General features: G+C 35.3%; 2 pseudogenes; both read left to right on the top strand.

Moving 5' to 3' along the window:
- Positions 1-13,590: 13,590 nt before the first annotated feature.
- LOC143681553 (ubiquitin-conjugating enzyme E2 Q1 pseudogene) lies at positions 13,591-52,255 on the top strand (annotated as a pseudogene).
- A 13,117-nt stretch (positions 52,256-65,372) lies between these two features.
- On the top strand, positions 65,373-66,544 carry LOC143681548 (pre-mRNA-processing factor 40 homolog B pseudogene; annotated as a pseudogene).
- Positions 66,545-72,089: the final 5,545 nt, after the last annotated feature.

Genomic DNA, 72,089 nt, shown 5'->3' with positions numbered 1-72,089 from the left:
TTGGCTACATTTGACATTTTGGGATCAACTAAACAAATAGCAAAGGGAGTTTATCACCCCAGATAAAGAATGCCATCCAAGAAGTGGCAAACATGGCTTAAACTTTAAGCAGTAATCTCAACACTGCTTTCCCTGGCCAAGAGTCAGCCCATATGCACATTTTTACAGTGTCTTGGGCCCTTGCCAGTGGTTTTGCCATTTTGGCATTGGTTCTAGGCAATAGCAGAAACAATTCCTTATCCAATGTTTCCAGTTTGCAGTAAAGAACTCTGTTTATCTCTTATGCCACCAACACTGAAAATATAAATCAAGGGTCACTTATGCCTCTACATATAATAAAGCCATAATACAAGTCATCACCAAGGCATTCCTTAATCCTTTTCAGAGTTCTGACCCTACTGATAGTGACCCAGGCACTCAGTTCATATCTCAGAATATACAATAATAAAATCTTAATAAGGTATCCATTTCAACTCTCACCTCCCTTATCATGCCCAGGCTGTGGGCCTCAAGAAAACTCTAACACCTTACTAAAACAAGTTAAAATAAATAAATAAATAAATAAACATAACACATTTCAGTCATTATGCAAACAAAAGGGGCGAAACATAATTAGAAAGCCTCACTTTGGGTGGGTCACGGTGGCTCAGCAGGCAGCGTTCTCATCTGCCATGCCTGAGACCTGAGTTCGTTGCGCAGTACCTGCCCATGCAAAAAAAAAGTCTCACTTTGATTTTTGATGTTTGCTTGCTGACATCTTTATAGTCTCACCACTCATTACCTCCTTCTCCTTTTCTGTCCCACATCTGGGGAAACTTGGTGTTTCCTCCTTTGGTACTGCTAAAGAGTAAAATAGAAGAAGTAGCTCTTACCCTGGCCACAATTACTAACCATCATTAACACCCCATAGAATCAGTTAGGAAGGGTATCATCTACTTCTAATTTTTGTAAGACATTCAATTGTTGAATCAGCCATGCAAATCTGGTATAAATTTCATTTGGTTATGGCACAAAATTTTTTATACATTTTTGTATTTCATTTGATAATATTTTGCTATGAATTTTTGCATTTATGCCTATGAGAGAAATTGATCTATATTTTTCCCTTTCTTGCCATGTCTTTATGTGTCTTTGGTATTAGGGTAATCCTAGTCTCATGGACTATGTTAGGAAATAATCGTTCTGCTTTTATTTTACTGGAAGACATTATGGAGCATTATTAGTATTGTCATTCAATACATATTGTTTCTTCTTTAAATGGTTACCAGACTTCACCACAACCTATCTTGACTCATCATTTTAAAGAGGGGCATTATCTATTGATTCACATTCTTATTATATATATGCCTTCATAAAATATTTCTCCTTTGTGATTTTTGGAAGTTTGTATCCCTCAAGACATCTCATTTCATCTAAGTTTCAAATTAGTGAGCAAAGAGGTCTTCATAGTATTTCTTTATTATCCTTTTAATAGCCATGGGATTATTAGTGATGGCCCCTCCTTTATTTCTGATATTAGTAATCTATAACTTCTCTTTTTTATTCTTGATTTTCTTAGCTAGAGATTTGTCAATTTTATCAATCTTTCAATGAACCAGGTTTTAGTTTCAGTGATTTTCTCTATTATTTTCCTGTTTTCAATTACACTGATTTTGCTCTGATTATTGTTATTTCTTTTATTCTGCTTACTTTGGTTTAGCTTGTTCTTCTTTATTTACTTTCCTGAGGTGGAAGCTTAGATGACTGATTTTAGATATTTCCTATTTTCTAATATATCCACTCAATGCTATATACTTCCCTCATAGAACTACTTCCGCTGCATCCAAAAATTTTGGATGAGTTGTATTTTCATTTTCACTATGTAATTCAATATGTAATTTTAATTTCTTTCAAGGCTTCTTTGACTCATGTTCTGTAGGATTGTGCTGTATCTCTTCATAGTGGGAATTTTCCAGGCATGTTTGTTACTGACATCTAGTTTAATTCCACTGTGTTCTGAGTGCATACTTGGTATGGTTTCTATTTTTTAAATTCACTGATGTGGGTTCTGTGGCCCAGGATACAGCCTATCATGGTGAACATCCCATTTGAACCTGAGAAAGAATATCCATTCTGCATAATTTGTATGGAGTATTCTAACATGCTAATTAAATCAGCTTGATTAGTAGTGCATTTCTGATCAACTATATCCTTACTGATTTTCTGCTCTTTTGAGCTATTCATTATTTCAACAGTGATATTGAAGTCTTCAACTATAATAGTGAATTTGTATATATAACCTTTCAGTTTTATCAGTTTTCGCCTCATATATTTTCAACCACTGTTAGATGGTTTAGGATCACTATAATTTATTAGAGAATTGAAATTTTTATCATCATATAGTGACCCCTTTTATCCCTTACAAAGTTCCTTGTTCTGAAGCCTCTTTTTCTAAAATTAATATAGCAACTCAACTTTGGTTAGTCTTAGTATAGTGTATCTCTCTTAATCCATCTTTTAACTTTCAATCTATCTGTGTCTTTATAATTAAAATAGGTTTGTGTAAACAATATATAGTTGAGTCCTGTTCATTTACCCATATGAAAATCTAGGTTTTTAATGGATATATTTTAACAATTAATGTGCAAAGTAATGACAGATGTCCATGAATTAATTATAACATATTATGTTTCTAACTGTTTTCTACATTCCACTTATTTGTTTCTTTGTTTTCCTAACTTCCCCTATTTTGATGACTCCACTGGTTTAAACTAGGTATTTCATACAAATACATTGCTCTCTACTTTAGGATATCAATTATAATTCCTTTTTAAAATTCTTAACTTGTTGCCTCAGAGTTTGAAATATATATGAGTTATCTGAGTCCACCTTCAAATAGCCCTCTAAAGGACTCTACAACTTCACTTGTAGTGCAAAGTATTCCTAATTCTTCACCTCTCTTATCAAATTGCTGTTATCAGTTTCATTTTTCATATGTTATGGTTACCTAACACATTGCTAGTAAATTACTTTAGAGTTATATTTTTAGATCAATTAAGAGCAAAAAAATAAAATATTTTATTTACCTTCATTCATTCTTTCTAGGACTTTATTCACTTCCTCCTTCTAGTATATCAATTAGGTATGTGTTAAATATTTTGAAATTTCCCCATAGTTCTTTTTTTTTTTTTTGCATGGGCAGGCACCAGGAAGTGAACTTCCCATAGTTCTTAAATGCCCTTTTCTGTTTTGGTTTTCATTCATTTTCCTCTGTGTTTTGGTTTGGGAGGTTTCTCTAATTCTATCCTTGGGCATATCTAGTCTACAGATGAGCCCATCAAAGAAATTCTTTATTTCTCGTACAATGTGTTTTATTTCTAGCATTTCCTTTTCCTTTCTTTTTTTGGCATGGGGAGGCTCCAGGAATCGAACCCAAATCTCCAGCATGGCAGGTGAGAATTCTGCCACTGAGATACCATTCCACCAACTTCTAGCATTTTCTTTTCATTCTTAGAATTTCCATCTCTCTGCTTACATGTTCAATTTATTTTATTCTAATTTTTTTCATGTACAGACATCAGAGAATTTTGCCTGCTGAGCCACTGTCACACTGCCTTCCATTTGTTTTTGCATGTTATTTTTTTTTCTATTGTTAGAGCCCTTCACATATTCATCATGATTATAATACATTCCCTCTCTGATAGTTCCTAAAAATGCATCATATCTGAGTCTGGTTCTGATGCTTATGTCTTCTCTTCAGATTGTGGGATTTAGAATTTTGTTTCTTTTATGTTTGCTTTTGTTTTGTTTTGCCTTTTGGCACCCTTGTACTTTATTTATTGAAAGTCAGACATGCAATGTTGGGTAATAGAATTGGAGGCAAAAGGCCTTTATTGCTTGGCTTTACGTAAGCATGGCTGTGAATGGGTAATGTTTAAAGTTTGCTGTAGCAAATATAGCTTTTTGGTTTGGGATACTTTCACTCAGGAAAATATGTTTAAGATCTATCCGTGCTGTTGTGTGAATCAATAATATATTCCCTTACATCACTGAACAGACTTCCATTGCATGGATGCACCACAGTTTATAGTCATACATTGAAGAATATTTTGGTTGTTCAAAGGTTTGCTGATTATGAATAAAGCTGCTATGAGTATTTCCAATCAATATTTGTGTAAGCATAGGTTTGTTTTGGGTGGTTTTTTTTTTTGGTAAAGAAAGAAAATTTATCGAGAATATATGCAAGAGGATATGGGCACTCTCAAAAGACAGAGGTGAGGATGGTGAGAGACAATAAGCAATGTGAGGCCATTTGCTTCTACAGATTAGCTTTACTTACTCCTTCTTCCCATTCCTTGTTCAGAACTCTTCCCCCACCCTCCCTCCTCTGCAGGGATGTGTCTGGTGGTAGATAGTGCATTTGACTGGGTCAGCTGGCTTCACCCTTCTCTGTAGATTACCCACTGAGGTGGGGGTCATTTGGTCCCCAAGTGCTGTTAGTTGCATTCTTTTCAGAGATATCTTTCTCTTTGAGGCCTGACTGCTTTTTGAAGTTTACCCTTTGTTTATCTAGCCACTGTCTCTATTTTAATCCTGAGCCTTTTCCCCCTCAGAAACATCTATCTCCTCTTAATTACAAGAGAATGTGAGCTGATAGTCTGTCTTCTGTAATTCCTCCAAGAAGTCAATGGGTCACAGGCCATATATGTGGGAGTATTGAAGTCTCTGGCTATGCCATTGATAGTGGTTGGTTGAGTGTGGGTAACAGCTGCATAGCCTATGGTAAGGAGAAGTCTGTTTTAAAAGACTTTTAATCTGGAAGACATAAACTTGGTGAGAAGTTTAAAATGCAAACATTGAGTTCTGGGAAGATGGCAGAATAGAGGGCTCTGGGAAGGTGGTGGAATAAGGTCAAGTTCAACTCTACTACAAGGAACAGCTAGAGAAGGTACGGGAAGGTGACTGACGGTGATCCAGGTTGTAAGTGACACAGGAGGATCTTCTACACCACATAGGGAGGCCCTGGTTAGAAAAGCTGAAGAACTGTGATGCAGAGAATGGGAGACTGTACAGCTGGTACAAACAGCCTAACATGCCCCTTTACAAACTGAAGCCTAGAACTCTCAGGAGTGCATGGATAGGGAGACAGGGACTAGGAATGTGCTATCTCTGTGTACCCCATGCCATACCCTGCTCCTGCATTCCAAGGTCTGGATGAGCTGTACCCAATACCCATGGCCTCTGCACCACACCTCTACAACCCTGCAACCCACACCCCATGCTCAAAGGTACCAGTGTAGTGCCCCCAACCTATGCCTATAACTATACTGCAACACATCATTGCACTGTTGTGCCCCACCCTGCAACCCACATCCTGCTCTATATCCATCCTGCAAATACAAAGCTTTAGACTACTGAAGGAAATCAACCTACAAAGTAAACCAATCAAGATATTCACATGCCATGAAGACAACAGAAGATCATTAAGCATATGAACATGCAGACAAATATATAGACCAGCTGTATAAGCAAATTAAAACACCAAAGCAGACAGAGTCTTTCAAACAATGAAACAATGGTTTTCATATAACTCTACTTAAATAAAGTAAATGCATACTAATGACAAAAAGAAGATCATGAAGATGCTAGAAGAGCATAAAGAGGACTTTGAAAGAATAAATAGAAAAATAGCATATATTACACAGATTAAAGATGCTATAGACAAAATAAAAAAGGTACAAGAGAAGATTTGAAGAGGCAGAGAAAGAATAAGCCAACTAGAGAACAGAACAACTGATTTTTTTTTTTTTTTTTTGCATGGGCAGGTTCCAGGAATTGTATGCGGGTCTCCAGCTCAGCAGGTGAGAATTCTTGCCACAAAGTCACCATTGCACTGCCCAGGACAACTGATTTTGAACACTCAAAACAACAAATGGAAAAAAAAGATGGAAAAATTTGAATTGGATCTCCGGGAAATGATGAACAAAATAAAACGCACAAATGAAAGAAGCATTGGCATCCTAGAAGGAGAAGAGAAGAGTAAAGGGTGAGGAATATTAGTTGAAGATATAATGGGGGAAAACTTCCCAACCCTTATAAAGGACATAAATACGCAAATCAAAGAAGCCCAATGAGTTCCAAATAGCCTTCCCCAAGACACCCACTAGTCAATCTGTCAAATGTTGAAGAGAAGCAGAAAATCCTGAAAGCATCAAGAGAAAAACAATCTACTACATACAAGGAAAACCACACAAGACTGAGTTCAGACTACTCAACTGACACTATGGAGGCAAGAATGCAGTGTATGATATACTTAAGATCCTGAAAGAGAAAGACTTCCAACCAAAAATTCTGTTCTCAGTCAAATTGTCCTTTAAAACTTAGGGAGAGATTAAAATTTTCACAAACAGACAAATCCTGAGAGGATCTGTCAACAACAGACCATCCCTGCAGGAAATACTAAAGGGGGTTCTGCCACTTGAAAAAAAAAAGACAGAAGAGGGAATTCTGGAGGAGGGCACAGAATTGAAGAGTACCAGTAAGGGTAACTTAAAAGATAAAAAGAGATATAGGTTCTAATTTGTTAGCTGCCAGAATGCAATACACAAGAAATGGAATGGCTTTTTTAAAAGGGGAATTCAATAAGTTATAAGTTTACAGTTTTAAGCAATGAAAATGTCCCAATTATAGCAAGTCTATAGAAATGTCCAATCTAAGGCATCCAGGGAAAGATACCTTGAATCAAGAAGGCCAATGGAGTTCAGAGTTTTGCTCTCAAGTGGAAAGGCACATGGTTAGCACAGTCAGGGTTTCTGGCTCGTCTGGAAAGGCACATGGAGAACACAGCATCATCTGCTAGCTTCCTCTTCAGGGCTCTTGCTTCATGAAGCTCCCCCAGGGGCATTCTCTTTCATCTCCAATGGTCACTGGCTGGTGGACTCTGCTTTGTGGCTGTCATCATTCTGCTGTCCTTCTCTGCTCTCTCAGAATCTCCAGAGGTCTCCGGCTGGCAGACTCTGTCTTTCTCTTGGCTTTGTGGCTCTGCTCACTTCTGCTGTGGCTTTCTCATCATTTTCTAAAGGTATTCTCTCCAAAAAATGTTTCCTCTTTTATTGGATCCCCATAAACTAATCAAGACTCACATAGAATAGGTGAAGATATGTCTCCATCTAATCAAGTTTAATACCCACAATTGATTGGGTCATATTTCCATGGAGAGAACCTAATCTTTTCCAACCTATAGTACTGAATAGGGACTAAAAGAAAACATTGCTCCCACAAGACTGAATAGGATTAAAACCTATTTTTTTCTAGGGTACATAAATTCTTTCAAACCAGCACAGAAGAAAGAGAATATATAGATCTGACAATCAAAATCCAAAAGATGGTGGATTCAAGAAATGCTTTTTCAGCAATAACTTTGAATGTGTACATGAAACAGACATTGTCAAAACTGAAGAGAGTAAATGGATGTTTTAACAATAATAACAGGAGACTTCAATACACCACTATCCTCTATAGATAGAACAACCAGATAGAAGAACAACGGGAAAATAGAGAAGTTAAACAACTTGATAAATGAATTAGATCTAACAGAATTATAAAATGGGCAAAAGACATGAATAGACATTTTTTGGAAGAGAAAATACAAATGGCTAAAAGGCACACAAAGAGATGTTCATTTTCATTAGCTATAAGGGAAATGCAGATCAAGAATACAATGAGATATCACCTCACACCTATAAGAATGGCTACTATTAAACAAACAGTAATCTATCAATGTTGGAGAGGACATGGAGAAACTGGGACACTTATGCACTGCTGGTGGGAATATATAATGTACACTGCTATGGAATATAGTTTGATGGTTTTTATTCTGAGCTCCCTGTGTTTCAATTGTTTAAATGAGTTAAACAATTGAGTTAAATATTGAGTTATCCTATGACCCAACAATAGCACTACTCATATATATATATGGGAACGTACAGCTGCTATGGAAGACAGTTTGATAGTTCCTTAGGAAACTAAATATGGAGTTGCCCTATGACCCAGAAATAGCGCTACTTGGGATATACCCAGAAGAGCTGACAGCAGTAACACAAACAAACATTTGCATACCAATATTAACAGCAGCATTATTCACAATTGCCAAAAATAGAAACAATCCAAGTGCCCATCAACAGATGAATGGGTTAACAAAATATGGTATATACATGCCATGAAATATTATGCAGCAGTAAGACACAATGATATCCTGAAGCAGATGGCAGGATATGAAGCTTGAGGACATAAGGCTGAGTGAAACAAACCAGGAACAAAAGGATACTGTATCACTCCACTTTTATGACAACGGTAAAAGTAAAATCAGAGGCTTATAATATAGAATATAGGGGATTTAGAGATATATAGAAGCTAGAGATGAGTGAATTGTTAGCTAATGAGGTTGAATTGAAATGTAAGGGAATAGATAGAAGTGAAGGTGGTTCACTACTGGATCTATAATTAATGTTCCCATATTGAAGATAAACAGGATTGAAAGGGATTTTATAGACCCATGGGTCCCATTAATTTGCACTACAAATATAAATAATTTCTTACATGTATTACTTCAGAGGTATGATTCTTGTGGAATGAGTGTTTAAGTTCAGGGTATAGGGGGAAAACTGCTATTGCATGCTATGGGCTATGTTTACCAGCAAAACATCAGTAGTACCACAGAAATACCAGGGATTAAACAGTGTGGGAAGGGACAAAAGTTAAGGGAAGGTTTAGATTTCCTATTTGGTGAGGGTAGGTTTATTGGTTATCTTTCTCTTGGGAACAATGAAGTTATCTAGAATTGAGAGCGCTGATGGACTCTGGACCTTGGACATTATACATGATATCTAATGAATGCAGGTGACTGAAGGATGCGATGACCGAGAAGTAGATTGGTGAACAATGGTGTATACATATGATTGAATATTCTGCTGCTGCAAAATGGAACAAGTTGTGGGACATGCAACATTGTGAATGAAACTGTGGGACATTAGGTGAAGCAAAATAAGCCAGAAACAAAAGAACAATTTTTATATGGTCTCATTTAGAACATACTTATAAGAAAATAGGGGCCTAGACTGTAAGCTCTTATACCAGTCACATTTTTTCTGGAGTGGTAATTATTATTTCTGTATTTTGAGAAGCTGTTTTATAGATGTACAACCTCATATTCAGAGATGAAAATGAAGGCACTCAGGAAAGGATTAAGCTAATTCAGAACACAGTTGTAAGAAACACATTGTGTATATTTTAGAACCTCACCTACTCATAGAGACCAAAGGAAGAAAGGTTTATTTTGTCTAGAACCTACATTTTCTGTAGCACAGAATCTAACTCAACCTATCTAGATAGCTCATTTAAACAATTGAAACATAGGGAGCTCAGAATAAAAATGAGGGCCTTTAATCCTGTATAGTTTATTGTAACGCCTTGATATATTCCAGAACACATTAATCAGATAATCAAAATATATTGGCAAAGTTCCTTGAAGGATGAGAGAAAAAATATGGAACAATTAAACATTACCATCAGGGAAACCCCAATGCTGTGTCAAACATTAGAGACACCCAAATCAATAGGCCAAGCCCTTGATCTTGAGGCTTGTTCTTTTGAAGCTTATGCATGTAATGGAGAAGCTTACTCTACCTATAGGTATGCCTAAGAGCCACTTCTGGAGGAACTCTTTTGTTCTCAGACATGGCCTCTGTCTCTCTAAGCCCAACTCTGCAAGTGAAATCATTGCCCTCCCCTCTACGTGGGACATGACATCCAGGCGTGAAAGTCTTCCTGGCAGTGTGGGAGATGATTCCCAGGGATGAGTCTGGCCCTGGTGCCATATGAACAACAATTCCATCCAGACCAAGAGGAGGAAAAGAAGTCTAACTAATCAAGTATCAGTGGCTAAGATAGTTCAAATAAAGTGGAGAGACTCTTCTGGAGGTTGCTCTTATGCAAACTTCAGTTAGACATTGCTACCTATCATAACTTGCCAAACCTCAGCCAAATCCATTCCAGCCAATCCTAAAGAACACCTAGGGCAATATATAAGATTCTACAAAGGTTCCATGCAATAGTCTAACTCTCCAGAAATCTATGATCTCCAAATGGGTCCCTGGACCAGATAAGTTTTGAAACCTAGTCCAGAAAATCAACTAGTTCCATCTCTCTATCCTTTATTATTAACAGCCTCCTCCACCATGAAATGGTTAGAATGGGCATAGGCCAAATACCCCTAAAGAGTGGGAGAAAGATCAAAGATGATAGTGGAGCTATACAGAGAAGGTAGGGTTTAACAAATGAGCATGAGTGCTGAATCATTATATTGATATTTCTTTTAATCTCCAATATCTTAGACTAGCTATAAGAAGAAACCCAAAATTATAGAATTGTAACCCATGCAAACTCTGAAATCTGTTTTACAACTAATTGTTGTGCTGTGCTTTGAAATTTATTGCTCTTTTGCATATGTTATTTTTCATAAAAAAGCGGAAAAACGTAAATTATGATAAAAAAATTTATTCCTTCTAGCCTCCAATGTTCTGGAGCAGCTAGAAGGAAAAATCTGAGATAATGGTATGGTAGCTGTGCTGGTTTGAAAGGATGTATGTCCCCTAGAAAAGCCAGGCTTTAATCAAAATCCCATTGCATAAAGGTAGAATAATCCTCATTCAAAACTGTATGTTTGGATCTGTAATTAGATCATCTCCCTGGAGATATAACTCAATCAAGAGTGGTTATTAAACTGGATTAGGCGACAACATGTCTCCGCCCATTTGGGTGGGTCTTGATAAGTTTCTGGAGTCCTATATAAAAGGAAACATTTTGGAGAATGAAGGAGATTCGGAGAGGGCAGGAATGCTGCAGCACCACAAAACAGCGAGTCCATGAGCCAGCAACCTTTGGAAATGAAGAAGGAAAATGCCTCCTGGGGAGCTTCATGAAGCCGGAAGCCAGGAGAGAAAGCTAGCAGATGATACCGTGTTCTCCATGTGCCCTTCCAACTGAGAGAGCAGCCCTGATTGTGTTCGCCATGTGCCTTCTCACTTGAGAGAGAAACCCTGAACTTCATCAGCCTTGAACCAAGGTATCTTTCCTTGGATGCCTTTGACTGGACATTTCTATAGACTAGTTTTAATTGGGGCATTTTCTCGGCCTTAGAACTGTAAATGAGCAACTTATTAAATTCTCCTTTTTAAAAGCCATTCTGTTTCTGGTATATTGCATTTCAGCAGCTAACAAACTAGAACAGTAACCCATGACAAACTCTGAGATCTGTCCTGTAACTACTTGTTGAAGAGTGCTTTTCAAACTATCCTTTTTTTTCTTTGCTAAAAAAAAATTTTTTTAAAGTGCAAAGACCAATTAATAGCAAAAGGAGGATAGAAGAAAGCAGGACTAGGAGATACATTAGCCAGGGATACTGGGGAATGACCATCTTTCAAGTCCAAGAGTGAATTCTAGCAGGGCAGCTCATCCTGCTCAGCTGGGGAATAAGAGGGTGTATATCCTAAATTAAGAGGCATAGGAATGAGGCTTAGAAGGGCCTAAATTGATCAGGCTGTGTCTTTGGCTGCTGTGTTGGCTGTTATTTCTTCAAGAGATGTTAAGGTTATTTCTTTGATGGCCAGGGCAATGAATTATTGCTATTTTCCTGTTGGTTAGAGCACAGTATTTAAGAAATTGGTATGTCTTGGCGGTGTTTAATTAAGGGAAAGCTTTGTTCTTTTTACACTGCTGTATGAGCATGCTGAACTAGGAAGATATAAGTTTTTTTCTTTTTTCTTAGTTCTAGAGCTCAGGTGAGAAGAATTAGTTTTGCTTTCTGAATTTAAGTACCTGGGAACTGGGCTTTGGCTTCCCTCTAGTTTGACTATTGTATACATTGCTTGCTTTGTTTTTCAGTCAATGAAGCTCCTTTTAGAAATAAAAATATTTGACAAATTACAGCAGAAGTTCTGTTTTGCTTTACCTTTACATATTTACTAGGGTTACGTTAATTAACAGGTAGAACATAATTTTTATACTTGTCTTGTTGCTTCTTTTAAGTCCTTTTATTGAAGATGAAGTTTTGACTTACAGTTGACCACCTGAATTTTAAGAGAAGGTTTAGAGTCAAGTAGTGCAACTGACAAGCAAATTTTGTTGTTCCTATGATTTATAACTTCTAACATTATACAGATTAGTATTAGGATAGAACATTGTTAAGTTTTCAGGAATTTTAAAGCAATTTTAAATACATGAATAACATTTTACTTTGCAAATTTAGCTAATAGAAGGCTAGATGATATCTCTCAATTATGTAATATTTTTTAATTAATATTTAAACCATTTTAGCACTTCACTTTTACAAGGTGAAAGGACAAATTTTTTCTAACAGTTTTCCTTTAAGAGAAGACTTGTTTTTGACATAAAGGAAGATAAAGACAACATAAACAAGTATATTATTTTGATATGATCTAAAATTTTTATCTTTTAGACAGAGTACTCAGATGATTAAAAACTTTTTATATCCTTTCATTAAGAGCAGTTTAACTGAGAGCAGCATTGACTATGACAGAATTCATTTTTATAAAACTCTTTATAACTTCTTGCAGTCAGCAGTGACTATAAATAAAACTTACTTTCTTAAACTTTTCATAACTTTCCACATTTATCCAGGGCCTGATTACGAAATTCATTTTTTTTTTAAACTTTCTGCAGCTTTCCATATTCATTCAGTTAGCAATGACTACAGAAACAAAATTCACTTTCATATTAGGAAAATGTTAGGTCACAAAGTTATTATCTTGAAAGACTAAGTTTTGAGGAATATTTTGAAATCCTCAGGGCAGCACTGTTTAAGTAAGCTGGGCAAGGATTTTTGTTTTTAAGTTTTGACCATTTAAGAGAAAATAGGTATTGAGAGTTAGGGCAAAGAGGGATCCAAAAATGCATCCTTGAGGGCAGGCAATGGTGGTTCAGTGGCAAAGTTCTCACCTGTCATGCCAGAGACCCGGGTTCAATTTTTTTGCCCATGCAAAAAAAAAAAAAAAAGCATCTTTGATATTTAGGACTGAGAACTAGGACATGGGAGTAAGAGTTGGTTTTCAAGGAATTTTTGTAATTGCCTGGAGGCTTTTATTTTCTCATTTAAAGTGATGTTCCTTCTGAGGGGGGAAAGGTTAGTCTAGAATTGACCTGAACATGGCCTGGGGCTTCTCAGCAGACTTCCCTCAGGATGCTTTCATCCCATCCACACTGCTCTGTTTACTTAAGGGTTTCCTTTAGGATGTTAAGTAGGGACTTTGGGGCAAACAAGGGGTAAACTCTAGTTGAGTATGCTAGTTTACGGTGGCTCCTAAGGAGTGAAGAAGGTCTCTCCCTAGAAGGAGGTGGGGCATTTAGTCATGATGAGAAGTTGTTGGGACATTAGAATGTATTTGAGCTTACAAAGGAGAGGGGTAGTGATGCTTTTAGTTTTGGCTTTACTGTCCGCTACCATAATTAGGCAAGTCTGAGTGGAGGTGGCTCAGAGTGGCAGTTTACGACAGAGTGACTCCAGTGTTAATTAAGAAATCAATCATTTTACCTGCCATGTCGGGTGTCAGCCAGGGCTCCTTCAAGTTGGACAGATGTGAAGTCAGCAGAGCTATATGTGGCCTCAAGCACCCTCAGTCATCATCTTTTGCTGTGAGCAGGGCTCGAGGGGCTGTCCTGCCCCTCCTTCAGAAGTCAGGGCAGTCCCTGGGTGTGATGTCCCTTGGGTTCCGAGGTTGAAGGTTGTCTCAAGGTTTCTGGCACCCTCTTTGCCAGTAGTTGTCTGAGTCATAGTTGGAGCAAGACATTTGAAGACTGGAGCCACATTTTGGGTGATCTTGAGAGGTCAAGGCACTGTTAACAGTGACTGCAATAAGCTGAGCTTGTTCTCTGGTCTTTTGCTTTTACCTCTCTATGCTTTTCCTTCATGCTCGGTCTTGTCTTGATTATTAAAGACAGAAAAGGCAGCTTATAATAAGTCATTAGTGGGAGTTTGTGGGCCCAAGGAAAGCTTTTGCATCTTCCTCTGAATGTCAGGGGCAGACTGGCTGATGAAATGGGTGCCTAGTAAAATCTGAGCTCAATTAGTAACTTTTTAAGGCTTCCACTTAACCTCCCCTGGAACAGAGACAGATTTTCCTACTTCTCCTGACTGATCTCCCTTCGTTTATTACAACTGACTGGCTTGCTGGTATATTTTCTCATGCCTTTTAGCAAACACATTTTTTTCTGTAATGGAAATTGAGACATAGGCATAATATAAACTACAAGTCACTTTCAGGTACTTGTATTGATAAAGAGCTATAAATATCTGGGAATAGGGAATTTTTTACTACTTCTCCTGTCTTTTACAGAATGGTGGATGGGATTGAAATGTGAGTTCCATTGGAGAGTTGTGCTTCCCCATTGTTTGGCTCATATTGACTGCTGGCATTTCCCATTTTATGTTCCTGAGTTGGGGCATTTGGAAATACTTTTGTCCTCTAAGTTTCCCATTTCCTGAAAAAAGAGAGCTATAATTTAGAAGGGAAGTTTTATATTTGGCCGCAATGGATTTTAATAAGGACTAAGTTTCCCATTTCCTAAAAAAAGAGAGCTATAATTTAGAAGGGAAGTTTTATATTTGGCCGCAATGGATTTTAATAAGGACTAAACAAGGTTTCAGGGGGAGAGGGGGTTGCTATTTAAAAGATTATTTAACATATTGGTCTTCTGTGAAGAAGAGTCATGAGGAAGAAGTTTTTGACAGTTTTCCTGGGCATAACATAATTTGCAAGAGTCTTTCATAGGTTTGTTTTGATATATAAGACTATAAAAACTGTACATAAGGGATTTTTGCCACTTTCCTTCCTTCTTATGAAAGATATCTAACTGCGTTAAAGGTGACTGTCTTATATGAGGGACAATGTTGGCTGTCTTTCAGGTGATACTGTGGCCAGGCAAAATTGTAGTAGAAAATAAGTTTTCCTATTTTGGTCTGTGGTGGGAAGATTATCCCAGTTTTGTAGCAGGCAGTCCAATGAACTGTCAGCCAGAACACTGAAGGACCACCCGTTTCTAGGAAAAGAAGCATAAGTTTTTCTTTTACTTGTTTAAGCTAGAAACGTGAGTTCTGGGTCATATGGCAAGTCTATTTTTCACTTTATAAGAACTGTTGAACTCTTCCAAAGAGGTTATACCACTTCAATTCTCACCAGCCATCAATGAGTAAGAGTTTCTGTTGCTCTGTTTTCTTGCTAACATTTGGTATTGTCAATTTTTGGACTTTACAAATTCCAATAGGTGTTTAATAGTATCTCATTGTTATTTTGATTTGAATTTCCATAGTGACAATGATATTGAGCATCTTTATATATGTTTACTTGTGATCTGTATATCTTCTTTGGGAGGTATCTGTTCACCTCTGTTGCCCATTAATTTTTTTCTCATTATTGATTTTTAAGATTTCTTTCTCTCTTTTGACATGTCTTTTATCTTAAATGTGATTTAAAATATTTAGTCCAAACCAGTGGTTTGTCTTTGCTTTCTCTTAAGAGTGTCTTTTTCAGAGCAAAAAGTTTTAATTTAAATAGAGTTCATCTTATTTTTTTCTTTCATAATCTATAAACTTGGTATTGTGGTGAAAAACTCATCTCCAAATTCACATATCCTCTTATGTTTTCTTCTGGAAGCATGTTACATTTCTACCTATTACCTACTTTTGAGTTAATTTTTGTCATGTGTGAGATATGTTTTGAAGTTTTTGTTGTTTAGCATTTGGTCATCCAATGATTGTTGCTCAGCATTTGGTCATCTTTGCTCTGAAAGGTTCCCTTTTATCCACTGATTTGACTTCAATCCTTTGTCACAAATCAGTTGACTACATCCATGTGGCTCTATTTGTAGACTCTCTATTCTGTTCCCTTAATCTGTTTATCTTCCCTTTGTCAGTAACACACTGTTTTGATTATTATAGTTTTATAACATTTCTTGAAATTGAGTTAGGTGAGTCCTTAATATTGTTCTTCATTTTTGTGATTGGTTTGGCTATTCTAATAGCTTGTTTTTTACAAATAAATGTAAGAATCAGTTTGTTGTTGCCCACACTATGTTTGTAGGAGTTTTGACTAAGATTATATTGAATCTATAGTCAAGTTGGGAAGAATTGACCACTTAACAATAAAATGACAGCCAAATCATGAAACTGGCACATTTCTTCAATTATTTAGAATTTCTTCAATTTGTTTCCTCAGTGTTTTCTAACACATATTTTGTGCATATTTTGATAAATTTGTATCTAAATACTTCATCTTATGGAGCTTTATAAATGGTATTGTTATTTTAATATCAAATTCCAATTCTTTAATTCTGGCACTTCAGAATGCAATTGACTTTTAAACTGACCTTGTATCCCTAGACCTTGCTAAACTAGCTTATTAGTTTCAGGACTCGTTTTTAGATTATTTGGGATTTATCCCATAAACAAGCATGCCATCTGTGAGTAAAGACAATTATTTCTTTTATTTTTATTTCTTTTTCTTGCCATGTTACATTAACTTATACTTTCAGAATTATCATTTGCAGTTATATAATTTCTTCAGATAATATAGCTTAATTAATTTTTACTTACTTAATTAATTAATTAAGTAAAAATTAATTTTTAATTAATTTTTAATTAATAAAATATTAAATAACATGATGAGTATGCTCTGACACACAGAGATGGTTGAATAAATTGAAAATTTGTCACTGTCCTGATTGCATTGCCTTGTAACATTCATTCTTTGTGACATATAACTTAAGTTGTCTAAATTACATGTCATTTAAGCCTTTGCAGGACTTTCCTTTAGAGGATAGTTTGCAAGAACAGAAGTCAGAATTTGAGACCAAATTAATTTGTTCTGTTTTTTCCGTACCTCATAAATTAATAACTGCATACTTTTTGTAATATAATAAGACCCATCCTAGTATCAGGATGAGAAGTTACACTGGGCTTAAAACTTATGATACAAAAAAGAAGAAAAAACATGTACCAGACAATCATATATCATTCTCTGTTCTAAATGTTCTACATGTGTCATCTCATAGAATTCTTACCAAAAAACCTATAAGTTTATGCTCTTATATTACTGATTTACCACTGAGTAAACTGAATCAATCTTTCATCATACACATTTTATGATTTTGTCCAAGACTTGCATTAGAATGAAATAAATGATATGCCCAGGGGACAAAATTTAACAAGGTTCTCACTTTCAGGATCATGCAGGAAGAGTATCAGCCTTATTTTAAGACTGGTCTCTCCCTATTCCTGGCCCTGATTTTTTGAACATCACTATGTTGCAATGAAATGAACACTGCATGAGATATCAGCAGAACTAAGTTCTACTGTTCATTGTTAATGATGCCATTTCTACAAATGTGATGTCTAGCAGGTTGCAAAATCTCTTGAGTCTCTGTTTCTACTTGCAAAATTCAAATAATACAAACTTATTTTATATTCACATGATTAATAAGGGATAAATTATTTGAAGTGATATCCATGGAATCACTTCACAAACTATAAAATGTTATAAAAATATGAACTGCTTTCTTTAAAGTTTTATCATTTCTGCTTAGTTGGGCTTAGAACTTAGTTCTCTTTACTCACACAGTTTCTAGCAATTTCATGATCTGGGAAGAATGTATATTTTCAACTTATCTATAATATTATATAATACACTGGTACATTTTGAGTTGGTTAAATTCATCAGTATTTCTTGTGAGTTACCAATTTCTGTCTTCATTCCTTCAGCAACAAACAAATCAATATTAGTGAGAAGCACATGATAGTCTGAAAGCACTTTTAGGGTCAAATCCTTTTTGGGAATATGTAATGGAAGTGTTTCAAATCACTCTCTAGTTATTTCCCGGTCATATGGTAACAACCTGAGTGTCATCTGTGCTGTATCAAAGAGCATCAAAACAAAATACTGTCTAGTTCCTGGGATACTAAATGGAGATACAGCCAAATAAGAGAGTTGAAATAGAAAGGTAAGTTTCTGAAGGGAAAGTTCCAGCCTTGCTGATTTGAGAAGCCTTATGCAAATAATGGCCAAAGGAGATCTGGACTCTTCCTTTCTTGTGGAACAAAAACTGGGCATATATACAGGCCCACATAAAATATGCCTGTGGCTTTCTTTAGTTCAGCAAAGCCAGTCAGTTCTACTGACTTTTCGGTTTTCTTTATGGGACTTCAGTAGAGATTTTTTTTCCTTTAAAAATAGAGAAAATAATTTCCCTTTAAATTTGATTCTCAATGACTTAATTTTGTTTTTCAGATTAGACAATAGAGTTTATATTAGTTTGTTAAAAGAGTAAGTTTTCCCTGGAATGCAATCGGCAGTTTCAAGTAAAAAGGAACCATTCAGAGCTATCTTTATTGAATCACTGGGATTTTTCTCAATATACTTTTTGCAATATTGAAATCCTAACTCATATATAATAATGCCTAAGAATATTACTATTGTTATAGGAGCTATTCATTTATTAGGCAATGAAACTTTATTACAAAATTTACTTTAAAGCCACTGAACTCAGTAATAAACTTAAACTAATCCATTTGTAAAAAGACCTATTTCAAAACATAGAATGTCTCCATTCATCTATGAGCTACAGAAGTGCAAACATTAATACACCCACATTTTCTGGCACACTTTAGCCATTAATAGGCTCTGTAGCTGATAACCAACAGATGTTGTCCATTGCTCAGTACTCTTTTGTCTGTACTGGAGTGGTTAATCTGAATTTCAGTGAAAAAAATCATCAAATTACAATATTTTTCAGCCCCTAAATTACTAGCAATTGCTCTCACATTCCTGCTCAGATTGTCTTGATATTTCTAGTTACCCTCTGAATTAACACATTGATTTTTTTCCAGATGAACATTCTGTTTATTTACTTAAAGGAGCAATGGAGACCTAGTCCATAATTACTATTAAAACGTGTAAAGAGTAGGGAAATATCTGAGATATAAGAAACACCTGTAAAGAGAAATAGTAGCAAACAATATAAAAATTATAAGAAAACATATGGTTTACAAGTCATAAAATAAGAAAGAACTTTGCCATTAAACCTGGCATGAAAACAATACCTGTGACTGTATTTCTACATACACTCACACATTTAGAATCTTGATAGTTTGTGGACATGTTAACTAGGTTGTCATTTTATTTAATGGATTCTGTAGCACCCATCAAAATTGGAGTTTATTTGTTCTTTTTGAAATTAATTTTTAGTGTCAGTATTTCCAATACATTTTTCTTTCCGCACATAGACCATACGTGTATTAGACATTAGGAACTGCAGAAAAATAAACAATAAATATTTGTTAAAGAAATAAAGCCACCATAAATAAATTATAATGAAGAATAATTATTATTTTTTTTTATCAGGCATTAGTTTTAGAAGTTAGTAAACTCTAGAAAAGTTGAGAAAGTTAGTAATCCCGAGAGTGGATCGTATTACCATTATTCTAATGCTTTTAAGACTCCTTCTATTCTCAGTGTAAACCTTTATTCCTTTGGTTATATGTTTGTCCCTAGTTGGAGAGAAATGGTCATCATTAGCTCTTCTATGAACTTTCATGTAAATAGGGAAAACTTCTTTAAGGAAGTTTTGTTGTAAGAAATATAGTTTTCTTATTACCAGTGATTTTTTGGTTATTTCTTGGTTGATTGGTAATTTCATCATTCCATCAATTTCAAAACATTTTGATGGAATTGGTTACAGAAGAGTCTTAAAAATGACAATCTATGATATTGATAGACTAGTTTTATAAAACGTCCATTGAGAAGCAAAGACTCAATAAATTTTAAAACATGAATCTGGAAACACAATTGTTTACTTATCCATGTAAAATTATTTATGTTTGCCAGAAAACTATTTCAACATTTCTCTTACTAAGTTTCTAGTTATGTAGACATAATAAGTGAAGTGCAATTTACAGATTTCTTTCTTACCAGTATACCTAATTTATGACCTCTTCATATTTGGCAGTATTTTGTACAAAAGTAATCATTTTTCATAAGTCTTATAAATCAATATTCAGGGACATGTTATAAAATTTCAAACCAGAAAATGCCTAACTAAATTGTTTTATAAAGATAAAGCAGATATGCACCCTCATTTACATTGTAAAGCTTTAAATTTATTATCTAATTTTAATATATTGATCAACTCTTTGTGGTACAAATTTTAGGGCTTATGTTATTTTTTAATATTTTCATTAATCACATGGATTAGCTTACTTAGGATATATTTGTAATTCTGAAACCATTTCAGAGTCCTTATAAAAGAAAGCAATATGTTTCCATGGTCACACTTTCTATTAACCAGAATAGATTATAACCAAGGTAGTTCCAGCCCTCCAGAAAATTTTCATGTAAGAATGGAAACCAAAACTCAAATAATAACATGAGCAGATGACCAGCAATCCAATCACTATAATATTTGTTACATATAACAGTGCTATTTTCAGTTAATTGGAATAAGGTGTATTTTCAGATACTATTTCTTTGACTGGTTTAACTATAAATGCTAATGTGGAGAACATTAATATACTACGATCCAAAAATACACTAAATTAAACTAAATACACATTAATACACTAAATCCAAGGCTCGTACGATCTTGTGCTCATTCATCCTCCCCAACCAATCTCTTATCTCAATGAAAATTCAAGGATTAAATCCTAATTGACACATAAAATATTTACCATTTGCCAAATACTTTTATAGTCATAAGAGATTTTGAATATTTATGTAAATATTGTGGGATTGAGAATAAAGATATTACCATTTACAGGTGAAATAACTGAGTCAAAAAGAAATACTTTCCCACAGCCAAACTTCTAGCAAATGCCAGAGAAAGGTTTCTAATGTAGGTTGGTATTAAATGTATATAGTTATAGAGTTGCCAAGAAAACATTTGCAGAGGCCAAATTATTAGTCATATAGAACATTATGTATTGTTCAAAAATATGTTTGTATATAAAAATTCAGTTCCAGAGTAGCAAAGTGTAACTGTGGTGACCCCCAGAAGATATATCCTCATCCTAGTTCCTGGACATGGGTTATATACTATAGGCAAATATATGATTAAGTTAAGGATCTTGAGAAGATTTGCTTATCTTGGATTATCTGGGTGTACACTAAATCCAACCACCCTAAATGAGTGGATTTCACCCTTATATAAGAGAAGTAGATGATCTTTGAAACAAAAGAAGAGGAGGTAATGTGTCCACAGAAGCAGAGATGTTATCCACTAATAAGCCGTGGAGTGCCTGAAACCACCAGAAGTTGGAAGAGGCAAGAAACTGATCCCAGAGCCTTAGGAGGGAGTGTGATTCTGTTAACACATTGATTTTGAACTTATGAACTCTATAACTTCAAGACAATCAATTACTGTCATTTTAAGCCTCCAAGTTTGTGATAGATTTTTACACCAAACACAGTACACGAATAGAGATTTGGGTAACAGGAGTGGCATGCTAATGTAACAAACAACTGAACATGTGGAAGTGGCACTGAAATTAATAAGTGGAGCTTGAAGAATGTTGAGGCACATGACAGAAACAGATTAGACTGCCTCAAACAGTCTGCTGGCAGACATGGACAGTAAAGGGAATTCTAGCAGAAGCTCTGAAGGAAGTGGGGACCACAGTATAGCAAAGCTTCTAATGTCATAGAGAATACAAATATCATTATGAAGAGAATGTTGGAGTAAATATGAAAGCTAAAGGTGCTTATGATGAGGGCTCAAAAGAAAAGGAGGAACAATTTATTGTAAACTGGAGGAAAGCTGATCCTTGTTTTGTAGTGGCAGAACTTTTGGCTGAATTTGTCTCAGAGGTATTTGGGAAGCAGAATTTGTAAGTGATATACTTGGATACTTAAATATGGAGATATTGAAGCAAAGTGTTAAAGTTACAACCTGGTTTCTCCTTGCTGCTTCTAGTAAAATTCAAGAGGAAAGATAAATTGAGGAAATAACTACTGAGCAAAATGGAACTCACATTTGATGTTTTGGGAAATGTTCTAGTTTGCTAGCTGCCAGAATGCAACACATCAGAAATGGATTGGCTTTTATTAAAAGGGGATTTATTTTGCTAGTTCTTCAGAGGAAAGGCAGCTAACTTTCAACTGAGGTTCTTCCTTACATGAGAAGGCACAGGATGGTCTCTGCTGGCCTTCTCTCCAGGCCTCTTGGTTCCAACAACTTTCCCCAGGGTGATTCCTTTCTGCACCTCCAAATGCCTGGGCTGAGCTGCAGGTGCTGAGATGAGGTATGCTGAGCTGCTTGGGCTGTGCTATGCTGTGCTCTCTCATTTAAGCACCAGCCAATTAAGTCAAACATCATTCACTGCCGCAGGCACGCCTCCTAGCCGACTGAAGATGCAATCAGCAACAAATGAGGTTCACCTACCATTGGCTCATGTTCATAGCAACAGAACTAAGTGCCTTCACCTGGCCAAGCTGACAACTGAATCTAACTACCACAGGAAAGTTTCAGCATATCCAAATTGCAAAAGATGATAAAATTGGGAGATTATTTCACTGCAGGAAAACATGCCCTGCAGAGAAGGTCAAGAATGTTGCTAGACATCTATTGATGAAGAAATTAGACAGGTGACTCGTGGATCCTCTCATTATATGGGCAGAAGTTAGGATTAAAAATAGGATTATCTAGGGAAAATCTGTGGAGAACATGGTTGTCTATAGGTGTGGATCCTTGGGACATAAACAAGAAACCCACAAGGATTTTGAAAATATTATATCAGCACAAATTCTGCCAGTTACCACTGAAAGGGAAAGAGTCGGGGGCACAGATGCTTACAGAGACAGGTGCAGAAGCTAATGGAGCCATAGGAGTGGATATCTGCCATAGGTGCAAGGAGCAAGACATGGGATCCACACAAATGAAACACATTCACAGAAGCCAGAGCTATGGGCTGAAAGAGTTGAGGTGCAAGCCAGATAGCAAAGCCATGGGCCCAGGGGGGTGAAACTTGACTAAAAGAGGATTATTCTCATTCGAAGCTGAATATAATTTCCTTGATATTCAACTTTCTTGGGATCAGTGCCTCTTTCTTTCATTTTCTCTCTCTCAGAATGGCAATGTTTATAATAGTTTTCTTATGCCTGTCCCACAATTTTATTTTGCTAGCAGATGATCTGCTCTACAGTTTCATGAGTCACTGGATGGAGATTAATTTTACACAAGATTGATGATACACAGAGGCTCATACGTACATGATTTAGATGATAAGATTTGATTTAGATGATGAGACTGGTGAGGGCTAGTGAACTGATAATATTTACATGATAATTTTAAACTTGTGTTGATGCAATAATTGGTTGAGGTATTTGTGAATTTTTGAGATGGGATTAGTGTATTTTTCATGTGGGATGAATGTGAATTTGGGAGACCAGAGGATGAACTGCAGTTGGCTGAATGGTGGCCTTCAAAAAGATGTTGACATCCTAATACCTGGGATTATTACCTTATTTGGCCAAATAATGTATATTACTGAATTACTTTCCTAGGACTTTGTGAAAAATTACTCCAAACTTGGTGACTTAAAACTGTACAGATTTCTTTTTCTCACAGTTTTAAAAGTTGAGAAGCCCAAAATCAAGATGTTGACAGTAACATGCTCCCACTAAAACCTATAGGGGAAAAACCTTAATTGCTTTTCCTTAACGATGGGTGATTAGCTAGTAATCCTTGGAATTCACTGGCTTTCCACTGAAGCATTTTCATGTGTCCATTGTTAAATGGCATTTTTCTCTCATACTGGTTCTGCTCCTCATTATATGGTCAACAGTCATATTATATTAATTTCAGGCAGAAAAAAAGGCACATTATGAAAATTGAAATAGAGATATAGGTAACCACAGTTTTTGCTCCAAGAGGTATGGGAGCCAAAAGACATTGGAAAATTATTTACAGATTGAAAATAAAAGCTGTCTACACAAAAGTCTATATTCTATCTATATTGTATATATGTAGCAATAGATTGTATTTTAGAGCAGTTTTTCATTTACAAAGTATTGAAAAGAGAATTTTAATCTATACCCCATCTGCCCATCCCTTACACACTTTCCCCTTTTATCAACATCTTTAATTAGTGTAGGGTATATTTTAGAATTGATGAACTGATATCACTGCATTATTTTAAATTAAGGTTCATGGTTTTCATTAGGATTTAGTCTTTGTGTTGTACATTCTACAATTTTTTTACATGTGCATAGTGTAAAGTATCCACTATTCAAATATCATGGAGAATTGTTTCACTGACTTAAAATCTTCTGGGTCCCACCTATTCATCCTTCTCTTCCTCCATCCCTCAAATTGTTGGTAACCGTGACCTTTTTACTGCCTCTAGGGTTTTACCTTTTTCAGAATGCCATATATTTAGACAATAACAGTATATAGACTTTTCAGAATGGTTTCTTTCACTCAACAATAAGTATTTAAGAGACCTCCATGTATTTTTGTGGTTGTATAATTTATTTCTTATCACCAGCATTCCATTGATTGGACTAATAAATTTGTCCTGTTGTTTACTCTTTCACTTATACCATATTGTTTTGATTACTGCAACTTTAGTAAGTCTTGAAGTCAACTGTGTCAGCTTGTATCAGTCTCCCAACTTTGCCGTTTTTTTCTCTCCTCCCCAATTCTATTGCCGATTATTGTGCTCACTCAGCTAGGATGGATAGCAGGGAGTCAATGGAGATTCTTAGACTGAATAAATTCTGAGTGTTTAAGCTAACACCAAGACTGAGGCAAGTCTTCTATGTTCCTTCACTAGTGAATAGCATGTAATATTATAGGACTTTGGGGTGGATATATGACATGATTCTATTTTAAGTCCCTGATCATAAAAGCCTTTTGCTCTAAAATCGAGGTAAAAGGCAGCCTTTATCCATAACTGTCCTTGAAATAAGTGTGATGGTTTGAAGCTATTATGTACCCCAGAAAAGGCCATGTTTTTTAATCCACTCCTGCGGAGGCAGACCTTTTGTGGGTGGGACCTTTTGATTAGGTTATTTCAGTTGACATGTGACCCACCTCCTTTAGAGTTCGTCTTAATCCTTGTCCTGGAATCCTTTTTGAAAGGAGAAAATACGTAAAAATCCTAGATAACTCAGAGAAGTTGAGAGACAAGGACACACCCACAGAAACTGAAAGAGGAGGCCACTGAAGCCAGAAGATGAAAGCAATGAAAACCAGGAAAGAACTGCCAGCAGACACTGACAGAGATATCCTAGATGCCAGCAGCCTTTCTTCAGAGAAGATATTGTCCAGTTGATGCTTTAATTTGGACATTTTCATAGCCTTAGAACTGCAAATTTTTAAGATAAGAAATCCCCCTTGTAAAAAACAACACTTTTCAGGTATATTGCATTTCAGAAGTTTTAGCAAACCAAATTTGTAGCATAGCATGGTACACTATAAACTTTATCCAAATAAATCCTCTCTAGTCCACACTCATCTGTCCCCTTTATTCCATTGTTTATGGGCCAAGTGTATAGTGAGTTCTTTAAATCACATTTTTCTAACTCTTATTTTGCAAGTCCTCCAAAGTGTTCTGCTTCATACTCTATTTATTATCTGATATCTATTGTCTTCATGCTTCCCCTGAAAATAAATATGTGGGTCCATTTATATATATATAAATATATATATAAATATATACATTAAATAAACCTCAGTATATTTAAATTTAAAACCTCTATACAGTTGTTTTTGCATTAGAATTATTTCCAATAATTTCCATGTTGATTTCAATTATATTACTGTCAAAATTTTCCTTGTATTTCTACTGAAAAATTGTTCCCTGCTCTGCCCTGCTGGAAAACCTATTTCTTTACTTCTTTACACTGGAATGTATACTGTGTTTACCCTATGCCCATTCTGTGTTGGGTGTGTGGGGAAAGGATAAATGACCTCATTAGTTCAGAGGTCTTTAGATCATAAGACACCAGTCTTGAGGAGCTTCATCCCAGGACATAATTTAGATGAGGACATTCTGGACTTTGCACTGATGGCATAAAAGGCTAAGACTTTGGCATGGTTTGTAAAGAGGTAAGTGTATTTTGCAAGAGGGAGGAATGTAAATAAATACTTTTGGAAGGGAGAGATACCATCCGTAATTAATCTTAGTTTGCCAGGTGCTATGATAATTATCAAACAATGGTTGGCTTAAAGAATAGTAATTTGCCATCCCGTGATTTCGGAGCCTAGAAGTTAAAAATCAAGGTCTTAACAGACCAGGCTTTCTCATAGAGTATGTTGCATTCTGGTGTTAGCTTGCCACATCCTTTGGGTTCCTTGGGTTGCAATTCTGCCTCGGTCACAGGCAGTCTTTCTCCTTCCTCTTGTGACTTTCTCTGTGTGAATTTGCTTTGCTATATAAGATCTCCAGTCACATAGATTAACGTCCATACTGATTCAATTTGACTTCATCTAAACAGGATCTTTAAAGACCCCATTCAAAAATAAGTCCATACCTTACTAATAATAACATCTTCAAAGGTCGTATTATCAAATGGGTTCGCACCCACAGAAGGTTCTAAATGGAGACTTGAACATGTCCTTTGAGGGATGCATGATTGAATCCCCAACATAGTTTTACAGTGTGTCCTCATTTTTAAAAATTCTCCCCTCAAAAGATGAAACCTCATTCTCCTCCCCTTCCGTATGGGTTGGGCTTAAGGATTCATTTCTAATTAGTAGAATATGGCTTAAGTTATGGTGTGTGATTTACATGCCTGGGATATAAAAGGCATTGTGCCTTCCTCCTTTCTCTTTCACTCTTAGATCAACTACCCAAGCAGCTTTGTGGAGAGGTCCACGTAGTGAGGATGCAGGTTCATCTCCTGACAACTAACATGCACTTGCCAGGAATATGAGCTATCTTAGATGTGGCTCTTCCAACCCCAAGTGAAGCCACTAAATAATTACAGCCCTGGTTGGCATCTCAACCACAACCTCCTGAGAGACTCTGGAACAAAATATCCTTCAAAGCATTTCCAAAATTCCTAAACCAGAGAAATTGCATGAAAAAATAAATGTGTAATGATCTATGATGCTAAATATTGAAGTCACTTGTAACTCCCATATAGATAACTAATATAATTAATTTAAAAGCATGTAAAGCTTCTTAAATAATCTCTAACCTCCCATTTATTATATAATTTTGTAAACTAAAATGAACCAATTAAAATGGCTCCTGATTATTTTGACCCCCTCAAAATTCACAAAATATTTTTTTACTAAGCTTTCTTACTTTTCAGGGCAATATTATTTTCATAGGGTCACTAAAAATCTGTCCTTCTGTTTGCCAGGATATTGGCAAAATTATTGGACAAGTCATTTGTTTTTCCAAGGCCATATATGTAGTATCATATTTAAGAATCACTGTCATCTAATTTTTGAAGTTACTCTATACCTAAGGCTCTTGATTTTCAAATCAAACTCAAGGAGCTATTAACATATAGCTAATACTTCTATTTCCCTAAGAAAATAACTAGTCCAAACCTAGTGAGACCAGCCATACAACAAAAGCAGATTTTGTTTTGTCAAGAATAATCTTTGGAGATTATTTATGATCACAGGGGGAGACTGTTATGAAAATCATTTGAAACTTGGAAATAAGGCAAATTAGTAGGCAGCATTTCCTTTCAATTTCATATGGTTGCAAAGGTCACCCAAGGATTTCCAAGAGAAGAGGTCAGCAAACTACCTCCTTAGACTGCATAGCCCTTGGGTAAAGGATATGTTTTATATATTAAAAAGGTTTTAAAAACAAAAAACAAAAAACAAAGAATAATATTTTGACAGAGATCTTACTTTGCCTGCAAAGCCTGAAATATTTAGTCCTGATCCTTTATGGACAATGTTTGTCAACCTCAGTTCAAGCAGAAAGCACTAAATTCATCTCATTGTTTACCATCAGCCAAAGCTTCCAGTCTTAGTGAAGTAACACAATAAGGTAACTGGTACATTATTTTTGTTACTGTTATGCAAATACTTTCTGTTTCTGCTGGTAACTCTAACAATTATGGATGTCAGACATTAAACAATTTAGAACAGCCAGCAATCTCATCCTAACATGTCTTTATTAAATTGCCTATAATATCTCAGCATCTCAAATGCTCTTTGAATTGCCCATAACATCTTACTGGGTTCCCCCTTTGATTAATGAGTTAAATAAAAAAATGTACACATTTATATTTGCCTGAAAATCATGAACTCATCATTTTGAACATTTTACTTTATACTTTACTTTCTATATTTACAGTTTGAAGTTCTGATACGCAGCTTATGCCGTAGACTACAAAAGGTCTTGAGGTATCCAACCTCTGGCCGAAAGACACTATTTATGTTCATTCAGAGCTAACCATAAACCATTACAAAGGCTTCAACTTTCAGGCCTCATGAAGGAAAATACCCTACCTGTATCAGACTCAGGGCACAACCACTGCATTGCAGTCTCTGAAGGAAATTGCAGTCGAGGACTCAGACAAGTCAGGCTTTTACAAATATCTGCATTCTCAGCTTGAAGTCTTCCCTAAATGCCTCTGCTGAGAACCCCTTATAGGAGAAAGAGGGGAAGCCTTAAAGATGCTTTTCTCCACTCTGAGTCACTACTCAGTTCTATTCCACTCTTAGTCTTCTCCCTCCTGTTTCCCACTGTCACCAGCTTCTGAGTTCATAAAATGGCAGGAGCCTCTTTGGGAGGATTTCCTCTGCAGTGTGACAACCCCCATATATCACTAAGGGTCCTTCTAACCATCTTCCAACAGTACCACTCCATGGAAATTAATCAAACTATGGGAATGCTGGCATTTTCTCCAGTTTAGTCTCTTGCTTATACAATATCATAAAAGATTAAAGACTTGACTGTTACTTTCCTTTTGGATATATTGTCTTTATTGGATACTTTTGACACTTATAAACTCGACACAGCTTTTTTAGCACAGCTCAGCTCCTGACAGTAATAAGTAACCTATATTTATCATTAAATCTACAAAATCACCTAAGACACACCTATGATGGAAGGTTGAAGTGTATGCTACATACACGAGGAGGACAGCATCAATGAACAGGATCTTTAAAACATAGTTTCTGCTTTATTTTAGTAGCTTTTAATTGAAACACTGTTTTAAAACTAGAATAATCCAGTTTAATTTACTATTTCTAAGTAAATACTCAGGTCATTTTTCAGAGTTGAAAAGAAATATTGAAAATACACATGCATGGGATAAAGGAGAGAGTGTGCCGGTTTGAAAAGATGTATGTACCCTAGAAAAGCCATGTGTTCATCCTAATCCCATTTTGTAAAGGCAGCCATTTCTTCTAATCTCTATTCAGCACTATGTGTTTGAAAATTTAATTAGATTATCTCCCTGGAGATGTGACTCAGTCAAAAGTGGTTGTTAAACTGGATTAGGTGGGTCTTGATTACTTTGCTGGAATCCTATAAAAGAGGAAACATTCTGAAGAAAGGAGGAGATTCAGAGAGCAGAGAAGAATGCATTAGCCATGAGAAACAGAGTCCTCCAGCCAGCGACCTCTGGAGATGAAGAAGGAAAATGCCTCCCGGGGAGCTTCATGAAACATGAAACCAGGAGAGAAAGCAAGCAGAAGAAGCTGTGTTCCCCATGTGTTTCTCCTTCCAGCCCAGAGAGAAACCCTGACTGTGTTTGCCATGTGCCTTCTCATGTGTGAGAGAGAGAAACCCTGAACTTCATCAGCCTTCCTGAACCGAGGTATCTTTCTCTGGACGCCTTTGATTGGACATTTCTATAGATTTGTTTTAATTGAGATTTTTCTTGGCCTTAGAACTGTAAATTAGCAACTTATTAAATTCCCTTTTTTTAAAGTCATTCCGTTTCTGGTATATTGCATTCTGGCAGCTAACAACTAGAACAGAGAGAATATTAGCAATAAAGTAGAAGTTGAAAGAATGGCACTAAAAAATAGCTTGGGAAGTTGCCAGGCACATATATTCATCCTCAATGATTTTCTCTTTCAAATGTCTGGGGTGGTGGCAGAGCACATACTGTTATTCGGTTTGAGTAACTGTTTTGAACTTAATATGCAAATTTACTTAGATAACAGTATGCATTGAAGTTTTAAGCAATGAGGAAATTGAATGCTAATTGTTCCTTGATAGCTGAAAAAAAAGGAATTAACAGTTTAGTCCATGACTCTTCTCTGCAGGATAACATAAAACCTAAACTACCATATTCTTTTTTCTTTTAAATAAGTAACCCTTACATGGATTGGCATAAAATAAAGTACTTGCACACAGTATTATTAACTTTAATCAAACAACAAAACTTTAAAACTTAGAATCAGCTTCCTCTGGTAACAGTTTCCATTGTAACCGTATTTTACACACACAAACAGTATTCTCACATCTTTCTTTGTCTTTCTATCTCAATTAATTTATTTTTTTAATTGAAGTTGTTATTTTATGACCAATTACTCTAGGAGCTCCTTAAGGAGAATGGATTTTTAATATCAGTATTGTTGCAATATAACTTTTCCTGTATCAGATTCAAAAATGTAATACTAAAGAGTACAAATCAAATATATTGAGATCAAATAAAGCAATTTTCTTGATTACTGTCATGAATTGTATCCAAATAAGTTGAGAAAAATATGGCAGTCAACGGAAAAATCTCCCTCTGAATATGAACACTCAGAATAACTCAATATTACAATACATCAACATCTTTCTGGATTCTACAATCATTTTCTAAAATATGCTTATTATATAAAAACAGTTTAGTTTACATAATCTGTATAAATTTTTTCTGGTATTTAAAAATATAAAAATATCTGAAACTACCTATACTTGAAGCTGCCTATAGTGCTGTTTTATGTTTGCTACTGGGAATAAAAGGTAAATATAAATAAAATCATATTCAGGCAAAGTAAAAAAAAGAGGAGTGCAATGTTTTAATGAGAAAAAGAAGAATAGCAAAATAAGAAAACAATAACTGAATTAAATCAACACATTATTCTGCATGTTATTTGAAGGATTGTCAATATAAAAATGAAATATTGAAATTCATGTAGGTTTTGGAATTTTTTATGGGTGCTTCAAACTTTTTAAAGATGCATGGGCTAAATAAATATTTTTATCTGATGTACAGTCTACATCTACACTGCAAAATTGAACTAAAGGGGATGAAGATTATGGGGAGATGTCAAAGTACGAAGCTCCAGGAATCAGTTCCTTCTCCAAAACAACTCATTGAACCAACAGAAACTATCTGAAAACTAATTTGAAATTCTAGAGTCTACTGGACACTGTGCAGCATCCAGGGAAAAGCTGGAGGGAGAAGCTAGTGAATTGTGGTCAATATCAGTGAATTTTTCCCTCCCTCCAGGGGCTACCATCTCCCATCTCCCACCCCTTGGCAAGCAGCAGGATCCTGGGGAAATTTGTTAGTGCCAGGGTGAGCATAAGGACTTAGTTCTCCAAAGCTAATGCTGTGTGATCTGATCACTGATCGCTGCTTTGGATCAACTACTTCAGATTTCTGGGGAGCCCAGCATGAGAGCTCTCACTGTTCCAGCCCATCTCAGACAAAAGTAGTAGAGGAGTATTAAAGAGGCAGCGCTTTTATTTTTGTTGTTGTATTTTCCTTTCTCTCTTTTCTGTTTCCATTCTCTGTTTGGGAGCATTTGAAAAAGTGTTACAGATTAATGACTGCAGCCCTCAAAATAACAACAGCAAAAAAACAAAACAAAAAAAAAAAACAACAAAAAAAACACACCACCACCTAACAATCCTAGAGGAGTGGGAAAACTAGTTTTCTAGAATAAAGTTATAAAAAAAAATAATACTTAGAAAGTACAGATCTCAAAAAAAAAATTACAAAATGACAGAAAGAAATAGGAAAATATGACCAGTTCACAGGAAAAAGGAGAATTTGCCAGAAACCATCCTGGAGAAAGCTCATACATTGGAATATTAGTCAAAGATTTTAAAGCAGCTGTCTTATATATACATATATATATATATATATATATGGTCAATGAGCTAAATGAATCCATATCCAAAGAACTGCAGGAAATTAGAGAAACATCTTAACAAAATAAAGACAAGGAAATTAAAAAAGGAAGCTAACAAATTTTGGAGCTGCAAAGCACAGTAATTAAAATGAAAAACTCACTAGATTGATTCAACAGCAGATTTGGACAGGCAGAAGAAATGATCAGAGAAAGACAATATGACTGAAATTATCCTATGAGAAGCAGAAAGAACAAGTAATGGAGAAAAAGTCTGAGGGACCTGTGAAACACCATTAGTGTACCAATACACACATCATTGCAGTCCCAGAAGATAGAATAGAGAGAAAGATGCAGTAAAAATGTTTGAAGATATATTGGCAAAATCTCCCAAATCTGATGAAAGATACACATCCAGGAACCTTAACAAACTTTACACAAGATACACTCTAAGATATCAGATATCTGCACTAAGATATACTCTAGAAAAAATTTCAAAATCCAAAGTCAAAAAGGATTTTGAAAACAACCAGAGAGAAGTGACTCACAAGGGATCACAGTGGATTTCTCATGAGAAATCATGGAAGCCAGAAGGCAGTGGAATGGCATATTTAATGTATTTAAAGAAAAAAAAAAAACTATCAACCAAGAATTCTATATCCAACAAACATATCTTTGATAAATCAAGGAGAAATTGAGACATTTGCAAATAAAAACAAAAACTGAAAAGAATTCATTATCAGAATACCTGCCCTACAAGAAATGCTAAAGGGGCCCTTCAGGCTGAAATAAAAGGACATTAGTCAGTAAGCTGAAACCATAAGAGAAAAACAAAGAACATTGGTAAATTAACTACATAGGTAAGCATAAAATCCAGCATTGTATTTTTGGTTTGTAACTGATTTTACCACATTAGTTACTCAAATGTATCTAGTAACATCTTAAATATATGTTAATACATAGATATAATGCAAAATTATGTATAGAATGCATACAATGTGTAAAAATGTCATTTGAGCCAATAACAACATAAAGTGGGAGGGCAGAAATATACAGAAGAGAATTTGTTTACTACTGAAACCAGCCTAGACTAGTCAAATCAAGCTATTACTTTACAATCAGATCTAATTAGGGTTTAATATTCAGAATATATAAAGAACTCCTACAACTCAAGAACAAATAAACAGCCCAATAGAATATGGGTGAAGGATATGATTAGACATATCTGTTAGAGTAATACCTTTATTAAAAGTCTTTTTGTTCCCTGAGATTTCAGGGTTCAAAAGCAGACCACATTCCATACAGAAGAGGGGAGAACGCTAAATTTTCTAGCTTTCCTACAGTGTTACCTGGGCATCAAAGAAGTGGTGCTTGTGTTTCAATAAATAATCCTACCCAAAGTTAACTATGAGACAGTGGCTGATGAAAGTTCATAAAAAAACACTTGGTGACTTCCAGGGAATCATTTCACTTCTAGGCCCTTCTACAAAATCCTGTCTCTTCCAGTCATTAACACTTCATAAGATTCTTGCAAGGTGGCTCCATTCACTGAATCATCATACCATGCTAATATTTCAGAGTCAAACATGAGATGCAAGTTAGGTTGTCCTTTATTCTGGAGGCCCTACTGAAAGGTAAACAGGATCCATAAGTGATTTCAAAAGTTGTCCTTTCTGGAACACATGAAAAATACTTAAAAATGCTTTAACAGAAATAGTTCTTACAGTGTTTTAAAATTTTGTGTTTGGATTATATTTTCCGAAATTAGGCTTTAATAGAGAGAAGAAAACTTTGGGCCTTCTCTCCAATCCATAACAGGTTGGTTTATATAATCTAATTTTTATATTCAATTCTTTCAATCAGAAGAAATTTTTTTTTCACCAGTTAGCAAAAAACTCTCTAAAAGCTAGTTGAGGATCAGAATTATTATTCTCTCTTTACTCCACTGTTTATATAAATTGAACTAAAATATATATTTCAAAAGGAAAACAAAATGATTCTTCATGTGGTTTTATAGCATTTATCTCTAATAATTCAAGAATTACCCATGAACTAAATGAAAGTGTAAAAATATTAATATTTATATTAAAATGTTTGTATCACTTAGCATTAAAGTATTTTTGCCTTCTAAAGAATTAATGTTATTAGAGGGATAAATATATAGTTGAATAATAACTGGTTTCTTTATGGATTTTGCCACATGAAACACAAAATCAACCAATTTTTTTTTTCAATTTTGAGATGCTGTATTAGTTAGGGTTCTCTGGAGAAACAGAATCAACAGGAAACATTTGCAAATATAAAATTTATAGAAGTGTCTCACGTGACCTTGGGAACACAGAGTCCAAAATCCGCAGGGCAGGCTGTGAAGTCGATGATTCCAATGGAGGGTCTGGATGAACTCCACAGGAGAAACTCGCCAACTGAAGCAGAAAGAGAGCCTGTCTATTCTGAATCCTCCTTAAAAAGCTTCCAGTGATTAGATTGAGTATCAGTCATTGCAGAAGACACTCCCCTTGGCTGATTACAAATGGAATCAGCTGTGGATGCAGCTGACATGATCATGATCTAATTCTATGAAATGTCCTCATTGCAACAGACAGGCCAGCGCTTGCCCAATCAGATGAACAGGTATCACAACTTGGCCAAGTTGACACATGAATCTGACCACGACAGATGCCAAGAGGATCTTTCCAGGACACAGTTCAGCAAGCCTATGACTGATACATAGATTTGGAATCTATTTATCTATCTAGTGCTACCAAAGTAATTGTCATTATACAGTAAATATTGGGAATGCATGGAATAAGAAGAGGCTGTGTACAAATTTCTGAGTTACAGTATCATAGAAAGAAAAATTTTAGGAATATAAATCTATGTGTTACTAAGTAGGAAAAGTCAGACAGATAGAAGAAACATTCTTAAAAATCAAGAGAGCCAGCACAAATTCTGGGCAGAATGGATAGCTCCTGTCATCTCAAAACACTTTCATGTATTATGCATTGAACATAATTATGGGTATTTTTTTATTGAAATCATTTCTACACCTACCACTCAAACTATACCATCTTTCTGTCATGTAGTACCCTATGGTTATGTAAATATATTCCTGTTAAATTAAAGAAAAACTAATCAATCATTAGCCTACTTATTTTTGGAATATAAATAATAAATCATAGCATTGATGTGATAATTTTATAAATCATACAATATTTTATGTGCTTAATCCAGATCCAACTTAATGACACACCACAAGACAGAACTATTTGCTAAAGTTTTACCTGGTGAATTTCAGACTCATAGGCAAAAAAAAATCACTAGCATGATTTGTCTCAGGAAAAATAAGAGGCTTTTATATATGTTGACAAGTAACATTTTGCAGGTTTTTTTTTTTTTTTTTGGAAAGGAATCCCATTACTACAGCTATCTTGTATTATATTCATTATATTTTCTAACTTTTTATGGGTTCATCTTCATTTTCACTGCATTTTTATAGAGTGGAAGGTATTTGATGAACACCAGCTTAACATCTGTGGCTTCTATTCAACATTTTGACATGTCCAGCTTTAAGACCATCCTTAATGATATATCTAAAATATTATCTATTGTAAACATTTATAATTTTGCATTTTATTCAAGTATAAAATATTTTGAGAAATAAAACATCATATCGGAAGTATATATAGAAATCAACAATATGTTTGTCATTGTATTATAGTCATTAGCAATCCTGATATATTTTTAGAAAATAAAAACAGCATAGATGTTTAGTACAAACAGTTGTTCGCTACAGAACTGTTACAGAAATCCCAACTCTTTCGAACAAGTAGAATTATCTTTGCTTTATCTCACTTAATCACAAGTGACATAAGTAATAGCCTTTTACTTTCTCTAGGTTAATTTTGAACACCCTAAGCTCAAAAATGATCAAGTGGTGTCAAAACAATGAGGACAATTCAGTTGTGTTGTCTAGAACATTAGCTGAGGTTTTATTTATGGCTCTTAATTGCCTGATAATTACATTTCTTTCTGAATTTAGGCTGGATTTCATAAAGAATGCTGGATTTTTATGAGCACATTCTATATTTAAAATAAACTTTCCTTTGTTTTTTTGCCCTATTTCTATTATATACAATAGTTTAAAATAAAATTGCTATCATCAAAATAAAACATGTTAACCATAGCTGGAATGTATTTGTATCCTGTCACAATAACTTTTGATGGCTTGATCCACAGATGTCAATCTACACAGTTTAATATATAAATTAAATGCAACCTCAATAAGGATCCCATAAGATTATTTTTATGAAATTTGAGACAGTATCTCTAAAAGTCATATGAAAATATCAAAAGCCAGGAATATCCAATGCAATCATAAAGAAACACAAAGTCAGATATTGTCAGATGACTATAACTCCAAAGTTATAAAGAATAAGACCACATAATATTGGCCCAAGAATAAACAGACAAAAAGAACAGAGCAGAGAACTTGTGTTAATCCATTTTACCATTAAGAGACTGAGGAGACAATGCACCAAGAGGCAATATTCTCAGTTTCTATTTCCATTAACAGACATACCTAGCATGTATAATAAAATATACCTATAAAAATCAATTAGGAGTAAACAGACAACCCAGTAAGCAATGGGAAAACTTGAATGCTTTGCAAAAGAGATTAGTCAAATATCCAATACATACATGAAATTATTCCACAGTGTTTTTTGTTATTGTTTTCTTTTGCCAGAATTGGAAAAAGCTTTGGAATCAGAGCCAGTTTAAACCAAACATCTGATTAATTTCAATAATTTTCACTTAAATATCTCAGCATTTCTTGTAATATACACATAACAATAGTAGATAATTAATACAAGGATATACTGACCAGGTATACTTTTTATGTTGATAGATGTTTTGTCTTAAGAACTTTAAAGTTGTCATCTCATTGCCCTCTTATTTGATTATTTTTTTCTGATAAATCCTTCTTATTTTTTTCTTTGTTAACATGTATGCATGTAATAATAACATTTATTCTAGGCCTGCTTTTAAAAGTGTCTTTTTAATCCATGGTTTTCTGTAATTTTATTTTAATGTCTTTTGGAGTTCTCCCTTTGCTTATCTTGCTTAGGGTTATTGAGCTTATTTGAGCCATGGGTTAATTTTATTTATTATACTTGGACATTGTTTGAAAAGTTTATCTTTAAATATCTGTTCTGTTCATTCTCCTCATCTTACCAGACTCTAATTGCAAAGATATTAAATTATTTGATATTTCTGACAGGTCACTAAAACTCTGTTTAGTGTTTTTCATCCTTTTTTATTTACTGTTGTTCAATTTGGGAACCACACCTTTTTTTTGTTGTTCAATTTAAAGATCTTTTTATCTATACTGTTCATTTTTCTGCTAAGACCTTCAGAGAAACCTTCATTTCAACTATTTCTTTTTGAAAGCTAGAATCTCCAATTTTTTTTATTTTTAATCTCTTCTATTTCTCTACTTATTTTGTACATGTTTTTCTTTAAATTAGATATATCTATAATACATGTTTTAAAGAATGTGCCTGATAAATATGCCAATTCTTAAGTTTGGTTGTGTTTCTCATGATTTTTTATTTTATTTTATCGTGTCTTAACATTCCTTGCTGCTTTGAATATCTACCAGTCTTTTATTGTTCACTCGACATTTTGAATGTTACGTTCATGTGTTTGTGTGTGTGTGTGTTCAGTTGTCTTCTTTTAAAAAGCACATGTAGGCATTTAATTTATTTGTGCATCAACTTGGAACTTTCAAGCCTTGTTTACTAAACTTTGTTAGAATAGAGTAAGATTATGATTACTCCAGGGCTACTGTAGCTATACTCAGCTTTTCTACAGTCTTTTCATTCTTGAAAACTGAGGCTCAAACACCACAAACTTTCATAAATTTTGTTGTCCTTCAGCTTGTGCTCCTTGATAGTTGTTTTTATCATGACATCGTGTTCTGTCACTCTAACTAAGTATAATATAATATTCAGACAAAGACACAAGGGTATTCTTAAAGATATTTATTTTGCTTTCTATTTACTTAGCACTCTCCTTTCAGATACTCTTCCCTGGAAGTGTCAGCTGCCTCCACTCAATACCATAACCCCAAAGAGAAGAAATCCATTCAAACTCCTCATGGTTTTATGGTCCATAAAGTACCACCAAGTAGAAAATGGATGATCATAGGTCTCATATTATTATTTTTCAACTCTGAGATGTCATTGTTTCATTTTGACTGTTGTTCAATTTCTAAAAATTGTCGTCTTATAGTTATGTCCACTTTTGTAATGCTTGTGACAGAAGGGCTAGTCCAATACCAGGTACCCCATCATGATGATAAAATGAACACTGCAGCAAATCTTATTTTGATATATCCCACTTAAATGAATTTGTAAATAATTGAATTTTACATTTTTAAAATATTTTAAAGTCATGAAATAATCAAGCTAAACGTTATCACTGAATATTTTTATCCAACTGAAATTATTTCTTTAGTGAAGCAAACCTTAACCTGTACTATTAATGTACTAAATTTTAAAATATGTATGGAACATTAAATATTTTAAATAGCATAAAAATAAAACATTAAATATAACAAAAGCAGCAAAAAATAAGACTAAGAGTTGCACAAATCAAGTCCTCACATGCAGTTTACACTGAACTAAGAAGTGTTACCTATACAATCCCTTACGTGAATAAACTGTGATTTCTTCAGATGGATTTTACTAAATTGCTCCCTCAGTTAATAATAAGTGATTTTAAATTATACATTAAGTATATGTGGCTTTAAAATTATTGAGACTTAATAAGCTTAATAATAATATGGGAAAAATATAAATTTTTAAAAAATTTTAATATCATTAAGATTCACATTGAGTGAACAGCATTGTATTTTCCAAGTTCCAGAGTTTATCTGCATAGAGCTCACAAAGATTGCAGATTCTGAATTATCAAAGTTAATGGACTAAAAAATCTTTAAAAATATAATTTGATTTAAAATATGTATTGAACCCAATAGTTATTGAATATAATGAAATGTTTTCAGTATATTTTACATGGAAGAAAAGTGAAGATCACATTTAAATTGAGTACCCTATGATTTTGCCCATGTGGCCACCAAAAGAAAGGAACATATAAAATTACTTAAATAATAAGACTAATCACTTGAAAATTCTAGTTACTTATGCATTTTTCAATTTGTTTTAAATTGAAAATCCAATAAAGCATGGAAAACTAGGAGACATTCAGTGTGGGGAAGATAATGTTTATGAAAGAAATTGGATTTCCTATTTTTATACTGTTTTGTATTTAGTGACTCTAACAATTTATGAAATATTGAATTATGTACTGGAAGTACAGAGGAATGACTAAATGTAGATAAATATTACTGAACCATTATTAAATGAATAGGTTATTCACTAATTTGCCTATCTTGTGCACACAACAAAGAAACAAGATAACTAAGTGTATTATGAGTCTTTGATAGCAGAATGGTATGTTTTTAAAGTCTTTTCTTGTAGTCTTTTCTGTAATAATAAGTTTTCCATAATGAACTGTCATTAATAGTGTGTTTTCACATAAATCATCTAATTTGCAACTCCTTATAAACCTTTAAATAAAAATTAAAATAACACATCATTGAGTGTGCTCAGTGGCTGAGTTCTCACCTGCCATGATGGAGACCCCCAGTTCGATTCCTGGTGCCTGCCCATGTGAAAAAAAAAAAAAAGCTTAAAATAATGCATCATTTAAGTAAGCAGTCTTCAGAGAAGATCAATAACCGACTCGAGGTGATACACTTAAGTAAGCTGTGGAAGCCGCAAATGACACTTTTCTTCTAAGTCTGAAGTGTCCAATATGGTGACCAATAACTGCATGCATAAATTTAACTCTAAATTAATACAAGTTATAAAAGTTGAAATTTCTGTTTTTAGTGGCACTAGCCATATTTAAAATGCTCAATAAATTTGTGTTGAGAGTATTGTCACAAAATAAAATAGAAGCATGTAAGCCAATCTTTGTATCTCTGTGACAGTTTGGTGGTGATATTTCTACTGTATCTAAGAGAGTAAGTGATAGCAGGCCAGGAAATAAAGGATGAGGGAAAGATGCTGCATTCAGAAAAGAAGATACAATGTGTACCAAGACATGGAGGCACTGAAAATCATGAACTACTCAAGCTGCTGCAATATATCTAATATTTAATATGAGTACGGCACGCAAATGTGGTTGTGTATTTGGCAGGTTACGTGAGGTTAGAGTGATAGACATCAATAGTGAAGATTTACATTTATTTTCCTGTAGGCCAGTTTTGAATGATTTGTAAGGTAGTCTTAAGATTAAATATATGCTTTAGAACTATTAGTCTGGCAGCAATATGGCCAATGGATTATTAGTAGGCAACACTGGAAGAGATAACCCAATAAGTAGGTTGCTTGTGTAATTCAGACAAAATATCTATCACCTAAGATAGAGGCAGCGGAGATGGATAGAAAGGGACACATTCCAAAATACAAATAGGGAAACAAGTCAAGCAGTGACTGAAACTTAATGCATTTCCTTGATCTTTATGATTAAAACATATCCATTTTGTTTCAACAAGGTCTCAGAATATATGTTGACACATATTACAATGCATGAATACTATAGAATATGTGCTGGACAGTATTTACAAAAGTTCCAAATGTTTCTATTGCATAGAATTTTAACTTTTTGTTTTCACAAGTCAATCTTTGAATATATGGGAAAGTCAATGTTACGTATAAAATAAGCTTTGTCACAAATATGACTAGATGACATGGGTAAAAATGAAAATATGCCACAAAAAAAGATATTTAGAAGACTACATATCCCACAGCATATCTGGAATATCCAAACTGAATGTCCACAATAAATTTAGACAAAAGGTCTTTATAATTAAACTCACAGAACTCAGACTGAATTTGAATAGATGCATTACTCAATTCACAGATGTTTATGGAACATTTCCCATGTGGACTATACACCCAGAAACTAGTAGCAGAGAACAAAGATATATTTCCTACCTTCATTCCAATTATAGGAATATATAAATAGAAAATCCGTAATCAATTTTATCAAAGAAGATTCAGAATTGGACTAAAATAAATATAATATTTTAAAATTTAGAATTGAATTCAGATGTTGATTATTCATATATTCATTTCACAAACATTTTTTTGGAGTACCTGCTGTGTATATTATAAAACTAGGAACTAATAGTATGGAATGCAGATATATTTCCTAGTCTCACTGAGTCTGGAGGTTTCTGTCCTACCTGTCTCTTTTCTTGATACCATACTAAGAGAGTCAAATATTTTATTCCATCTTAAAACTTCTCATGAGTCTGCTATCATCATATATGAAGAAACTGAAGCATAAAACAAGAGGAAAACATTTTCCTTATCATGTTATTTTTCCCCCTAAGTGGCACTGCCTATATCCAGAGCCAGGGGCAATTTTGATATTTCCACTACACCAAGTGTGACTTCCTGATACGTTGTGCCACTGAGGGCTTTGAGATGTGGGATAATAGATTTTAAAATTTTATTATAATTTAGCTACAAGTGCTTTGATTCTGGATTCTCAGGACACTCATGTCATTCCAAGTTCTGAATTTTATCATTTCTCATAATTAAATTAGATTTTTGAATCTCAACCTGAATTTCAAAATTCTCCTCTACCCTGCTTCAGGCTAAACTGTTCCTCATTTATTTTAGAAAACTTAACTTCCTTTTCATTATAGTCAAACATATATTTTTCCTACCTCATTGAATCAAAGTCAAGTATCCTAAATAAAAAGGATATAAAATTGATAAAGGAAAATACAGTGGCAAGAGCATTAAGTCTGATAAGGGTTTGGTAATCTTACCTCAGAATGTCTGCTAGCAGTACTTTCTTTCTAACAGAAAAATAAATCAATTTCCCAACAAAAAAAGAGAAATCTGACATCTGATTATCCAGATGGCCCTGTGGTAGTAGCATTTTCATGCCCAGGCATATCTGTTACACCACATAAAGTTTATCCAAGTAGACAGAGAAAATATGGGTTATTAATAATTTACTGAATATGATGTAACATTTTATGTAATACAATTTTAGGCTATTAAAATTAGGCATGAAAAATCAACCCACTTTTCTACAGGTGGTCTTTAAAATAAAGAGTACATGATCAAAATTAAAGAAAAATAGAATTATCCTCACCCTATATTGTACTTTACCAAGCAACATATTATAGCAGAAACAGTTGGCATAAAGGAATCTCCTGAGTAGCAGAAAACACCAACAGATTAAAATTACTTTCTAGTATGTCACCTTCAAGCTAAAGCCTAGTTCCTGTCTTCTCACCTTATGCTTGTTTCTCATCCCCATATTGTGCTTGCTACCTTCAATTACATCAAAAGTAACCATTCTTCTACTCTCTTCTAAAAATATTTCTTTGGTGGTCAATTTTTATTGATGTATTTTATTTTTTTCTTTAATATTCTTATTGCAACTTGAAACTCATATGCGAAATGGCCTAAATATCAATGACTGGTAATGGTTTCTCTTACATGTTCTCTCAATTTTTAAGTTTTAAAACCCTGGCATATATCAATGTGTATCTTAATGCATAATTATTAATTGATCCCTTCTTGATTCTGCCTTTGAACATCCACATATTTTTGTCTGCTCAAATATCCAATTGCTATATCTTATTATGTCCCCAAAACAGACATAAAGTAAACTATAAAACTTTTGAGGTCAGGTATCTTATTTTAAAATTTAATTTACCAGTTCCAAAGTCTCTAGGACAGCATTTTAGAATTAGTCTATCATGAATAAATGTTGGATTGGACAGAAAGATTTAAAATGACTATTTAATTATTTTCTGTTTAAATGAATTTCATACTTATATATATTAGAGAATAAATGAACTAAGGTAGCCATTTTGGTAAATATACATGCCAGTATTATTTTATTGCATTCTTTCATTTGTAACTATATTGTTTACTTCCTACAGGTGCTAAAATGCAAATGCATTATAAGTAATGATAAACCTATGTCTTTGGATATAATGTCCAGAGATATAAGTGGTAACAAGGACAAAAAATGGTGGGTAGACAGAGGGATATAGGAAAAGTATATGTGCATGCTACCGAAGTTAAGTTGGTATCAAATCAAGTATGATTTTTATATAGTTAGGATGTTAAATTTTAACCCCATGGGTTACAATAAGTAAAACAGAAGAAAAATATATCCAGTGGAAATGACAAGGCATTCAATATGATATAAAAAAGCAAATAAATACAAAGGGAAGCATTAACAGAATTAAGAGACAAAAATGGTATAGGAATTATAAAGGCTAAATAGTAAGATGGTAGAAGAATGTCCAGAATTATTAGTAGTGACTTTAAATATAAATGGATCAAACTCCCCAGCAAAAACCAGAGATTGGCAGAATGGATAAAAAGCATTATACAACTAAATGCTGTCTGCAAGATACTCACCTTAAAGTCAAAGATTCAAGTAAGTTGAAGGTGAAAAGATGGGAAAAAAATATCATGCAAGTTGCAAACAAAAGAGAGTTGGAATGGCTATAATAACACCAGATAAAATAGACTTTAAATAAAAAAAGTTAAAATGACAAAGATGATTGTATTGGCTAGGGTTCTCCAGAGAAACAGAATTATTAGGAGATATCCGTAGATACAAAATTTATAAAAGTGTCTCATAAACCATGAGACTGGTCTGTAGGGCAGGATGCAAGTTGGTCACTCTGATGAGGGTCCACAGTGAAGTTTCAAGAGAGGCTGGCTGGACAACTGTGTGAACGTAAGGATCCAAGGTCTGTAGGGCAGGCTGCGAAGCTGGCAACTCTAATCAAGGGTCTGGACACACCCCACAGGGTTGGCACATTGTCTGAAGCAGGAAGAGTGACTGTCTCTTTTGAATTCTCCTTAAAAGGTTTTTGGTGATTAGATTAAGTGTCACTCATTGCAAAAGACACTCCCCTTAGCTGATTACAAATGCTATCAGCCATGACTATAGCTGATGTAATCATGATTTAAGTCCATGAAATGTCATAGCAACAGACCGGCTAGTGCTTGCCTGACCAGATGACTAGGAGCCACCACCTGACCAAGTTGATACATGAACCTGACCATGATAATGGCCATTATATACTGATAAAGGAGATAATTCAACAGGAAAATGTAACAATTATAAATAGATCTGCACCTATCAGCAGAGCCCCAAAATATATGAAGCAAATACTGAAAGATTTGAAGGGATAATTTGATAACTATGAATTAATAGTAGGAGATTTTAACACACCACTCTCAATAATGAAGAGAACATCTAGTCAAAAGATCAATAAAGAAATACAGGACATGAATGATCTACTAAACCAACTAGACATAACAGACATATATAGAACATTGCAAGTAATGAAAACAAGATAAACACTCCTATTGAATGCACATGATAATTCTCCAGGATAGACCATATGTTGGGTCACAAAATAAGTCTCAATAAATACAAAAATAATGAAGTCATGAGTTGTATATTCTCCAACCACAATAGAATGAAATCAATAACAGACGGAGAAATGGAAAATGTGCAAATATATAAGAAGTAAACAGCATACTCTTAAATAACTAATGAGTAAATGAGAAATAAGAAATGAAATTAGGAAATGGTTTCTTAGGAAATATCTCGAGATGAATGAAAATGAAAATACAACACACCAAACTTACAGAATGCAGCAAAGGTGAGGGATACTTATAACTCTAAATGCTTACATTAAAAAAGAAGAGAGACTTCAAATCAGAGACCTAATCTCAGAACTGGAAGAACTAGAAAAAGAAGTGCAAAGTAAACCCCAAGTATTCAGAAGGAAGGAAATTACAAAGATTAGAGTGGAGACAAAGGAAATGGAAGCAAAAAATTAATAGAGAGAATCACCAAAACCAAAAGTTGGTTCCTTGAAAAGATCAACAAAATTGGCAAACCTTTGGCTATACTGATGAGGAAAAAAGAGAGAAAATATAAATGTCAAAAATGAGAAATGAAAAGAGGAACATTATTACCAACACCATTGAAATAAAAAGGACTAGAAGAGGACACTATGAACAAGTAGATGCCAATAAATTAGATATCCTAGATGAAATGGAGAAATTCTTAGACACATACAGCTACTTACATTGATTCAAGATGAAATAAAAGAGCTCAACAACCAATTTCTAGTAAAAAGATTGACTCAGCAATCAAAAACTTGCCCCCAAAGAGAAAAGACCAAGAACAGATGACTTCACAGGGAAATTCTAGCAAACATTCCAAGAGGAAAAGTCCAATTCTGCTCAAATTCTTCCAAAAAATGTAAGAGGAGGTTATGTTACCTAACTCACTCTACAAGGCCAACTTCACCCTCATACCAAAACTGGATAAAGATACTGCAAGAGATACTAACAAACCAAATCCAACAGTATATTAAAAGAATTATATACCATGATCAATTGTGATTTATTCCTGATATGCAAGGTTGATTCAATATAAGAAAATAAATCAATGTAATGCATGGCATTAATATAATGAAGGAAACGAAAAATACATGATCATCTCAATTTATGCAGAAATGGCCCTTGATAAAATACAGCATACTTCCTGATAAAAAGCACTTGGAAAATTAGGAACAGAAGGAACCTTACTCAACATGGTATAGGGCATATATGAAAAGCCCATAGAGAACATCCTATTTAATGGTAAGAGACTGAAAGCTTTCTCTCTAAGATCTGGAATTGGACAAGATTGCCCACTGCCATCAGTGTCATTCAACATTGTAATGGAAGTTCTTGCTAGGACAGTTAACAAGAAAAAGAAATAAAAGGCATCCAAATTGGAATAGAAGAAGTAAAACTTTCCCTATTTGCAGATAATATGAACCTATATACAGAAAAGCTTGAAAAATTCTCAAAAAACCCTCTAAGCTAATACATGATAGCGGTGGGGTTCAAGATCAACACTCAAAATTAGTAGTGTTTCTATGTACAAGCAATGGACAGTGGGAAGAAAAAAACAAGAAAAAATTTTCACCCATAACAGCAATTAAAATGATCAAATATCTCAGAATAAATTTAACCAAGGATGTAAAGAATTTGTACCCAGAAAATTATAAAATAATGCTAAAATAAATGGAAAAGGACCTAAATAAATGGAAATATATTCCATTTTCATACATTGGAAAACTAAATATTTTAAGATTTTAATACTGTCTAGAGCAATTTATAGATTCAATACAATCCCCCAAAAATTCCAAAAACTTTCTTTGCAGAAATGGAAAAGATTATCATCAAATCTATTAGAAGGGTAAGGAGCTCTAAATAGCTGAACTCATTTTGAATAAGAATAATAAACTTGGAGGACTTACATTACTCAATGTGAAAAATTTATTGCAAAGTCACAATAATCAAAACTGCATGGTACTGGCACAAGGACAGACATATAGGCCAATGAAATAGAATTGAGAGTCCAGAAATCAACCCTCAGATTTACGGCCAACTGATTTTTGAGAATGTGGCAAAGACAACTCAATAAGGAATGAACAGTCTCTTAAAGAAAAGAAAGGAGATGAAAAAAATGGATAACCATAAGCAAAAAAAAAAAAGAGGGCACCTACCTAATGCCGTATAGAAAAATCAATTCAAAGTGTATCAAAGACCTTACTGTAAGAGCTAGAACTATGAAACTCCTAGAAGAAAACATAGGAAGCATCTTCAGGACCTTCTCTCTTAGTCAATGGTTTCTTTGACTTTACAAAGTCAAAGACTTCACCAAGCACAAGCAACAACAACAAAAAAAAACAGATAAATGGGACCGCATCAAAATTAAAAACTTTGAGCCTCAAAGGACATTATCATGAAAGTAAAAGGAAAGCCTACCAATGGGAGAAAATATTTGGAAACATATCTGATAAAGGTTTAATATCTAATATATATAAAGGAATTCTTCAATTTTACAAGACAACCCAATAAAAAATGGGCAAAAGACTTGAGTAGACATACCTTTAAGGAAAATAATTAAATGGAAAGAAAGTACACGAAAAGATGCTCAACATCATCAGCCATCAGAGAAATGCAAATCAAAACCACAATATGATACCATTTCATAGCTATTAAAATGGCCATTATTAAAAAAGGAAAATAGCATGTGTTGGAGAGGATGCAGAGAAATAGGAACACTCATTAAGTGCTGGTGGTAATGTAAATGGTACAGCCATTGTGGAAGAAAGTTTGGCAGTTCCTCAGAAATCTAAGAATAGAACTACCATATGACCCAGCAACCCCACTACCAGGCATACACCCAAAAGAATTGAAAGCAGGAACTCAAACAGATATTTTCATACCAATGTTCATAGCAGCATTATACAAAATTGTCAAAAGATGGAAGCAACCCAAGTGTTTATCAATTGATAAGCTGATTTTTAAAATATGTTTTCCATTTGCAATGGAATATTATTCAGCCATAAAATGAAGTCCTGATACATGCAACAACACAGAAAACCTTGAAGACATCATGTTGAGTAAAATAAGCCAGATAAAAATGGCAAATATTTTATGATCTTAGTGATTTGAAATAATTAGAGTAGCAAATTCATTGAGTCACAGTAGGGACTTTAAGTGTACACTATTTGAAATTGTGTAAATGTTTTGGTAATGGATGGTGGTGATGGTAGCACAACATTGTGAATACAGTTAATACCACTGAAATATGTATCTCAACAGGATCCAAAGGAAGAATGTTAGATTGTTTATATGGTAACAGAATAAATTTTTTTAAAAAATCCATGGAACTATACGACACAGTGAACTTATGTTTAACCATGGGCTTTAATTAATAGTACAAGTATTAAAAAAGTGTTGTCATCAATTGTAATATATGTTCTACACAAATGCAAGGTGGGTGGTGGGATGGTATATGGGAATATACATGATTGTTCTGTAAACACACAATGTCTCTATTAACGAAAAAGAAAGATGAACTGCAAATTGGTTTATAAGATAATTTTTCATAAACACATTATTTCTTGTTTGATTTACCTTAAATCATACATCATAAGAAATAAATTCCATATGAGAAATGATTGAACTTTAGACAGTAAAAGTATAAACCTTTGTAGGAAAAACATTTATATTGATAATGAACTATAAATATTGAGAGCCTCTGCTCTTGTGGTAGAATCACTAAGAAGGAGTTATTTCATGATTTCTGGAGAACATGAATGGTGGCAGACCATTTTGAAAGGCAGCTCTGAGCACACTAAAAAATTAGTAAATATTCAGGCAAAGCAGAAATTCTGTGAAAGGGAGGCATTCATCCCTCAGAACAAAATTATCGCATTTTGGGGTTTTTGGGGGGGGAGGGGAGTGCATAGTCCTGAAATCGAACCTGGGTCTCCAGCATGCAAGGTGAGCATTCCACCAATGAACCACCCATGCACTCCAATTATTGCATTTTAACATGACTCCAGAGAATCAGAAAGCCTGGGATTGAGGTGATGAATTTCATAGCCATCCTGTGACAAACATTTGAAATTTAAGCCAAACCAGTTAATTTGCTCAACTGGTAAAAATATAAAGAGGTATTTATTGTGTTATATTAATACAAATTCAATTCAAATCTATTCTGGAGAAAAGGCAAAATTAATACCTTTTCCTCACATGAAAATATGGTTAAAATAAATGTTAAGATACAGTAAAAGTAAATCAAACGTCAGTTCTACCATCAGACTTGTGAAACAAAATTCACTTGCCTCTGTGCATATTTAATCACAAGTGTTTGTAAGCCACTGTTATAAAATGTTCTAAAATAAAGAAATAGTGAATTTTACTGTAAGAACAGAAGTTGGAAATATAAGGTTACTGTCAAGAACTGTGAAGAGTCTTATGTTTTTGCCTTACTTACAAGCTAACAAGTTAACTTGCTACAGATTCATAGATGCTGGCAGCAGACATAGAACTCTAGGGTCAGAGAAAAATTAATGACTTAATTACTCATGGCACAGCAGGCAGGTTGATCTTCATGTTAACACCAGTTTTTCTTGCCTTCAAGTCCTACAAGGGTGATGCAGAGAGGCCCCAGAAGATGTTCCCTATCCAGCATCTTTTATAATGGGCCACAAGAAACTAGGCTGACCTTTTTTGGCCTAGATTTTATCTTTCTTATTTGGGACAGTAAATAAACTTGACTTGTACCCTAGAAGGCAACAACATCTCCATCTTGTACGACTATTTGCTATACAAACATTATCGAAAAGATAATCCAGAACAAAGTTAATTAATACAAAGGTAATTAATATAAGACATGCAACAATGTGTGACCCATGGAGAATTGTTTTCTAGTCATATCCACCTCTTGTTTCTACAGTCTTGGCTTCTAATGTACTGCACCATGAATATGCTGCTCTGTTGGCCACTCTGATTAATCCAACCAATAGGAATGTTGGATTAATGTTGACTAAATCATCGTAATTCATTTTATATGGCATTTAACTAAGTTTATTATCAAAGGGACTCCAAGAATAAAGTGAAGTCAACCTATCCAGTTAACATCAATCAGGACCCCAGGGTTTCCAGACCCAGTCAGCTAAACAAATCACATAAAACAGAAAGTCAGATGGATTCCTCATTAAAATCTCCTATTGACCTCTGCACTAGGTACAAAGCATTGTTTAAGGTATATCAGTATGCATTAGTGATTGAACAAAGTCCATCTGGGCTCTCTAGGAGGAAGTCTCAGACAATCCTATCACCCTAGACAAAGTTGGCCAGTATATTGAGATTTACTTGAGTGCCTTCCATGGCTGAAATGGTATTTCCCTAAACAATGTGCTTCCTAGTCAGCTGATAGGTTTAAGCTTCCCATTTCAGTTCACATAATTTAGTCTAGTTCTGTTATCAAAAGGACTGCTTAAGAGTAAAGTATGAAATTTGACGAATTTGTTCATACTGACATTCATGTAGTATCCAATTGCCTTACAGAATGAGTGAATGAAGACTAAGGAATAGAGTCATGGAAGGTATCTGGAGTTTAAAGTTGTGTGTGTATGTGCATGTACACGTGAGAGGTGCAGGAGCTGCAGCACCACTTTTTTCTGCATTATTACTCAGGAAGCAGCTGAAAGGAGATGATCTCTTTTAGAGAGAGTTCACAGTGTGTGGACAAGCGCAGGTGAGAGAGGTGGGATCCAAAGATGCCATTCCAATACTCAAAAAAATAAAATTAAAAATGGCTGGGGATGGTAGGTAACAGAATAACCATTAAGTGCTTTCCCTATTAATTCACTGCTGAGTGACTTTTGTGATCAAAGACACACCATTGTGATATTGAAAGTTGAACATAAAACAGAAAATATCATCTGAAAAGTTGTAACATAACTGAGGCACCAGGGATCTGGAAATGCAGAACACAGAGACCATGCAGAGCCTGGAATTGAGGTAAGAGGCTGTGATGGTTGGAATCTGTTGGTACCCCAGAAAAACCATGTCATTTAATCTTCATTCAATATTGCTAGGTGGGAGATTTTTTATTATCCACAGAGATGTAACCCACCCAATTGCAGGTGATAACTTTTGATTAGATGGTTTCCAGGGAGATGTGTCTCCACCCATTCAAGGTGGAGTTTGCTTACTAGAGCCCTTTAGGTGGAAACCATTTTTAGAAAAAGCTCAGAACCTGCACAGCCAGAGACCTTTGGAGATGAAAAAGGAAAACACCCATGGGGAAGTTCATGAAACAAGAAGCCAGGAGAGAAAGCTAGCAAACTTCACCATGTGTGCTTCCAGCTGAGAGAGGAACCCTGAACTTCATCACCTTTTTTTTGAGTGATGGTAACCTCTTTTTGGTGTCTTAATTTGGACATTTTCATAGCTTTGTCTTAATTTGGACATTATCACAGAGTTATAACTGTAAACTAGCAATTTAATAAATTCCCCTTTTTAAAATCTGTTCCATTTCTGATACATCGCATTCTGGCAACTTGCAAGCTAAAACAGATTTTGGTACTAGAGAAGTAGGATGCTACTACAGTTTGCAAATACCAGACTTGTTGGAACGGCTTTTAAAATGGATAAGGGAAAGATTCTGGAAGAGTTGTGAGGAGCTTGATAGAGAATTCCTAGAATACTTTGAAGAGACTGTTGAGAGTTGAGCTATGAGTTCTTCCTGTCTGGGGTCCCGGGGGCCAGGGCTGGGGCCCTGGAGACTCAAGTTGCATCCACTGCAACATCATGGAGTCATGCTGGCCCCCATCTGGTCGCTGGAGTCTGATGACCCTAGCTTGGCTGTTGTCTTTGGAGATGCTCAATGAACTTAAAGAAAGGGAATACTATGCTATTGCAGCATCTGAAAAGGATCATCTCTGACCTGTGTAAACTCTGTAACCTCCCTCAGTATCCAGATGTGGAGATTCTGGATCAGCCTTTGCCAGCAGAATAATGCACACAGGAAGACATGTCTTGAGAAGACAAAGATGAGAAGATGCCTAAGGACACAGAACACCTGGATCACTATGAAATGAAAGCAGAACAAGCTGAGGGTAAGAAATCTGAAGATGAAGGCAACAGAAAAGAAAACTTAGCCATATTAGAGAAAATTTAAAAGAACCAGAGGCAAGATTACTTAAATGGTACAGTGTTTGGCTTGGTGCAGGCCACTGACCCACTGATGAGGGAGCTTAGGTATACAGACCCATCACAAAGTTTCAAAAGTGGAAACTAAATGCAGTCAAACTCATGAATAACAGACTGTATGGTTATAATGTTAAAATCCTCAAAGTTGAGCAGGACAGCCCAATCCAAGAATTTTGTCTCCAGATCCCCAAAGAGAAAGAAGGGACCAACTTCATTCTACTTAACTTTTCCTTTAGCAATAAGTTTGCTTCTCACCCACCATTTGTTAGGGTTGTGTCTCCAGGCCTCTCTCAAAGGTGTGTTCTCAGTGGAGATGCTATCTCCATGGAACTTTTCACCAAACAGGGTGAAGCAGTGCATGCTCCATAGCAGTGCAAGTCCAGTTTGGAGCCAACAAATTTCTGTACATTCCATCAAGAGCACAGCAGTCCTTCAAGGCCTTGGAGGAAAACATCTGACCCCAAAGTGTCTTCCCCTTCCTCCTTCTGGTGGCTTCATTGGACCAATTAACTTTGAAGCTGTATTTGGATCTCGACCTGCTTCTGTAGTTCCCGCCTTCTATTTTCCTGGATGTGATAGCACTGCCTGTTGCAGAACAATATTAGTGTGTTCATTTGCAAACTGCCAGAATGTGATATAGCAGAAATGGAATGGCTTTTAAAGGGGAATTGAATAAGTTGCAAGTTTACAGTTGTAAGGCCATGAAAATGTCCAAATTAAGTCACCAACAAGAGGTTACCTTCAATCAAGAAGGTTGATGAAGTTTGGGGTTTCTCTTTCAGCTGGGAAGGCACATGGTAAAGTCTGCTACCTTTCTCTCAAGGATTCTTGTTTCATGAAACTTCCTAGAGGCATTTTCCCTCTCCATCTCTAAAGGTCTCTGACTGTGTGGACTCTGTTGGTTCTGGCTGCTCTGTTGGTTCTTGTGGCTCTTAAACTTTTTCCAAAATGATTCCCTTTTAAAGGACTCCAGAAGTAACCCCACTTTGAATAGGTGGAGACACATCTCCATGGAAATTATTCTACCAAAATTAGTACCCACAATTGGATGAGTCATATCTCCATAGAAACAATAAAACATATTCCACCTAGCAATATTGAATGAAGATTAAAGGACATGGCTTTTCTGGGGTACATAATAGCTTCAAACTGGCATAGGGGGCCATTCTAAACACTAAGGAAAAAAATAAACATAACTGTTTCACGTACTCTGGACTGATTTACAGACCATCCAACTACATTATTGGAAACTTTGTTAGCAGGAATTCTTATAAAAGAAAGTTTTGAGCCTCCATATATTCCTGGAAACTCAGCTATGCTCCAGACTAGAGCCTCCTTACTTATGCTATGGATTTTTAATTTAAAATTCTGTTTTCAATTGTTCTGGATATACACTAAGAAATTTAATTGCTGGATTATGTGGCAATTCTATGTTTATTATTTTGAGGAGCTGCCAAAATGTTTTCCATAGTGGCTGTACCATTTCACATTCCTACAAATGATGTACAGAGGTTCCAATTTCTCTGCACCCTCACCAACACGCATTTTCCATTTTTGTAGCCAGACTAGTCATTATGAAGGGGTATGTCATTGTGGCTTTGATTTGCATTTCCCTAATGGTTAATGATATTGGGCATCTGTTCATGTATTTACTGACCATTTGTACAACTTCTTTGAAGAACTGTCTATTCAATAGTCCTTAGCCCATTTTTAAATTGAGTTATTTTTCTTTTAATTGTTGAGTTGCAACAGTTCTTTATATATTCAGGATATTAAGCTTTTATCAGATAAATGAATTGATTTTCTCCCATTCTTTAGATTATAGTCTCTTCAATAAATGGTAATTTGAAACTAGATATCCACATGGAAAATAATGAATGTGAATACCTACCTCACACAGTATATAACAATTATCTCAAAATGGTTCAAGGACCTAAAAGTAAGAGCTAAGACCATAAGACTGGTAAAAGAAAACATAGGGGGAAAGCATTATGAGCTTGGATTTGGCAATGATTTCTTAATATGACACCAAAAGAATGAACAACAAAAGGAAAGATAGGTAAACTGGACTTTATCAAAATTAAAAACTTTTGTACATCAAAGGAGATTATCAAGAAAGTGAATAAACAACCTACTTTGACTGGAAGAAAATGTTGCATATTGCCTCTTTATTCTCTTTTCACATCTGTAAGCAAATAAGATATTGAATCTAAATCATATCATTAACATGACTAATAAAACACATAAAATAACACGGTAATATTGGAGGAAGACTGTTTTTTAATCTATTAATATTTCCTTACAATTTGTTGTAGAATTTCAACATTTCATTTCTTGAATTCATTCACTCACTCATAATTGTTGACTGTTTACCTTACAAGAACACTTCAGTGAAAATGCATTATTTTACACCAGCAAAGTATTGATAATTATGGTTTATTATATTTAATAAGAAATGAAAAATAAATTCAAAGTAACATTTTGCCTTCTGATAAAAATCCACTTGCCCTATCAAATATACTATCAGTGAAGTATCAAATTAGTGGATAGGGATGATGCTTTCCATTTTTGGAGAACCAGAAATACAGAGAATGCCTTGAAATGAACACAGTTGAGTAAAATATAATATTTCTATTAGAAATATATAAAGTGGAACTTTATAAGTATAAATTGAACGTTGTAAATATAAAGTGGAACTTTTAAAAAATACAAGTGTATTAATTGTGCTAATTTGAATAATTTTTCCTGGCATCAGATACTGGGAATATTTTTAAGTATGTTCTAAATGTTCTACTATAATTTGATTCATTCATTTATTCATTACACAATTATTTATTAAATTATCATTCAGAATAAGACCTTAAGCCATAGGAAGAAGGAATCTCAATTTTTAAAAAGCAGCAATCTTGAAAAAAAAGTTTGGTAGACAACATTCTGAATAAAATTATATCAACAAACAAACAGCAGAAACTAAAAATACATTTTCAAACATCTCAAGAATGAAAGTTGAAAGGAAAGTTAATATTAAAACACTCATTAAATTGGAATCTATTATTTGAGAATGTGCTCCTGCTATATTTCATCTGTGAAAACGCACTACTCATATTATTATATATTTTAAAGAGAAAGAAAATTATATTCAATCCTTTGCAGGGAACACCACTAAAAGAGCTCAAACAGCATCACCCATCCGAGAGAAGAAAACTAAAACTCCATGAGTTCATGGAGACAGTAGCCTCAATTATAGAGAGGAAAATTTTCACTGAAGGCCGATTTTGAAAAAACTTCATCGTTTAAAAAGCCAGTTCTGAGACAGCTCTGAGATAGCAATAATGGTTTCCTACTAAAACAGAACTGAAGAGTAATTCCACCCCGGCCATTATGCCAAATAGACCCATTAGCAGCTCTATCCAGTCTCTAAGGACACTGTGCTCAACTGTGTCAAGCACAGTTCAGAGAGTTAGGAACATAAAGGAAGAAAAAGCCCTCTTTACTTCCCCATCAATAATTTCAAAAGACAAAAGGGCATGGACTTTAATCAGGCAATCTTGGCTGGTAAGACTTTCAGAAATATGAGTTTAAATATATCACACAAACCCCATTAATTGAGATGAAATTGGAGCTTATGTTAATGATTATTTTTAAAAATATATAAAAGGTAGAAAAGATGTATCTCTATTTATTTAGATTCTGGTACAGTTCTAAATTCTTGATGGCCATTACTTCATTTAAATCCCATACTAATTGTAAGAAGCAAGTATTTTTATCTCTAATTTAACCAACGAGGCACTTGATGCTCTGAAACACTCCATGTCTTGAATTATTCACAGGGAAGTCTGGCTCCAATAATTTTAACTTCACATGTGCAATCTCTCACCATATGAAAGATTCAAGAGGCAACCATTTAGATGGAGATTGAAAGCAAGAACACGTTTCAATAAACCTCCTGGGGAGGGGAAACTGGAGGACTTATGATGGATCCCAAATTATATTTGCTCTTTCCCCTCATTGTTTGTGAAGTCTGTAAGACCTGGTGTCATCCTTTTCCAACCCCCAATTACTAAACTGAAATATAGAAACATTAGTCCTTTAATATATCCTGATTAATGACAAGGAAAATCCATCTGAATACTCCAGAGAGTGCTGTTTTCAAATAGGGTGTAAAGTTCCTAGAGACAGAAATAGTATGCTTTTTCATTTGAAGGCTTCATAATCCCCATTAGAGTATCATGGGAATAAAAGGCTTTTAATAATTATTTTTACTTATTTTTTCACTACTTCTGGAATACTAAAAATAGTTCAGTTTAATTCTTTCCTGTGCCTATTGGGGAACCATCAGAATGCATATTATTATCTCCATGTCCTACTCACTTTTAAAATATTTTATGAAGGGAGACAATATATATCTTTGTGGCTACAAACTCCGTCTCTCATATCTAACTCCCTATGTCAGAATTCTAACTCTAGCCTTACAACACCACAGCAAGTTATATGGACTCTCTAAGTCTCTGTTTTGACATCTGTAAAATGCAGATAATAAAAACATCAAAATAATTTATATGATACTGTTACATATAAAATTTGTTTGACATAATACTTAGTATATAGAGATCACACAACCATTTTCCATCATTACTTTATCCTCAGTCATCAAGTGTATCTTAGAATTTTCATGTCAAATTGTCTATACTAGTTTCCTACTGCTACTAAAAAAACTGCCACAAACTTAATGACCAAAATCAACACACTTCTTTTTTTCTTACAGCTCTAGAGCTCAGGATTCTGAAATGGGTTTCACCAAACTAAAGCAATTGTAAACAGGGACCACTTGGAGAATCTAGGGGATACTGCATTTCCTTCTTATTTCTAGCTTCTAGCGGATACCTGCATTCCATGGCTCATGATTTTTCTACATGTTCCAATCCAGAAGCATAGCGTCTTCCAATCTCCTTCTGACTCTGACCATCCTGTCTCCATCTTTTACTTACAAGGACCGTTATAATTACACTGCACCCACCTGAATAAATCATGCCCATTTAATCTATTCTTTTTTTCTTTTGGTGGCCATGTTTTTATATCACATTTAAGAAATCATTAACAAGGCGGTACAAGGATAGCTCCATGGTAGAATTTTCACCTGCCATGCAGGAGACCTGGGTTTGATTTCTGGAGCCTACCTATGCCAAAAAAAAAAAAAAAAAAAAGAAAAGGAATCATTAACAAATCCTAGGTTTTGAAGGCTCCCATTCCCCTACAATTTATTCTATGATTTTTATGGTCTGAGCTCTTATATTTAGGTCCTTAATCCATTTAGTGCTAATTTTTTTTATAAAGTATGAGTTAGGTGTCCAACTTCATTTCTCTACAAGTGGATATCTAGTTTTCCCAGTATCATTTGTTGAAGAGGCTATTATTCCCTCAATTAATGTTCTCAGCACACTTGTCAAAAATCAGTTGGCTGTAGATTTATGAGCGTATTTTTGAGCTGCCAATTCCGTTTCATTGGTCTTTATGTCTACTGTTATTTCTGTATGGTATATTACATTTTGAAACAGGGAAGATGAGACTTCCCACTTTTTTCTTCCTTTGCAATATTAATTTGGCTATTCAAGTTTCCTTGCAATTTCATATGAATTTGAGGATTGGCAAAAAAAGACTGCTAGGATTTTGGGATTGGTATTGAGTTAAATCTGTAGTATTAATATCTTAATACTATTAAGTCTTCCTATCGATGAACACAAGATGTCTTGCTATTTATTTAGGCCTTCTCTAATTTCTTTCAGCAGTGCTTTCTAATTCTCAGTATACAATCCTTTCACATCTGTGGTTAAATTCACTCCTAGGTATTATATTATTTAGAATTTATTGTAAATGGACTTTTTAAAAAAATTTCCATTTCAGAATATTCTTTGTATATAGAAGCACAACTAATTTTTTTTCCACATTGTAAATGTTATATCTTTATACAATCATCTTCAAGAATCGAGGCTAATAGAACACAGCTCAACAGTTTCAGGTACTTCCCTCCACCCACTCCAATACTTATAAACTGAAAAGGGATATCTATATAGTGCATAGGAATAACATCCAGGATAACCTCTTGACTCTGTTTGAAATCTCTCAGCCACTGAAACTTTATTTTGTCTCATTTCTCTCTTCCCCCTTTTGGTCAAGAACACTTTTCAATCTCTTGATGCCAGGTCCTGGCTTATCCCAGGCTTTCTGTCACATGTTGCCAGGGAGATTTCCACCCCTGGGAGTCATGTCCCACATAGGGGGGAAGGCGGTGAGTTCACATGCTGAGTTGACTTAGAGACAGAGGCCCCATCTGAGCAACAAAAGAGGTTTTCTGGGGGTAGATTCTTAGGCCTAATTTTTAGTAGGTTTATCTCGTCCTTTGCAGGAATAAGTTTCATAGGGGCAAACCACAAGACTGAGGGCTTGGCCTATTGATTTGGTTGTTCCCACTGTTGTGAGAATATCAGGAATTCTCCAACTGGAGAAATTAAATTTTCTCTCTTTCTCCCCATTTCCCCAAGATAACTTTGCAAATACTTCTTTATTCACTGTTCAAATCACTCTGGGATTTATCAGGGCGTCATCCTAATCCGGACAAACTTAAATCTCATGTCCTATTCAAGGTTCCATGTACTTATGGTGTTCAATTAAACTATCCATATGTGTTAAATTAGGAAATGCACTAGTCAAAATATAAGTCTTGTACCAAATAAACATTTCTTGCTTTAGCCTCACACAGAAGTTGAAGTTTTAAAATATGAGTGACCATCTATTTTCAACACCTTGCAATATTAACATTCCTTTGTTCTTCCTCATGCAAAAACATTTTTTAATTTGTACATGTAGTCACTATCATTGTACACTCTAGGCATTCCTAGATTATACCATCTCAGTGTTTCTGTCTATCTTTCCTTCTGATTTCATATGTGTTCCCAGCCCTCCTCCCTCTATCATTCTCACATTTAGCTTCATTCACTGTACTTACATTATTGTGCTATAATCAGGTAGTATTGTGCCATCCATCTCTGGATTTTTACAATCAGTCCTATTGCATAATCTGTATCCCTTCAGCTCTAAATACCCAACCTCTATCCTATTTCTATCTCCTGATAACCTCTGTTCTTAATTGATATTCTCCAAATTCACTCATTAATATTAGTTCATATCCATGAGACCATACAATATTTGTCCTTTTGTTTCCACAACTAATTTTTGCATGTTAATCTTGTAGCCTGAACTTTTAATAGTAATCAAGATTTATTTACCCTAAGATTCCAGGTTATTTTTTAAAAATATATGCTCTATATCTGGTGCTTTTGAGTTTTATGTACCCCAGAAAAACATGTTCTTAAACTTAATCTATACCTGTGAGTGTGAACCACTGCAAATAGGATCTTTTGATATGATTACTTCAGTTAAGTCGTGGCCCAACCCAATCATGACAGGCATTGATCCTAGCACTGCAACACATGAAATTCAGACAGCTGGAAAGAAAGCCACAGGAAGCAAGGAGCTGAAATTCACCAGAACCCTGGAGAGTTACCTATGCACTGTCATGTGACAAAGGAGCCAAGGACCAAGGATCACTGACAGCTAGCCCAGAATGCCACAGTCTTTGGGAGAAAGCATCACTATGATGATGCCTTGATTTGACATTTTCCCCAGCTTCAAAACCATGTGCTATTAAACTCCTATAGTTTAAGCCATCCTTTTGCATGACATTTGCTTGAGCAGCCAAGGAAACTAATACTAGGCAATAAATAAAGGTTAAACATTTCATAAATAGGTGATTAGTTTGGGGAAGATTAAATAAAGTTATTAAAAATGAAAATAGTGATTTTTGTCCTCGTAACTAATAAAATCTTGGCAGGTCGTCATCAAGCATGCATCTGATGGATTTTTACACCATTTACTCAAGATATACTTGATGATGTTCTCACACTGGTCACTCAGCATTCTTTTCTTTCAGGGGTAATGGATGTGCAAGCCTGCAGGTTCTTTCTTTTCCGCAGTTATATGTACTGAAATGGAACATTAGTACTAAGTCAGGATATTTTATTTAAATGAAAATATTTTGGTACAACATATAAACCATTTTGACATTTTAGAATTTGTAACTTCCATAAAGCCACACAACTGCTAAGGGTAGGCAGAGACTGATTAAGTACACAAGCATAAACTCTTAATGACATCTCATTGATACTCACTTAATTGTTCCTTTATCCAGGGGCTGTCTCTGTGTATGCTACTCCATTATTCAATATAGTAAGGTACTTTGTGAATGTCATCAAAATCAATTACTGTTTGTTCACTCTGGGTGGCCAACAAGGCAAAGAGCTAACCTCTAACTAATTTCCAAAGTCATTTATGAGCTGAGGGTTAAAACATTGCCACAGGTGCCAGACAATGTGGAAAATTAAAAAAAATGCAAGCTATAGGATAGAAAAACATATCACTGTGTCATGATAGACATTTGAAACATATTTGCTCATTTATTTCATACTCTCAAAATCTTTTGAGCTCCAAGATCTAAAAATCTTAATTTTATTATTGAATAAATGTCTAAAACCAAAAAGCCATCTCTATGGCCTCTAAAGCAAACTAAAGCCTTCCAAACGCTTGGTTAAATCATTCTAAAATATACATGAGGGGTCCAGTTTCTGGCTAAAAACCTATGTGTGATCTTTCAGTCCTGGCCAGTCAATTGCAAAGGCTTTACCTGACAGCTCCTATTGGGAAAAGCTGCACTCCCTGCTGGGAAAGTCACAAAAACATGCTTACTAGCCACTCCCCAGCTCTCACCTTCTACTGTGCCACTATGTTTCAGTCTACTTCCATTCCACAGAGGTTACAGGTAATGAAAATGCTTGGCCAGACCTTAAACCTAGAAACCGGGAACAAGCAGCCCAAATGCTAATCAAGGCAGGGATTTGCAATGGTAGGGCCCCCTCCCACCAGGATGGATAATACCACACTCAATATAAATTTGTCTCTCTTTTTCATCACAAAATGGGATGTAATGACTGCATCCACCAACCCTGACCAAGCTTCAACTCCCCAGTGAAACAGTCACAATGGAACCTCTTCTCCTGCTCTTTTAGACCCTCTGTGCTATGTAAGTAATGAGGTGTCATTTGCTGAAAGTTTCTGTTGAGTCTCAGTCTGTGTTCTCATGGTGAACCATGCAGTAATTCGGTCCACACTACATATCCAGACTTAGTGCACAGTCAGTAGGATCCCCTGGCCAGACATGGTCTTACACAAATTCACCTTCATAGATGAAGACCTTCCTCAGGCACCTCTGCTGAGACCACCTTAAAGAGGGGACGAATAGAAGTCCTTGTAATCACTTTCTCCACTCTGACTCAGTACTCGGTACTTTTTCACTATTACTACTCTAGTCCTCCTCCCAGGCCTGGGGTCCATAGAACTGCAAAAGTCTTTTATTTGGGGCTCCCTTGGCAGTGAGACATACTCTGCATCTGTGCTGATCCATTTGACCCTCTTCCAGCAGGGTCGTTCTATGGAGTAAAATGGAACAGAGAGCACTGACACTTTTCTCTAGGATCGCCTCTTGTTTATACAAGTGCAACTGAAATGATTAAAGGGCTGTTACTTTCAATTTGACTTCTTGTCTTAATTGGATACTTTCGACATCTGGCAACTCACATCAGCTCAGCTCTTGACAATGCATGAATGGTAAAGTGAAATATTAATGCTAAAACCTGAGTCCAGATTAATATTATTTTAAATTCCTTTGGTAATAAGCATACACCTCTCCTTTGTATTTTGACTTTTATAGATAGTGAATTCTAGCAAAGGAATCAATCATATAAGATAAAGAAAGTCATAGTAACATTTATTGTATTTCAATTACCATTTACATTCCAAGATAATGGAGCAGACCACAGAAATGTACTGATTCAAATTTTATTTTGCTATATAAGTGCATGGGTTTTACATTTTTTTGAAATTTTAAATCTTAAAAATACTATATGGGCATGATATTTAAATATCTCAATTAAAGCAGAAGGATGTATAATGAAAAATTACATACCAAAATGTCCATTCTACTGCTGAATCAATACTTTGAAAATTATAAGGATATGATTTTTCTGGAAGATGCTTTCACATGTTCAAAATTTGGATCATGCCACTAACTCTTGAATTATAAACTTTGAAATTTTCTACCATTTTTATTCTAGAATAGCTGGATTTTTAACTACCCAAGAAATATTCCCACAGCTGTTTTCATTTTCTTTTTTAAAATTCACCTTTATTAATATCATCCGCCCCCTACCAACTCATGCATTTTAGCCAGATATATAGTTAGTCAGCTAAAGACTGCCTTTACCATCCTCCATTGCACTGTGGCCAGGTATTAAGTTTTGGTTATTGGGATGAGAACGGAAGTGACACATACGGCTTATGGGTCACTTTCTTGAGTCCTTTAACAAAAAGTTTGCTCATTTTTCTCTCTTCCCTCCAAGTTAGAACACAAATATGGTTCTAGTAACTAGTTTTTAAATTGTGGACAAGGTTTCATTTTGAAGGAAGGCAAAGAAATCTGATAGAAGGAACCTTGATTCTGGAATGACCTTGTAGAATCAATGCTCCCACCCAAATTAACATCCCCACTTTACCCCCAACTCCAGCACCTATTTCCACAGTGTTTTCAACAAAATGATTTCACTCTTCTCATTTAACCTACTGGTCACTTTTGCAAATTAAAAACGGTCTATTTAAACAAACCATATTGGCAGAGCAATTCATTTCATCATTATTAGTAGATAGAATCTCTTGATTTCTCACTTTTGTAATGACAATGTAGACTCTCCAATCATTCCCTCCATCTTTCTTTCCAAACTTTGTCAACTGTACCTTTACTTTAATTATCAATGCTGATAATAAAAACATATACTGTTATTATTGTCTTATTAGATTTTCCTATGAGTTGATTTAAAAAAAATCTCAAGGGTTATATATTATGACAAAGACATGACTATTTTGTCTTCCTGAAAGGAAAAGTGCTAGAATAAATTTCCTCAGTTATAATTTAACATTAACATGAGTAGATGATTTGAAGTATGATGATCCTACCTTCATGATTAAGTAAATTGTCTTTTTGCATACCATCTATTTCATTGTGTTTTCAGATATTTCTAAGCTCTCATTACTGTTCTCTAATTTCTCAATTATTCTATTGGATACCCTTGATCTGTTGCTCTAATCCAGACTATATGATAAACAGGTCAGTGCTTTCCCTTTTGGGGAAGAAAATATAGATAATTTTACATTCTGCATGTCAGTGCTTTCTATACATTATAAAGATACCTAATTTTCTCACAAATCATTTTCTCCTTATATTTTAAATGTAATAGGCCCAGACCCACTGATCTCCTATACAGTCAAGCCATCTCTCCCATTCAAAGGGTAATAAGACTTATCTCTACTTGATCCAAATTCTTGAGTTTCATTGTTGAACTCTCTTCCCAGAGAGAATGTGCTTGCATTAGAAAGATAAGTATATTCCCTTTCTAAGAAGAGGAGAAGGGAACCTCTAAAGTCCTAAATGAGCTTCCAGACTCATAATTTTGTGGTCCTCCTATAGACCCTATATAAGGAGCTGACATCTGCCATTATTGTGTCATCCTAGGGGCATGGGAAAAGGGTAATCAGCACTGATTCTGTGAGTAATAGTAAGCTTCATCTTTGATCCAGAGATTCACCTTTCCTTTCAGGACAAAATAAATAATGTAGGTATTAAAAACTTAGCACCTTTCACTACTATTTTAGATTAAGTCCACTTATTTCCAAAGCCATTGGCTTCTTCGTTACTGGATTATTAGCTTATGTTGCTATAATAATTTCTTATTTACTTGCTTTAAGGAGTACTGATATTAAAATTTCTAAAACTTTCCTTTTTGTCTAAATCCTCTAATTAAAAGACAGTGCTTTCAGATTGAATTTTAAAAAGCTTATATTTGTGCTCAACATATAAGAATTCAACTTTATGTATAAAGGTAAAAAGAAGTTAACATTAAAAGGACAAAAGGATATACTTTTATAATATTAATTTTTCAAAATGGAAGGGGCTATAGTAATATTTGACAAATTATATTTCAGAGAAGAGAATTCTATGAGAGATGAATATGCTAATTCATAAAGATTTACGAAGAGGACCTAACCATTTTAATGTTTATGCCTTTACAAAGCATCAAAACACATGCAGAAAAAATTGATTGAACTTCAAGGAAAAAGAAAAATCTGAGATTTTAATAACGTCCTCTCAATAATTGATAGAACAAGTACAAAAACGTCATTAAGGACAGAGAAGATGTAAACAGAATTATATACAAATTGTTTTACTTGACAATAAAATATTTCACCCATTAATAACAGAATAGACATCTTTCAGATAAAATTAGAACAGTTAACAAATAGGCCGCATATTGGGTCATAAAAAAAGTCTCATTAAATTTCAATAGCTTCAAATCATATAAATATGTTTGTTGACATCAATAAAATAAGTCATAATTCACGGACAAAAAGATATCTGGAAAAACCTCAAAATATTTGGAAACTACATGGCATACATTAAAACGAACCATAGATGAGAGAAGAAATTCAAAGTGAAACTAGAAAGCACTTTTAAATGAATAATGAAGAGAAGTGAAGATTTATGGGCAGGGGTAGGGCCAGGCTCTGACACATGAGGTAGTTTGGGGGCCTGTCTGCAGGCAGGTGGGAGCCACCAGAATCCTGGCAATAAAGGGGTGTGACCACACACAGGCCCAACCAACCCGCTGCAACCCAACCAATCAGAACTGCTTTTACCAGCAGGTGGACTGAGCTGGACCAGCTGCTCACAGGTTCTCATGTGTTAGTTCTTAGTTCTGGTCCCTGGCCCCCTGTAGCCCTTGACCCCTTCCCACTGGTGAACCCCCATGATGCTAATACCCTATACCCCCCTTCCAGAAATTCCCCACCTTCCCCATATATAGGGCTACCCCTACCAGAGTCAGCGACCAATAGTAATTTCCCCATGCCACCTGGCATAAAGACCCCAATGCCACTGGTAATGGAACCCCTCTTGATGCCAGCAGTGCCCATCTCTGCAGTGATGGCTAAAGGTGTGGACACTGCAGCTCTTTTCTGGCTAGAACAGGTCCTCAGAGGGCTTTATGGAGTGAGCTTGTGGCCGCTGATGGTCTCATCGATGCTCCAATGCTGAGACAAGCAGTTCATGTGGTAGAAGCCTAGCATTCTCAAGTCTGAAGAGATGCTGTGCCCCAGTGTTCCTGGAAGGAGGACAAGTCAGACAAAGGCAAACCTCACTACTAAAAAAAAACCAGAGTAAAGAAGTCCCACTGGAGAAACAGCATCAGAAACAATTAGAGCCACAGCCTTCTCAGCCACAAACTGACACCCACCCCTCTCACCCCATGTCTCCTGGCTCCAACCCAGTGCTCATGAGCCTCCTAGAATTTGAAACAGGTGGGAATTAAGACTGCGATGTCCCTGGAGCATGGCTACTGCAGCAGCCAATGATGGCCCCCCACTTCTGGGAAGCATCAGCCATCATAACAGGAGGAGGAGGAACAGTCAAAGTCAAAACCAGAGATGTCTGGCTCACTTGCAGCAACTGGGAGAAAGTGTAGCAGACATTCAAGGAACTACTGAAGATCAAAGGTATCCCCTCCCATGCCTTGTGGGAATAGGCCACGTAGATAGTGGCTACTGACCATAGTTAAAGTGCTTTGCACAAACTGAGTGAGAAAAATCAGGTATTCAATTCCTGTAAGAAGAAGGAGTCCAGGCTAAGAGCCAAGAAGGCTAAGCAAGTCCCTGCAGTATTTTCTGGAGCAGCAGTGCATGACCTCTACTCTCCATTACCAGCAGGTAGAGCAGACCTTTGGGGATCTGGAGGTCTGGGCTGTGGTTCCGCAAAGGGATCAAAAAGAAGCTTATTATGATGTCCTCTTCTTCCTGGCCAAGAAGGAGAAAGCACAGGCAAGGCCCTGAAGATTATCCCAGATGGGATAAGTAACATCAACTCCCAAACCACGTGTTCCCAGGCCCAGAGGTACTTTATGGAGAACCTTGACTTTTCACAAGACCATCAACTACAGAACATGGGCAAGGAAGATGCACGGATTTTTGAGAAGCGTATCCAAGCTTTGGGGAGGGAGGCAGAGCAGGAGCAAGTCCAGATTCAGTAGCATTACTAACACACAAGAACCAGGAGTCCTCCCAAACCATCTTGTACAAGTTGTATGGGACAAGGCAGCTGCATTCTATGTCCCTCTGGATGGAGCTGTACCCAGTGGACAGCACTAATGTCCACTTACTCAACATGCTAAGCCAGCTGGGGTCCACACTCTGGACTTGTTCAACTTCTACATGGAGAATTTGAATGTAAGATTCCATGATGAGTTGGTCATTATTGACAACTATAGGGACTGAGGCCTCTGCATGGAGGTGAACACAGTCTTTGTGGACTTTGCCTACACTACAGTCTTTGACAAGAGGGGTACTGAGCTGTCCACAGGCAACAACAAGCTCTTCTACAATATTCTGTTGGGGGAAGAGGAGCAGGAGAGGATTGGGAGAAGGAGGAAGTACAAAGACCTTGACACAGTGAAGCTGTCTTTTGAAGGATGCTGAAGCAAGCTGTACCTGTTCTGGAGATGGGGAATTCCTGGGAAAAGGTCCAGACCACAGCCTAGTATCAAATATTACCCACTTGACCCTGAAGGCAGCAATACTTCTTGACCACTGAAGGCCCCTTTCAGTCAGAAGCACGGCTGCAGGTCAGTTCCAGTTTCCTTTGTTTTTCTTTCTGGTCTAGCCCAGCGCTGTCTTCATGGCTTTATTGGTGTTGTGTCTGAATTGTTCTGAACATCATCACTGCTGTCCTGGTTCAAAATCTGTGAGCATTTTGTGGGTGACTCAGCCTTTGTGCAGATAACCCTGGTGTCAGAGTGGATCTGACTCTTTCCAGAGTTCCTGCAGGCACTAGAAAATGAGTGGCAGCACCTCTAAACCAAAAGCTGAAAAAGTGCAAAAAGCACAAAAAGTACCATTGCAAGCATTTCCACTTGCCTGTCTTCCCTCCTGCCCCCAGGATCTGAGTCAGAAGAGGAGGAACTGCCCTCACCCTCTTTCCAGCCCCACAAGTGGAGTAAATGGGGACCCTTGGAGTCAGGCTCTGAGTCCTCTTACTCACCGGATTTAGTTGAAGGGTGTATTAGACAGGGTCCTCTAGAGAAACAGAACAAAAAGGAGCTACCTGAAAATGTGCGATTTATAAAGGTGTCTCACACAACTGTGGGGATGGAAGAGTTCAAAATCCATAGGGCAGGCTATGAAGCTGACAGCTCTGATGAAGGGTCTGGATGAACTCCACAGGAGAGGCTCACTGGCTGAAGAAGCAGTGAAAAGGTCTCTCTTCTTCCTTAAAAGTCTCTAATTGATTGGATTATCACTTCTGGGGAGACAGGCACCTAAGCTGATCACAAATGCAATCAGCCACAGAAGCAATCAACTTACTGATGATTTAATATAGCAGCCTTCTGGTTTATCAATCAGCTACATCACTTGGCCAAGTTGACACCAGAACCTCACCATCACAAAGGCACAAGAGTTGCTGCCCTTGGAGGATAGAGTTCCCCAAACTCCCTCCTTCTCCTTGCATCATATCATGTCCTTTGGAAAGCCACAAAATCAAAATGGAAAAATGTAAAGAGAAGACACTCATCAAACAGCCCTGAGAATAAGACAGATTCTGAGGAGAAATCTGTCAAGGAAAACAATGAGAAATAACAAGGACAAGGACTCCCCAGGCTTTGGAATCAAGAAAGAGAAGATGGCTAGGACAAGCTGTGGGAAAGTGAGTTGAACAAGTATAGCTGTGAAGGCAGCAGAAGACATTCCTTCAGGAGTTGGATGACCACAAGTGATCTGAGGGTCTGCTCTCTGCCAAGGTCTGAGTGACGCTGCAACTCCTAGGTCACCCTCACCATCTGCCTCAGACTCCTTCCTCAGTCTGATTTGTGCCACATCTCCTCTTAAAGTCACATCTCCTCCTGAGACAACGTTTGTTGGTATCTCTCAAGGTTTATTTTGGTGTTCAGTGGTTCCCTACATCCTCGACCATGGCCTCAGACCAGAGACTTATGGATTATGCTATGTAGGGGGTAGGTGATGCCAGCATATAAAATGTAAGAGAAAGGATATACAAGGAAGAGGGCCAGGTTGGTGGACACAAACTGGGTGGCAGAGGGGAGCATCTTTACCTTCCAGCATTAGTGCCCACTTTTTCCCACCCTTGCTCTAGAGTTCTACTATTGCTTCCTCTAGCCCTGGGATCCAGTGTGTACATGTTTTGTTTTGTTTTGTTTTGTGTTGTAAATAAGAATATTTATAACATGAAAAAATATGCTGCAGCTAAAGCATTGCATGGAAGGATTTATATTACTTAATATCTATGTTAGAAAAGAAGAAAGGTTTCAAATCAGTGAATCAGATTCCATCTTAAGAAACCTATAAAAGGAGGACAAATTAATCCTAAAGTAAGAAGTTAACAATAAAGATCAGAGTGCAAAATCAATGAAAATGACAAAGAAAGAATGGAGAAAGTCAGTGTAACCAAATGCTGCTTCAATGAAAAGATCAATAAAATTAAGAAATCTCTGTCCAGAGAAAACAAACACAAATGAGTAGATACAAGGTACCAATATCAGGAATGAAAGAGGTGATGTGATAACTGACTCTACAAATGTTAAGATAATGAAGAAATACTAAGAAAAGTTTATGCCCATAAAATTAACAACTTAAGTGAAATGATAAAATGCATTGAATGATACAAACTTTGAAAATCACTTAAGAAAAAATAGGTAACAAGAATCCACTTATATATAGGAAGCCATTTATATTCATATTTCAGAGTCCTTCAAACATAGAAGACTCAGGTATAGTGCCTTCATTGGTGAATTCTCCCTGAAATTTGAAGAAGAAACATTACCAATTGAATGCAAAATTGTCTAGAACATAGAAGAGGCTGGAACATTTTTAAATTCATTTTATGAGACCAATATTATCTTGATACCAAAATCAAACATATTACATTCATAGAGAAAACACAGACCAATATCCCTCACAAAAACTAATTTTTGAAACTCCTTACCAAAATATTAGCAAATTAAATCTAGCAACATATAAAAGACAATACACCCTGACTGACAAATTGGGGTTTATCACATAAACGCAAGATTGGTATGTTATTGGAAAGCAAGCAATAAAATATTGCATACTGACAGAATAAAACATGTAAAAATGCACATGAAAAACTCTAGAGGTGCAAAAAAAATTTGACAAAATCCAATACCCATTACACACAAAAACTATAAAGAAAGTAGAAAAAGGAGGGGCTTTCTTTAACTTGATAGCAGCTACTTATTAAAAGCTTGATATCGTACTTAATAGTGAAAGACTGAGTATTTTCTACTCAATATTGTAGAAAAGACAATGATGTTTGTACACATCACGCGGCCCTAGCCAGTTCAATGAGGCAAGAAAAAGAAATAAAAACCTTGTGGATTTAAAAATAAGAAGAAAATTCACTCTATTTGCAGAAAACATGGCCTTTTATGTGAAGAAAATAGAAAATATTCTACAAAAATGGGGGTGCAAAGGTAGTTCAGTGGTAGAATTCTCACCTGCCATGTGGGAGACCCAGGTTTGAGTCCTGACTCATGCACTTCCCAAACAAACAACCAAGCAAAACAAATAAACAAATAAGGAAACAAAAAATTAACAAATGGTGCTGCAATAGGGATACTTACATAGAAAAAGAATGAAATGTGATTCCCCACTATAGAGCATACAAAAAAAAGAAAGAAAAAAATCTACAAAAGACCCTGGAACTAGTACTGGAACTAGTACACATTTTGAAAGAACATATGATATGGTAATAATTTTTTAAAATCAATTGAATTCCAGAAAGCTCCAATTGGAAATTGAAAGTAAAATTTCAACTTAAAATAGCATTCTAAAACATGAATATATTAGGCACAAAATAATCAAAATGCATGTACGATCTGTATGCTGAAAATAAAAAAAAAAAAACTAATGAAAGAAGTTCCAGAAGACCTGAATAGAGATTTATACTATTCGTGGATTGGAAAAATCATTATTATTATGATATAATTTTTTTCCAGAATGATCTATACAATCAATGCATTTCCAATAAAAATCATTGAAGGGACTTCTAGCTTCAGCTCTGACATGTAAAATACACACAAAGTCCATTTTTAGCTCATTTATACAACTGGCAGGTATGTGGTATCTCTCTGTACTATCTTTGCAATGTGCATGTAAATCTAAAATTCTTCTGAAAATAAGTCTATTAATTAAAAAAAAAATTCCAGGAAGATTTTTAAATTTTTATAGAAAGGTAAGGAAGTCATTATAAAGGGAAAAATATCTTTTTAAGTTATTCTGGCTACATGTAGGCAATATAGGAAACAAAGCTACATGTAGGCAATATAAGAAATAAAGCTGCTGAGTCTGAATGGCTCCCTAAAATTCAGAACATTTCCTTTCTTCTATTTAAAAGTATGTCTTGCCTCCCTTATGTGGTATGTGAGTTTGAAAGGATTGCACAGTCTAGAAAAGCCCTGTTTCAATCCTGAGCCAATCTTGCGGGAGCAACCATTTCTTTTAATCCCTATTCAGTAATATAGGTTGGGATGTTTTGAGTAGATTATCTCCAGGGAGACGTGACCCACCCCATTGTGGTATTAACTTTTTGATTAGATGGAGATATGACTCTACCCATTCCACGTGGGTCTTGATTAGTTTACTGGAATCCTTTGAAAAAGGTAGCATTCTGGAGAAAGGAACAGAGCCACGAGAATCATGAGAGCCAATACAGCCACAGACCCTTGGAGATGGGGAAGCAAAATGCCCTTTGGGATGTTTCATGAAATAAGAAGCCTGGAGAGGAACCAAATAGACATCGCCATATTTGCCATGTGCCTTTCCAGTTGAGAGAGACACTTTGAACATCGTTGGCCTACTTGAACCAAGGTATCTTTCCCTGGATGCCTTAGATCAGACATTCCTATACGTTTGTTTTAATATGGACATTTTTATGGCTTTAGAACTGTTAACTTGCAACTTATTAAATTCCTTTTTTTTAAAGCCATTCCATTCCTGGTATATTGCATACTGGCAGCTAGCAAACGAGAACATGTGGTAATAAATATTTCTTCATATAAAATATTCACTGAACAAAAAATAAACTAGAGATAAAAGTACTAAAAAGATGTCTGGCAGTTCAGGAATAAAGAATGAGAACATTTAACAGTATGATCATTATCGATATCCCTATGAAATCTTCCTCTTGCACTTTGGCAAACAGCTAAATTGATCTTCATCAACCAAAACAGGAAAGATAAACTAATAGGGCTGCAGTATGAAAGTAAATTGATACTAGGTCAGGAGGAAAAGGAGGAAGTATTTGTTGAAATATTTGGGTGATCAAATGAGATTTTAAATGTCTACATTTTCAAAAGGTTGAAGATTCTTGAATAGTGTTTTTCTGCACTGAATCACCAGATACAGTATTTCTTAACGACACCTGGTGGATTTTTATTTAATTGATTTAAAGGCTTAGATACCTATTACCTGAAACTCATTTTGCTTAAAATGATGACACAGACAGAACCCTCAACACAGTAACTACATGAGGTAAATGTATTTAGGTGGATGGTGTCTTAGCTTCCCAGGACTGCTATTATAAAGTAAAGCAGCTTAAATAATAGAAAATTATTATCTCCCAGTTCTGGAGGCTAGAAGTCTGAATCACAGTGTTGGCAAAGTCATGATTACTTCAAAATCTCTAAGGTTCTGAGAGTGACCAGCAATCCATGCTGTGCGCTGACTTGTGGCATAACCCAACTTCTGTCTCCATGACATAGCCATCCCAGTACATGCCCAAATTTCCTACCTTATAAGGACATCAGTCATATAGAAATAGGGCACCACTAATCCAGTTCGGCCTCTTCTTAACTAACATCTTTAAAGATTCTTTTTCTAAATAGGATCATCTTCATGGAACTGGGTGTTAGAACGTGAACATGTTTTTTTTGGGAAACATTATTCAATCCATTACAGATGGTTAGTGAAATTGGAAATGCTCAATATAGGAAGTGAGGAAATGGGCATTGTGATTTGAGGATCACTGAAAAATCTGCTTGTTCTCAAATA

Source organism: Tamandua tetradactyla, chromosome 1, assembly GCF_023851605.1.
Source record: "Tamandua tetradactyla isolate mTamTet1 chromosome 1, mTamTet1.pri, whole genome shotgun sequence".
Taxonomy (NCBI): Eukaryota; Metazoa; Chordata; class Mammalia; order Pilosa; family Myrmecophagidae; genus Tamandua; species Tamandua tetradactyla.
This window is presented reverse-complemented; position numbering and strand designations above follow the sequence as displayed.